We start from the raw sequence: 61,888 nt of genomic DNA, 5'->3' as shown, positions 1-61,888 counted from the left end.
GATGGTATCATTCATTTATTCCTTTTGTTGATGCAATACTGGAACATATTTTCAAATGCAGAATCACAGAAAAAAATGTCATCAGTATCTAGATCCAAAGGTGTTTTGATACAGTTTAGAGAAAGGCGCAGTTCCTCTGAGAACACAGAGAAGAGGCAGTATAACTGGATAAAGGTTCAACAACTTTGTAAGTTTTGTTTTAGGGGTGCCTGGGTGGCTCCATCAGTTAAACGTCCCACTCCTGATTTCAGCTCAGGTCATGATCTCACAGTCATGATCTCAACAATCATGAGATTGAGCCCCGCATAGGGTTCTGCGCTTAGAGCAGTCTGCTTGAGATTCTCTCTCTCCCTTTCCCTCTGCCCCTCCCCCAACTCTCTCTCTTTCTCTAAAATAAATAAATAAATCTTTAAAAAAGAACAGTTTTGTTTTAAAACTTGGCAATGCCAAGTAAAACCGAACATTTGTGCACTTAGCAACCATCAGACTTTTAAGTAGAAAAGTGACACAATTTGATGTGCTTTTTGAAAAAGATCATTCTTGTAGGGTATAGGACAGATGGTAAGAAGGCAGAGATGGAAGTGAGGAGACCAATAGGAAGTTAGTGCAGTATTTTAAGCAAGAAATTAGGTGGCTTGTATTGAAGACATAACAGTGGAAATGGCGAGTTTGTGTCCTGAATAATAATAGATGTGTCCTCTGGGCTTTTTGTTTCAGTGGTTTCTTAGGCCAATATATAATAAGTTGGTATCAACTACAGGAAGTCTACCATCCATCCCTGGTCTTTTTTGTTTAGAATTCTCTTGATGTTTCTTGGACAATTACTTTTCCACAGAGATTTTAGTATCAGTTCACCAGAGTTCTTGGAAACTATCGATTAGAAGCACATCAAATTTAAATATTCACTTGGGGGACTTCAGACGCGCTCGAGCTCAAGCTTCCCTTTTGTGTGACTATGGCTGGGAGTGAACTCATTCCTTGTTACCCCCTTAGGTCAAGGACCTTTTGGCACTTCGGTGCAGCCACCATTCAACTTAAGTTCCCCTGTGCGATTGTCCTAACTGCCACTGCAGCTTCTAAAGATCAGACTGGTTTGGCGACGCTTGGGTGGCTCAGCTGGCGAAGCTTCAGCCTTTGGCTCAGGTCCTGATCGCAGGGTCTCTGGGATCGAGTCCCGAATCAGGCTCCCTGCTCAGTGGGGAGTCTGCTTCTCCCTCTGCCTGCCACTCTCCCTTTTTGTGCACTCTCTCTCTCTCTGACAAATAAATAAAATATTTAAATTTAAAAAAAAAGGAGTCTCTAAAAAACAAAATGATCGGGCTGGCTTGAAAACTAAGCAGCTGCCTCATGGGCCTCCTCATTTGATCGGTTCTAACCTCTGACAAGCTCATTCAACATACGCTTGCAGTTTCTTGATCTGTGCCACTTAAAATACATGTACACCCATATCTCTCCCTATACTTATATCTGTACCATTACCAATACCTGTACCTACATCAAACATGTGTCTATATCCAGCTATCTTAGGATTTCTAGATGTAATGGACAGTGTGCCTAAATGACACGTAACACCCCTACGGTATCCACATAGCCCCTAGAGATGCCAAACAACCCAGTGAGAAGTGTCGGTGTAGATAGTCAGGCTTTTACCCCTGGGTAACACAAATACTGTTGTTCTAGTGCTCTTTGATTTAATGTAATCCTCATGTCAACTCCTGTGGGATAAATGCTAGTTTACTTCCTACCTTATAGCTTAGAAAACTGAGGTAAAGGTCCCAGAGTTATATTGCCAGGAGGTGGTAGAGACAGTCTGGTGCCAGAATCAGGATCCTAAACCTCTGAGCCACATCACCTATTGCGAAGTGCTTACCTTCAGAAAATGGGCTTTTGGTACCATAGCTTGATTTGTTTCAAGTCATTCTTTTCAGGTAACCTTCCCCAACATCTCTCAATCCCCAAAGTCTTGCTGGTTTCACCTAAATTCACCCTTGGAATTATGCTTTCAGTTTATTCCGAGAATCACCTCAAAAATCAGTTCGTTGCAGCCATTACGGTAACAGTATGGACGTTCCTCAAAAAACTAAAACCAAAACTACTGTATGATTTAGCAGCCCCACTTCTGGGTATTTATTTTTAAAAATTTACATCAGGACCTCAAGGAGATGTTAGCATTCCTTTGTTCATTGCAGCATTATTCGTAATACCCAAGATATGAAAATAACCATCGATGGATGGATGGGTAAGGAAAATGTGTGTACGTACACAATTCTGCTGTCTGTGACAACAAGGTGAACCTTGAGGACGTCAAGCTAAGTGAAATAAGCCAGTAGCACAAGGACAAGTACTACACGATCCCATATATAAGACGTATCTAAAATAGACAAACTCATAAAAGCAGAGAGTAGAAGGGTGGTTGCTGGGGCTGAGGAGGGAGAAATGTGGAGTTGCTCCCCAATGGGTATAAAGCTTCAGCTATGCAAAATGAGTAAGTTCTAGAGATCTGCTGTACGTTATGCCCATCTTAACCAAAACAGTATTGTGCACTCAACAATTTGTTAAGAAGGTAGATCTCATGTTAAGTGTTCTTAGTACATGAAAGTAAAACAGTCATTTCCTCTGATCTCAAATTTTATGACTTCTGGCTTTTTACAAAATTCAACTTACTCTTAGCATACAGTCTAGCAAAGCATGCCCTTTGGTATTTTACCCAAAGTAGTTGAAAACTGATGTCCACACCAAAGCCTATACACGTGTGTTTACAGCAGCTTTATTCACAATTGCTAATACTTGGAAGTAACCAAGATGTCCTTCAGTAGATGCATGGGTAAATAAACTGTGATACATCTGGAAAATGGAATATTATTCAGTGCTAAACAGAAATGAGCTATCGAGCTATGAAAGGACATGGAGGAAGCTTAAATGCATATTACTAAGTGAATGCGGTCAATCTGAGAAGGCTACATACTGTATGATTCCAAGTGCGGGACACTCTGGAAAAGGGTACCAATAGACCATATATTATATATATAGTATACCAATACTGTATATAAGTAAGACCAGTGGGGCACCTAGGTGGCTCAGTCCGTTCAGCATCTGACTCTTGATTTCAGCTCAGGTCATGATCTCAGGGTTGTGAGATCGAGCCTACACAGGGTCCCATGCTCAGTGAGGAGTCTGCTCAAGATTCTTTCCCTCTCCCTCTGCCTCTCCCTCTGCTCTCTCTCTGAAATAAATAAATCTTTTTAAAAATCTAAAATAGGGGCGCCTGAGTGGCTCAGTCGTTAAGTGTCTGCCTTCGGCTCAGGGCGTGATCCCGGCGTTATGGGATAGAGCCCCGCATGAGGTTCCTCCCCTGGGAGACTGCTTCTTCCTCTCCCATTCCCCCTGCTTGTGGTCCCTCTCTCTCTGGCTATCTCTCTCTGTCCAATAAATAAATTTAAAAATCTTAAAAAAAAATCTAAAATAAAAAAAATAAAGTAAAAACCAGGAACCAATATAAAATAAATTTAAATTAATTTCTATGTGGTATACAGTTGACCCTTGAATAGCATGGGTTTGAACTCGTGGGTCCACTTATAAATGGATTTTTTTCTTTTTTTGAATTGAAGTATAGTTGACACTTTAGTTTCAGGTGTACAGCATAGTGATTCAGCAAGTCTGTATGTTATCTATGCTCACGTACATGAATTTTTTTTTCAATAAATACAGTAAGGCACTCTAAATGTATTTTCTCTTCCTTATGATTTTCTTAACATTTTCCCTAGCTTAACTTTAAGAGTATGGTATATAAGACATATAGCCTACAGAATCTGCATTCATCTACTGTTTATGTTATCAATAAGGCTTCTGGTCAACAGTAGTCTATCAGTTGTTAAGGTTTAGGGGAGGTAAAAGTTATATGTGGATTTTCAACTGCTCAGGGATCAGTGTCCCTATCCATATGTTTTTCAAGAGTCAACTGTATACAGATAAAAAGTACATATCAGTAAATTAAGCAGACACACACGAAGCAGTATTTAATATTTTACAAGAATACATCCACACTTAAAGAAAAATGAAACACATCAAGTGGGTGCTCAGTGGGGGTATGGAGAACAGGAGGGAGGATAGAGAAAGAGGAGAGAAATTTAAAAACAAAACAAGAGGGGCACCTGGGTGGCTCAGTCAGTTAAACATCTGCCTTCGGCTCTGGTCATGATCCCCAAGACCCGGGATCAAGCCCCATATCACATCGGTCTCCCTGCCTGGTGGGGAGTCTGCTCCTCCCTCTGCCCCTCACCCTGTTCTCTCTCTCTCTCAAATAAATAAAAAACAAAAAAACAAAAACCACCCAAAGAGAGTGGCCTTGTGTGAAATGATAATGAGTCTGAACTAAAGAGTAAGATTAAATAAGCTGCCTCCAGGTTCCCAATCAAGTTACCGTTGTAGGTGCATTATGTGTAATTCTTTCATTTTAAACACTGCCGTGGTATATCATGTGCCATAATTTAAACAGTCTGTTGGGTTTTTTGGGTTTTTTAAAGATTTTCTTTTTAAGTCTCTACACCCAACCTGGGACTCAAAGTCATAACCCTGAGATCAAGAGTCACACGCTCCACTGATGGAGCCAGCCAGGCACCTCTAAATAGTCTGTTATTAATAGCAACTTATGCAACCTTCTCCGTAGTATTTCTGTAAATCTTAGAAATAGAATTACTGAGTCAAACGTCCTGAGAGTTTCTACTGAGAAATATTGACAATTGCTGTATTAAGTCTGTCATGTTGCATGTACCCACAGTAAACTTCTAACTGCATGTACATTTTACCTCCATTTTTAAAAAGTTTAATAGAAGAAAATCTGAACCCATAGCATTTCTACTGATAGTGTATGACTTTTTTTTTTTTTTTTTTGGTACCAGGAGTGGGGTACGAGATAGTGTATGACTTTTGTCACAATTCCCGACAATTGGATTTTTAGGATCTTTTTAATTTTTGTTAATTGCATGGAAGAAATGTGCATTTGAATTAGCTGTTTTCCCTGATTGCCACTGTCAGTATCTGTCCACTCATTAATTTGTATTTCTTAAGAAATTGTCTGGAGAACCCTCCTTTTGTCTTTAACTTCTCTCTCTAGTTATCATCCCTTCTCAGCACCATTTAAGACACCTTTGTGCTGATGGCTCAAAATTTTTCTGCAGCTTGTCCCGTTTCTGGACCATTGGTCTTCTGTATGCAACATCTAATGGAAGTATCCACTTGGATTTCTAATGCATCTCCAAATGCACAAGTCCAAAACAGAAATCCCATCACGTGCTACGACATGGATGAAGCTTGAGGATGTCATGCTAAAGCAAAGGAAGTCAGTTACAGAAGAACAAATGTTTTATGATTCCACTCATATGAAATATACAGGCAAAATTATAGATTCAGGGGCGCCTGGGTGGCACAGCGGTTAAGCGTCTGCCTTCGGCTCAGGGCGTGATCCCGGCATTATGGGATCGAGCCCCACATCAGGCTCCTCCGCTGGGAGCCTGCTTCTTCCTCTCCCACTCCCCCTGCTTGTGTTCCCTCTCTCGCTGGCTGTCTCTCTCTCTGTCAAATAAATAAATAAATTCTTTAAAAAAAAAATTATAGATTCATAGAAACAGAAAGTAGAAAGGTGGTTACCAAGGACTAATGGGAGAACGGATGGGGAATTAGTGTTTAATGGATGTAGAGTTTCAATGTTGCAAAATGAAAAAATACTAGAGATCTGTTGCACAACCATGTGAATATATTTAATCCTACTGAACCGTACATTTTAAAATGTTTACAATGGTAAATTTAATGTTATATGTTTTTTACCATAATAAAAATAAATTTAAAAAATTTAAAAATTTAAATATAGCCTGAAGTACTTCCTTAAATACAAAAGTTACGTATTGTTTGAAAAAATCTAACAGAATTACAATATTAGGTAAATCTTTGTCACTGATATACGAGCCTATCATTTATATATATATATACACGTATATACACGTATATACATATATACGTGTATATATGTATATATATATGTATATATATGTATATACGTGTATATACGTGTATATATATATACACATTTTTCCGCCTTGCTATTTTATGTTGAAGAAATCAGGTCCATTGTCCTGTTGAGTATCCCACAATCTGAAATTCTGTCCGTGGTCATTAATTTCCATCACATCTTGAAGCTCTTTCTCTCTCTGGACAAAGAGGATTAAGAGTCAAGATGAATTTGAGTAAAGGTGATCCAGAGCTAGGGGATCAGTGGTTGTCTTCTCCTGGCAGCTTCTTCTAGAACTGAAGGAAGGGAAGCAGAAACAGGCTTGTGGGGTTCTGGTTTCCTGGGACCCTAGAAGACTTCAGCTTTCTTCAGGAAAGTGAACACTGAGGAGACATCAGTTTCTCATCTTTCCTACTTCATTGGATCACACTTACCCCGAGGGGAGTTTCCTCAGACAGAAACCCTCCCTGCACAATGCCCTTCGCAGCCTCCCTGGCCGAGCTCCAGGTAGAGGCCAGCTGCCCCACCTGCCTGGATTATCTGAGAGACCCAGTGACCACTGACTGTGAGCACAACTTCTGTGGCTCCTGCAACCACCAGTGCTGGGAGGACCTACAGGACACCCTCCCCCGTCCTGTCTGCCTCCACCACTGTCCCGACAGGAACTTGAAGAGGAACATCCGGTTAGGTCACGTGGCTGGTATCCTCAAGCAGCTTCCCGCCAGGAGGAGCCAGAGAAGACTGCAGGAAGAGAAAGCCCTGTGTGAGCAGCACAGTCAGGCTCTGGCCCTGTTCTGTGAGAAGGACCTGGAGCTGCTCTGTCCCCAGTGCAAGGTCTCCTCGGGCCTCCTCCTCCTCCAGGGGCCACCCCCTGACGCCCATCAAGCAAGCTGCGCCGGCCACGGGAAGAAGCTCCAAAGATACATCGAGCCCCCGCAGAAGCAGGTTAAAGATGCTGAAATGAGGTGTGAAATCCAAGTTTCAAAATTTCTTGAAGTGAGGAGGAAGATGAAAAATTGGAGGGAAGAGTAGCTCTCAGAATTTGAAGACCTTAAGGGTTTTCTGAGAAAGGAGCAAGCCGCAATTCATGCCAGGCTGCTTATGGAAGAGAAGGAGGTTGAAGAAAAACTAACTGAAAACAGCAGCCAAATTTCAAACTATATGTCCATACTGAACAATTTGTTAAGTAAAATAACAGAGAAGTGTTTGCAGACAGACCTAGATTTACTGACAGGGACTGAAAGTATCCACAACACATATGAACACCTACAACCACCAGCAGCCTCCCCATATGAATTAAAGAAGGAGGTATGCAGTCTCCCCCCACGGTATTTTGGCCTGCAGAAAATGATCAGCACGTTTCAGGTAGATTTGACGCTAGATCCCAAAATTGTCCATCCATACCTTATTATCTCAAAAAATAGAAAAAGTGTAATACGTAGAACAATGAAACCAAACTGTCTTGATAATCCCCAGGTCTTTACTTTTACCCAGCTGTCCTGAGTTGTGAGGAATTTGAGGCTGGCAGGCATTTTTGGCAGGTAGAAGTAACAGGCACAGGGGAATGGTCCTTAGGTGTGTGTAAGGAATCTTTCCCCAGAAATGCTCTTCTATCCCTGTCCCCAAACAATGGCTGCTGGCAAATTCAGCAGTCAACTAATACACGTGATCATGGGCTTACAGTACAGCCATGCGGATTGGCATCTTTCTGGACTGTGAGTTGGAAGAGGTTTCATTTTATAATTTGAATAGCAGGTCATATTTGTGTATGTTCACTAATATCCTTACAGGGAAACTTATGCTGTATTTCTCTATTGGAACTTATTCATTTAAAAAAAAAAATTATTTATTTGACAGAGAGTACAAGTAGGGGAAGCGGCAGAGGGAGAGGGAGAAGGATACGCAGGCTCCCCACTGAGCGGGGAGCCCGATGCGGGGCTCAGGGCTCAATGTGGGGCTTGATGCGGGGCTTGATGTGGGGGCCCAATCCCAGAACCCTGGGATCAGGACCTGAGCCGGAGGCAGATGCTTAACCAACCCAGGCACCCCATTTTGGACCTTCTTCAAAACCTCTTAGAATCAGTATCCTCATGGCTGAACGATGAACTGCTTGGAGGACCTTCGTGTATGTGGCTATATTCCTGTGTTCTTGGGGGGTACTGGCAATAAAGATTTTGATTCCATTTTTGATGTTTGATTGCTGAAAATTTTAGGACTCACCCTTCTCTCTCCCCTTTTCCTTACACCTGGGAAAACTAATGCAAAGCATGAGTGTGCCATCCTCTGGTGCATGTAGTTCAAACCAAGAAAGCCCCGAGCAATGCCGGAGCCCTCACACTAGTACTGCCCATAACCACCATAAACACCACTCACTGGTCTCTTCCTGTTTTCTGGAGTCATTTGGGGAAATACTGTGGTGGCCTGCCTCCTCCTCTCATACAACTTCATTATGTGAGTAATAAACATTTTTATACTCATCTGGTGTGTGTGGAGGGGGGGCATTATCAGCCTTGACATTTGAACCAAAAAAATTTTAGGTAAGCTCTGACCTACCAGGGGTTCAAACTCACGACCCTGAGATCAAGAGATCAAGAGTCAGGGCGCCTGGGTGGCACAGTGGTTAAGCGTCTGCCTTCGGCTCAGGGCGTGATCCTGGCGTTACGGGATCGAGCCCCACATCAGGCTCCTCTGCTAGGAGTCTGCTTCTTCCTCTCCCACTCCCCCTGCTTGTGTTCCCTCTCTCGCTGGCTGTCTCTATCCTGTCGAATAAATAAATAAAATCTTTAAAAAAAGAGAGAGAGAGATCAAGAGTCACGTGCTCTACCAACTGAGCCAGCCAGGTGCCCCCCTGAACCAAGTTTTGGATGGGGATCCACCATAGCTATGCAAGCTGGTGTTGTGAGCAGGATCGTGGAGATGTTGAGTGCCATGACCAGGAATTTCTCCCCTGCCTTTGGCTTGTAACCACCGGCTCTGCTGCCAGAGGAAGGCCCGCACTTTCTTCCGTGCTGCATTTTCTGGGTTTTATTGAGGCTTACTTCTAGATTTAACTATCCTGTGTCAGATGTTTTCATAATTATTGGCATTTAGGGATTGAAGAATGGATTGAGCTCTTCTGTAATGTGGCTCTGGGTCATGTGTCTCCATCTAGACCTATTTGCAAGTCTTAGAATGAATTAGCGTGTCTAGATTCTGGCATCAGCTGTGACCCGTGTGGTTTCAGGGGAAAGTCTCTAGCCCCTGACTGATTGGTTGAACGTCTCACTAGACATTGGCTCCTGCTCTGTAGAGCACTCAGGGTAAAGATTCCATGTCTGTGACATCCCGGATGCTGAGTAGTCACATGTGTGGGGCAAGGGCAGTCATATGTCAATGACCATCATTATATGAAGATTTGAATTACTCAGCCCCATGCTCCTCAAACAGATGGCTCACTAAGACTCTATAAAACGGCTTTGCTTCTTCTGCCACTGCTGCCTGTGTCTTTGTCAAAACAAAGACCCAAATCTTCAAGGTTACAAGGCAAAACACCCAAGGCTCTCCTGTGGCACACTGAGGGCACACTAGACTTAAGCCCGGGGTCCTTTTTTAAAAAAAAAAAAAATTGTTTATTTGAGACAGAGAGAGTGAGAGAGAGCACGAGAGAGTGAGCACGAGAGAGTGAGCACAAGCTGGGGTGGGGGCGGCAGAAGGAGAGGGAGAAGCAGACTCCCTGCTGAGCAGAGAACCCGATGCGGGACTCGATCCCAGGACCCCGGAATCATGACCTGAGCTGAAGGCAGACACTTAATTGACTGAGCCACCCAGGTGCCTCTAAGCCCAGGGACCTTAAACTCTATAAGCCAACCATAGCCATGGGGGACTTACATTTTGATCATACAAATTTGAGGTTTTCTGAGTGAGAAATTTACAAATATGAGCAGGAACAGAGGACCAACTCATGAAGTATACCCAGTGTCCTCAAATGTCCAGTGTCCGTCCTCAAATGAAAAAAAAAAAAAAGAATAAAGGAGCGGGGGGATGGAGGGATATAGGGAGGAAAGAAGGAAAAAAGGAAGGACAAGAGGAAGGAAGGGAGGGAGGGAAAGAGGGAAAGAGAGACAGATGGAACGAGGGAAAGAAGAAGGAAGGAAGGAAGGAAGGAAGGAAGGAAGGAAGGAAGGAAGGAAGGAAGGAAAAAGTGAGCTGAATTCATTGGAAGGGAAGAAACACTGGAACAGAGGTCTGTAATTTGACCCAATTAGAAATTCAAAATTTATTAAAAGAATTCATACAACAAAAAAGATTGAAGGGCGCTGATTAGGTTTTGGCCTCTACCACCTGGATGCAGTTTTAAATTCAGCATCTGCTAAAATGCACCTTTTATAAAATTTCCATGAAGTTAATCAGTGCTGAGCTTCAGATGAGTTACACCCAAGGATCCCAATAATTTAAGGATCCCAATAATTTAATCAAGATGCCCCTTAAATCTTAGTGATGTTACTGCACATAAAATAGAGGTCAAAAGAGCTGTGCCTCATCTTAACCATCAGAACTGCGGTCCTGACTAAATTCCCGTGAGTGGACATACATTGCCCTAAAGTATCCTGAGAAGGCATGGTTCCTCTGAATTGATGTGTAATAAATTAAAATTAAATTAAGTCCTTGGCACTTACAGATCAGCCCACCTCTAATGGGACCCCTCTAGGAAAAGGCTCTAATATTTCTCTAAATTGGAATAGACATTCCTATTAGTACTGCCAGAGACATCTTTACTAGAGAGCCTTCAGCAACTTCCTCTCATGCTTTTTGGAGTTCTGGACCATGAAGGTGACCATAGATTGGCCCTGGGCTCCTGAGGCAAGACACTGACCTGCTTAGCTTTATGCCATTGCCATTACTAGCCATGTGCAGGCATCTCCCTGGAAACAGAGGCTCCTATAGTCCCTGAGTCTATAACCCTCCATACCCAACTGTTCAATATTCCCATGTGCAGTGGTCACAACAATACTTAGAATATTGTATAATCACAATTCTTGGGATGTTCTGATCCCAGGAAGCACAGTGGATTTGTGCTTTCCAACTACCGAGAAATAGTTTTTGGACCCTTTTTTCCCCTATAATTACCTATAATATTGTATTTATTATTTCTATTTCTCATGGCAAAGGTACAATAATCTCGTATAATTTCTTTGCAATTCTAAAATAAAAATCTTTACAAACCAAGAAAGGAATATACTACTGGTTCGCCACAAAAACGGATATAAATAAAATACATCTCAGGTTTTACACTGAAGAGGCAATGACTGCTAGAAGCAATAGATGAGGGACGCCTGTGTGGCTCAGTTGGTTAAGCGGTGGACTCTGGATTTCGGCTTAGGTCATGACCTCGGGGTCATGGGATTGAGCCTCACATCTGGCTCCGTGCTCAGTGGGGAGTCTGCTTGAGAATTCTCTGGGTCCTTCTCTCTCTGCCCTTTCTCCCTGCTCTCTTTTTCTCTCTCTCTAAAATAAATACATCTTTTTTAAAAAAAATAATAGATGAAATGGATCTATAATGTGGATATGAAAAAACCCTCTAGATACACCTAAGTGTAAAAAGCAAAGTGCAGAAGACTGCACATAGCATGCCCATACTGTGTAATTAAAGCACCATAAAAAGGTATCTAGGCTTATATACTGTATACAAATAGGATTTTTCTGGAAGGTACAGTAAACACTTAGAAAGGTCCTGCTGGGGAGGAATGAGGAGGCCTGGTGACCTGAGGAGTGAGAGCAATTTGCTTTTCAGTCTGTCCTGAATTGACAAATTGTTTCCTGGAAAATTGCTACAATTCAGGTGTTAGTTTTGCTTATTAAGGAAAACCTTCGTTTATTTATTTTTAGATTTGAACAAAGAGCATTTTCCTTTTTTTTTTTTTTTTAAGATTTTATGTATTTGAGAGAGAGTGAGAACATGAGGGAGAGTGAGCATGAGTGGGAGAGGGGGTGTGGTGGGAGGGGCAGAGGGAAAGGGAGAAGCAGGCTCCCCACTGAGAGGGAGCCTGACTCAGGGCAAGATGCCAGGACTGGAGCCTCCAGGAGAGGTCTCCTTCTATGATGGGTACCTGCTCTCCAGGCTTCCTTTTACTCACATCACAGATCTGTCTTACCTTTGTGGAAGCAGGACCTGGGCCTATTAGAATAACATTCAAATAGGATGAAAGGGTAAAAAGCCCAGCAATATGGTCTTTACAAGAGACCTGCAGGAAATGCCCAAATGCACATCCAGCATGCAGTTCCTGGGAGGCTGGGTAAAGGTGACCCTCAGAAAGGCCCAGGCCAGGCACTAGTAACGCCAAACCATCCCTCTGCCAGGAAAAACTTTATTTTATTCCTTGATTGGACATAGCCATCACATGGAGGAAATCCTCAGTCCACACTGTCTGTCTTTGTTCTCTAGACTGTGAGTTCTTTGACGGTGGGGACGCCAGATGGGATCTTTGCATCTAGGCTTCTAACTCAGCGTCTCCCATCTAGTGAGAGCTCATAAAAAGTCTACTTGATGCATAATGAACTAAGATGCCTACCTGGGATTTATGAGATCAGGAAGACCGGGTTAGAAATGCAGATCTGTTTTCAGCCTCTATGCGAATGAATTTAACAGGAGCAACAGGCAGAACATACCAGAGATCTCAGTCCAACCCAAAAAACTCAAGGTATTACAGTGAAGCCTGTAGGGAAGCCCGGATCTGCTCCCACCTTTATGCTGTTCTCTTCTATATCAGTGCAGTACCACAGAGGGTGGAACTGTTTGGTGGACTTTCTTCTGCCTGGAAACCCTGGGGGATGAAGAACCAAAGATGTCAGTGGAGAAGAGAGCCATCGGAAGAAACCCGGGCATCAAGCACATTTGGGGGCAAAGGAAGCCTAGATGAGAAGGTACAGCGGAGACCAGTCAGCAAGATTTAGATCCTGAGCAATCAAGAAACCTAAAAGCTATTTCAATATAGGGGACAGGTCACTGATAGAACTTGGAAATAGCTTCAAATCAGTGGTGGAGGTAAATGACAGATGGCTTCTTGTTGAGAGGAGGACACAATGAGTATTTCTGGTCCAGAATATATATTTAACATGGGAACACTTTTTTTTTTTTTTAACAGTGTGTGTGTCATGGGTTAAATAATCAGGTTTGTCTTTCATGATATAGTCATTGCATCTAGTTTTCATACTACAGAATAGATGAAAGAAATGATCAACACCCAAAGTAATAATACCTAATAAGTGATTTGTTCTTACCAGATGCTGGACAGTTTTAAAATACTTGTTGTGGGAGCGCCTGGGTGGCTCAGTCGGCTAAGCGTCTGCCTTTGGCTCAGGTCATGATCTCAGGGTCCTGGGATGGAGCCCGCATCAGGCTGTCTGCTCAGTGGGGAGCCTGCTTCTCCATCTCTTTACTGCTTGTGCTCTCTCATTCTCTCTCTCAAATAAATAGAATCTTTTAAAAATAAAACAAAATAAAAAATAAAGTTAAATACTTGTTGCGTATTAACTTAACAATCTTCACGTCATTAATATTATAGTCATCCTATAGCAACCCTCAGTTTGCTCCCTACTGTTAGGAGTCTCTTATGGTTTGCCTCCCTCTCTGTTTTATCTTATTTTATTTTTCCTTCCCTTTCCCTGTGTTTATCTGTTTTGTTTCATAAATTCCACATATGAGTGAAATCATATAATTGTCTTTCTCTGACTGACTTATTTCTCTTAGCGTAATACCGTCCAGTTCCATCCATGTCATTGCAAATGGCAAGATTTCATTCTTTTTGATGGCTGAGTAATATTCCATTGTGTATATATACCACAACTTCTTTATCCATTCATCTGTCGATGAACATCCAGGCTCTTCCTATATTTTGGCTATTATGAACATTGCTGCTATAAACATTGGAGTGCATGTGCTCCTTTGAACCATTATGTTTGTATCCTTTGGCTAAATACCTAGTAGTACAATTGCTGGGTCTTAGGGTAGTTCCTATTTTTAACTTTTTGAGGAACCTCCATACTGTTTTCCAGAGTGGCTGCAACAGTTTGCATTCCCACCAACAGAGTAAGAGGGTTCTCATTTCTCTGCATCCTTGACAATATCTGTTGTTTCCAGAGTTGATAATTTTAGCCGTTTTTGACGGGTGTGAGGTGGTATCTCATTATGGTTTTGATTTGTATTTCCCTGATGCCGAGTGATGTGGAGCATTTTTACATGTGTCTGCTGGCCATTCATATGTCGTCTTTGGAGAAATGTCTATTCATGTCTTCTGCTGGCCATATAGTTCATTTTTAATGTAAAATTATACTCATGTGTTTGTGAGAATCACAGAATTTTAAGGGTCAGAAGAGACTTGAGGGCGCTTAGTTCACCTTCTGTCTTTTGATATGCACAGTGTTTTGTATAATCAGCCAACGAGAAATCAAACAGACCTAAGGCTAAAGAATTCAAATCAATGACTGGAATGTGTTAGTGTGTTTTTGTCCCAAGAAATTTCTGTTATTTAAGAACAAAATATCCCACAAGCTTTCTACATTCTTCCTTTGATTTCCTGACAAGGTAGGAAAGAGATGAGAGATTTACCCAACGTCCCTGAATCCTTATCAGGAAGGTTGAACTATTCACCCCAACCAGCTTACACAGCCTCAAGTGAGGAGTCAGAATGGGCTCCAATCCGTGTAACATCTATTTGAATCCAAACAGTTGCTTTTTCTACAACCCCAGTCAGCCCAAGTCCAGTGATTTCAGGTGCCCAGGGTGTGGGGAGGAAAGAGAGAATGGAAACCGGAGGGATATGTGGCCATAGTGTGGGAAGGATAAAACTGCAGCTAATGGGATAAAGAGTGAGGCAGGAGCCTGGACAGAATGTCTTCTCACTCACAGAAATAAAACAGGGTGAGCTGGGCAGCCTGTCAGGGGAAGTTCACACTTGAGTTTAGCTTTGTTGTTTTTTCTTGTTAAGATTTTATGTATTTATTTGACAGAGAGAGAGAGTGCGTGTGTGCACAGGTGGGGACGGGGTGGGGGGGAGGCAGAGGGATAAGTAGGCTCCTGGCTGAGCAGGGAGCCTGATTCGGGGCTCGATCCCAGGACCCTGGGATCGTGACCTGAGCCGAAGGCAGACACTTAACCGACCGAGCCACCCAGGCGCCCCGAGTTCACACATTAGTTGCCTGAGGACATCTTCAGACTCCCTCTACCTGTGGAGTCCACAGCTTTATCCCCCAGGGGTCAAAGATCTTCCCTCTAAAAGGTCGCTGTTTTCTTGAGTGCCCTGGATTCATTCTTGTGGCATCATTTCACGGGTTCCTTCTCCCAACAATGACTGCACAAGACACTATGCTAAGGCTCTGGTCAAACAGAGGTGGATCCACCCAGTCTCTGCTTTCCCTGAGTTGCTAGTCCACGAGGGAGTTTGCAGTCGAGTCCGAGGATGGGCACGACCTGAGCCATTTCACTAGACATGCTGAGTGTCAGATGCCAGAACAGGAGACTGGGCAGCGGGTGACAGGCTCACCCCACCACCCAGCATGCAGGGGCCACCGAGGGCCCCCCTGGGGGTGACTAAGGTCAAGTGAAGTCCAGTCTCCGCAGCGGTGATCCGGGCAAAGGAGACAGGACAGTCCAGTCCAGGCAAAGTGAACAATTAAGGGAGTTCTGGTGCAGAAAGGGACATGAGGTGGCTGGAAGGGCAAGAATGCTAGGAGGTGTGCAGCACTGGTAAGAGGGCGGGCAGGGGAGACTTGGCTTAGGTGAGGCAGGGGGCCAGGTGAAGGTCAGATCCTTGGGGTCCGTTAGGCCAGGGAGGTCAGACCAGAGCCAGGCAAGCCAGAGAAGGAAGGGGTCCCCAGGTGTCCCTGGGAGGGGGGATCAGAATCCAAGGACAGAGTGCAGCAGACAGACAACAGCACGCGCTGACAGGAGACAAAGCAGAGATGCCACTAGGTTTTTGCTCTAGCTGGGGAGAGACAGGAGCTGCCATTGGCAGAGAGGGAGAAGACCGGGGGCAGAGGGCGGCCCTGAGAAAGGCCGATCTGGGAAGGACGGGGAGACCAGTTATTCTGCAGATGCCTGTTCCTAGTGCACGCAGTTCACAGCTGAGGAAAGGACCTTCCAAACTGCCCGTCCCCACCTCCATCCGGGTGTTTCCAGAGGAGCAGGCTGAGGCTCGGGACGGTGGAGGAGCTTTCCCAAGGCACCAGATGAAAAAGGGGAGCCAGGATTTACTGAGGGTCTATGGTGAGCCAGTAACTAAGCCAAGGGCCTGCAAATATAATGATTAAATTTCTCTTCCAAGCTTTTTTTTTTTTAAATGTAAACCATAGACAAATGCTGAAAGAATAGTATAACAAACACCTTTTAACAATTTAAGCATAATTTGTCACATTTGCAAATACATTTCACCCCAAATGCTTAAGCATAAACTTCCTAAGAATGAGGATATTCTTCTCCTAAATGGGGTAATATTATCATAAATATGAAAATGAATAGAAATTCCACTATTATTATATGTGCTCTGTTTTTAAGTTTCTCCAGTAGTCTCCCAAATGCCATTTACCTTTTCCACCCGCCCTTGATCCGATTAAGGTTAGTGCATTGCTCTGTAGTCTCTTGGAATCTGGGAAAATTGTCCTGCCCTTTTTATCTTTTCAAGAGACATTCACTTTTTGAAAAGTCCAGCCTAATTGCCTTTTAGGGTTGTGAAAGAATTTCAATCTAAAATGGAACTGGAGGATACAAAATGGAAAATCGCATGCAGGTGTCCTCAGGAAAATAAAACTTAAGGACTGAGAGATTGCTTTCCCATAAATGCCTAATTTATAGAAACCTGATAATTTTGGAATTTTCTTAAATGATAGGGAGTTGGCCAGGGATTGCCTCATATTAACCTTGGGAAGTTTTGCTTAGGGTTTCCAGAGGCATGAACAAGAAATGACCCCGGCTGGGTTGGTCTCACAAAATCAGCTGAATTGAACTTGGTTTTATGACTGGACTGGTTTTCTCTGCTTGGGGAATCTTCAAAGCTGGCCTCTCTTTTTGATTTTCAGACTCGAACTAAACTCCCTCCTCTTCACATTCCCTGCCCATAAATACAGCCCACCCCCGATCCTCAACAGACTTGCCTTAGCTTGCTATAGTTTGCATGTCCCAAATTGCAATTCCTTGCTATTCCCAAATAAATTCATCTTTTTGACAATTTTGAATTTGCTTCAGTTTACCTCTTTCTTTAGGTCTGCAAGGTGGGCCACGTTCTCAACTGACTGATGATTCCCTCGTGGTGTTCTTTAGTCCCTCTTTCCCCTGTATTTCCCGTAAACTGAAAACCAGGTCTAGAGACTTGATTCAAGTAAAGCATATTTGCAAAGAATCTAGCACGAATGACACTGAGAACTTGTTAAAGTTCTGTATACCTTTTGTACATACGTGTGAACGGTGCTATCTTTGCACATGTTTCTACTGGGGTTTTGATCATTTGCTTCTCAGGTAGTCTGAGGCCAGTCTCTATTCCAATACTAACCTGGATAAGGGGGTTTACATTCATCTACTCATCTTTGAGCTCACTGCCAAAAAATACAAGGGCAAGAGATGAGTAATAAAAAAGCAACTCCCACCAATCATGGAGAGTATTTTATTCTCTATATTATTCAAAATTACCTATTTCATAAGGCAGAATACAAATTATGTTTTATATTAATATTTTAAATCAAAATTATTTAAGCTGAAAGTTGCACTTTTTGAAAATTGAGTTAATCGTACTAGACATGCAAAGCGGAGTTCTCTCATAGTTGGTTGTGGTACAACTCACGAGTCCCCACGACACCCAGATAGAGCAACCACTTTTGTTGAGTGGACAGATGGCAAGACATTTTGAAAAGCATTTTTCTGGGGCCTGACTGGTGTTAGCAACAAGTGGACGCTTAGTATTACAGGTGCTTAGCACCACATTCTGAGTGACAGAGGCAATCATGAGTTTCTTAATAAATTTGCATGTGTTGTAATATGCTGGATCCTCTGAAGCATGAGGACTCTGGTAGGAATCCTTTTTAACTTGACCTAAAGATAGAACAATATCTGTAGCCCTTTGTCAGTTATATGCGTTGTAAATATCTTCCTTCAACTCCCTTTTCATTCTCTTTATATTTTCATTTTATTAAAAGGAAGTCTAAAATTTAATACAGTCAAATTTATAAATCTTTTCTTTTATGGCAGGTACATTTCCAATTTTAAGAAATTAATTTTAATACAGAAATCATGAAGATACTCCTCTACTTTAGCTTCTTTTTTTTTTTTTTTTAAGATTTTATTTATTTATTCGACAGAGACAGAGACAGCCAGCGAGAGAGGGAACACAAGCAGGGGGAGTGGGAGAGGAAGAAGCAGACTCCCAGTGGAGGAGCCCGATGTGGGACTCGATCCCAGGACCCCGGGATCATGCCCTGGGTGGAAGGCAGATGCTTAACAACTGAGCCACCTGGCGCCCCTACTTTAAATTTTTTGAATTGAGATGAGAATGACGCTATGGCAGTTGACATTTTCATAACTCACGTGGAAACATGTTCTTGGGCTCTCCTGTCCGGTGGAAGGACATAAAATCTAATCAGTGGTATCCTGGCACTTTAATTACCTGGGGAAAAGGCTGTGCTTGTGTCATGCTGGACGATGCTATCAAGCCAGTCTGGGGCCAATCTGGGTCCCTTCTCGTTTATTAAAGGTTCGACATGAGCAAGCGGAGGAGATTCGCGTTCGATCCAATGCCTCTGATAATCGATCTCAAGGGCCTTACCCTACAGACCACCAAGATCATGCTGCCAGGAACTGAGATGGCGAAGATGCCCACATGGGGTCAGATCAAGAAGCTGACCCAGAAAGCAGAAGTAGTGCTGCGTAATGAACAGCACCCCATTACCCCTAGCAATATGGCTGTTACTATGATGGCCTTATTGATGGCAGCCGTAAGTATCCCACTGTCACACGGCATCAGCCACCAATTTTACTTACTGGGCCTATGTACCCAATCCCCCTCTTACCAGGCCAATTGAATGGGATGATAATGTCCCTGTATACATTAATGGATCTAAATGGATCCCAGCGATAGCAGACCCTAGACTCCCGATTTTCCCTAGAGGAGGAGGACAAGAAATTAATATCACATTGGGCTTTAATACGAGACCTGTATGCATTGGCTGTTAATGAAAATTTGCTTAAGATCGTTAAACCAAGGATGGCTGGTGACCTCTCCTGGAGACGTTAATTCCTCCAGAATGCAACTTTATTTGGTATCTACTGTGGGCTTTGCCTACGATTTTACTGAAGACAATTTAACTCTTGATATTAAACAACTACAAGATACCATTCAAGGCATCACTCATGCTGACTTAACAATGTACCAGGCTTAAGCTTGGGGGAAATATTGATGGGACACTCTCCCCCTCAAATCTTTTCCAGTGGTTCAGCAATAATGGTACTAGCCTTCTAGGAGCTCTACTATTACTTTTTATGTCTTTGTTTGCAATATGCTTAGTCCTCAGATGCCAAAGAAGAGCCTTCAACGATGAGTGATGGAACGCGAAGTGGCCAAGTCTGCCTTCCTGCTTCTGCAAAAAGAAAAGGGAAATGCAGCAGCCCCTGGCCGAGAACTTATGCTAAGGATGCAATAGGAAAACATGTTTGTGACCCTGAGGGCTTCAGTGTAAATATCAGAGCCAAGCGGCCGGGAATGCCTGGCCCACCCAGCGGCCGGGAACGCCTGGCTCATCCAACAGTTGGGAACGCCCAACTCCTTCAGGGCAGAACACTGCTGATTGCTCTTGACAATAGCCCATAGGGTCCAAAGAAACATGTTTAAGAATAGGGCCCCCTTGCTGAACATCACATCATCTGATCCCGACCTTCCCCATGATGATCTATGCCGTGAGCTTCCCCTTGCAGTATTCACTAGGATGTAATGCGGATCACTCCCTTGTTTTTGATTGTTGCCAATAAATAGCAAGGTTGCAGCTGTTCAGGGCAATTGCACTCATGGCAGTGGCGCACCACGCGGTTGTCCCCTGCACCCACGCTCTTTCGCAAGCCAACGTGTCTGCCTTGTTCACCCGAATCAACGGGCCGCAGCGCTGCGGGTGGTGCCGCGGCAAGAGCACATGTCTTAAAATAACCTGAACCCAAGTCTGCTTTCCCTTAAGGCCTAATCTTAGGTGCTATACAGAGCAGGCATCAGGAAGACACCAGTCTTACCATGCTCCAGCCTCCTGCACCCACCTCGTACCATCTTTGGGCTTCACCTGGAGCAGGTGGCAATGGGCAGGTCTGAGGCCAGTCCCTAGGAATGGTCTCAGAAGCCAGTTTCGCAGACGATTGCTGGGTCAATGATGTGACCATTGCATGCATATATACATCCCAGTAGCAAGGTGGAGCTATTAGGATCCCGCCCACCAAAAGATGGTGGCTCCTCCCTGGCGGAGGGAGGGCAAGATCTGGTTGAGGTCACATCTTGGATAGAGGTGTGGAAACTTACCTCCCATGATTAAATCAAGTCAGCATGGACACCGTTAATGTGCATAGTTAATTTGCATCTTTGTAATCTTCCCTTGACCTCAACTTTTTTTTTGAGGGGGAGGGAGGCAGGGAGGGGCAGAGGCAGAGGGAGAAAACCTAGCTAGGAGCCTGATGCAGTGCTCAATCTCAAAACCCTGAGATAACCTGAGCTAAAATTGAGTCAGATGCTTAACTGAGCCACCTAGGTGACCCTCAACATCTTTCAATCCCATCTTTACGAGGAAGATGAAATGTAAAACGCTATGTGAAGCCTATTTCTCACTCAGGGATGTTTAACTCTGGGCCTCCAGTTTCACCCTCCCTCTACGTTATGTAACTTGTAGCACCGTACAGTCCTGCCCTCTCCTCCACACTTAGGACATGGCATCCTCTGGCCACAGGACCTTTGCATGAGTGGCTGTCATCCATGGCAGGTCCCTTGCCCTATATACATTACTGCCTTGTTTACTGGCACTCTATACATTACTGCCTTGTTTACTGGCACTCAAAGATTTTAGAGAAAGTGGGGGAAGGGGCAGAGCATCTTCAAGTAGACTCCCCACTGACCTCAGAGCCCGACTTTGGGCTCAGTCCCACACCCATGGGATCACAACCTGAGCCAAAACAGCTGCCTGAGCCTCTCAGATGGCCCACTGGCACCTCTTCTAAAGATCCCAGCCTAATTGTCACTTTCTTTGACACATTCTCCGAGCTCAGAAATTCTGCATTACAGTTTATTTTTTGGCTCATTACTTTTTAGGTAAATTGGAATTCATATTCATTGTCAAAAAAATTCACCCACATTGTTCTCATGATCATATGCTATGAATACATAAAACAATCCTAGGAAGCAGAAAACTAGTACAGAATCACAGCTGATTCTTAACCAATCTCACTGCCAAAACAGTCATTAAGCAAAGAGACGTGAAGACCGAATAGTCAAGTAACTGCTGCCAGATGAGTAATGAAATTACTGAAGACAATTTCAGTGGCTGATTAGCTCAGGTGCCAGATCGCCTCTCGTGAAAACTGAAGAGACAAGGATATGTTTTCAAACTAGGATATTCAATTCCATGAGGATTGTTTTCCCCTCCAGTTTATTTCCATAATCTAATCCCTATTACAATGGGATTTAGCAGCCCAACAGGGAGCCCATGAACAATAAGATAAATTAGCCTTAGAGAATCAACCCTCTGAAGACACAGGACAGCTGGTAAAAGAAGTTGTTGAGATTGTAAGGGAAGTTTGTTTTCATCTCTCCTAATGGCATACTTTTTTTATTTTCTGAGATAAGATGGGTCAATTTCTGTATCTAGTGTCAAATGGACCTTAAATAGGTTGATCATTTTCTGTAGGTTAAAATACTACTCAGAAAAATACATTTTTTTAATTCATATGTGAAGAGACTGATGGAATGTCCGTTTTCATAACTGTTACAGTTACTTTCAGTATCTGTGAGTAACGCCTGTCCTGACGGCTCACAACCTTCTGCTGCTTCAATCGGTAGATTCTTTGGCGGTGGAAACATGCTCTGAGAATTGTTCTCATTCTTTTTTCTTGAATAGCCTTCTCTTCAGTCTGTATTTTGAAAAGAACTAATTCCTCCCTTATACTCTGATCAGAGTATAATTTAGAAAACAGTGCCCCTTTTGATTTACCATCTTTATCTGCAATTCAAATGATTTTGAAACTTTTAATTTCTAACCCCCTTTCAGTGTCTTCAACCTGCTTCTGCGGGGGCTCGATGTAGCTTTGGAGCTTTTTCCTGTGGCCGGCGCAGCTTGCTCGATGGGCGTCACGTGGTGGCCCCTGGAGGAGGAGGAGGCCCGAGGAGACCTTGCACTGGGGACATAGCAGCTCCAGGTCCTTCTCACAGAACAGGGCCAGAGCCTGACTGTGCTGCTCACACAGGGCTTTCTCTTCCTGCAGCCTTCTCTTGCTCCTCCTGGCGGGAAGCTGCTTGAGGATACCAGTCACGTGACCTAACTGGATGTTCCTCTTCAAGTTCCTGTCAGGACAGTGGTGGAGGCAGACGGGACAGGGGAGGGTGTCCTGTAGGTCCTCCCAGCACTGGTGGATGCAGGAGCCACAGAAGTTGTGCCCACAGTCAGCGGTCACTGGGTCTCTCAGGTAATCCAGGCACATGGGGCAGCTGGCCTCTGCCTGGAACTCCACCAGGGAGGCTTTGAAGGGCATTATTTAGTCAGATTTTTATCAAAGGAATCCCCATTAGAAAGTCTGGTTCTCCTGACGTGGGAAAAATGAGAAGCTAACGACTCCTCAGCCTCACTCTCCTTCCTAGCAGGTAGCACACAGCAAGCCACCGCCCCTACTTATTATACTTCTGCCTTGTTCCCATTAGTCTCAGAGGACGTTTCCATGAGGAACCACAGTATACACCGAGCAGAGATATTCCTGGCATTTCTCTTCTCATCTCAGGCCAGCCCAACTGAAGGACAGTTATGGAGTCCTATCAATCAGGCAAGAGCCATAACCCATGTCACACGTTGTTCCTATGGTCCAGAAGATAGTGTCACCTAAAACTGAAGCTCAGCAGAGCATGAACGCTGCCCTTTCAGTACAAATCCTGCGTTATTATAACCAAAATGTTGATGAGGGGAAATTTTTTTACAGATGTATTCCACCTAAGAAATATAGTAGGAAATACAGACGTACATACTGATTTTGTTTCAAAAGAAGATATTGTAAAATCGAACAAATATAACAAAAGTAACAGCCACAACTACAACTCAAATGGCCAACAAATGGTAATTGGATCAAGAAACAGTATATCCTCACAGTAGAATAATGTTTAGGAATTCTACTATAAAATACTATCACAAAAAGGAATAAACTATTGACTCAGAAAACATGAAGGAACTCAAAATCATTATGCTGAGTGAAAGAAACCAGATCCTCCTCCTCCCTCCAAAAAATTGTACATATACTATATATTCTTTCGTTTAAATAAAATCCTAGGAAATGTAATCTAATGGCGTAACAGAAAGCAAGAGAGTGGTTGCCTAAGGGTGGGACAGGAGGGGGGTGGAAGGACTATTAGGGGCCCCTAACATTGGGAGTTGCTGCATACAGTCATTATCTTAAGTGTGGTGATGGTTTCATGGATAGCTACACGTGTCAAAACTTACCAATGTTATACTATAAAAACCTAGAGTTAGTTGTATGTCCATTATTCCTTAAAATAGTTTTAAGTTCACAAAATTCCTTTCCTATTATGCACGTTTAGCCTTCAGTTAATTTTGTCCATTTTCCAGTTCTGTTCCTCTAGCAACCTCACAAGGTGGCTTGTCACTTATGCTGCTAGACAACACTGCTTACGGCAAAAACGATCCCTAATTGGTAAATTGCATTTGGTCTTGAAAAAACAAAAAATGCACTAAAAATACCTCATGGGAACACTCTAGCTTTGTCTCTTTTTGAGTATGGTGACTTTTGTGATTAGATATGTCCCTTGAAAGGACCATGGAAACTATGTCTTGATCCATGAGGCTTTTTATCCAGTGATTCCCCCACCTGTCCAGCATGGATCTGGTCTCCTTGATCCTGATGGGTCACCTGGTAAGTGGGGGTGGGGGTAAAGATTCCCACAGAAGAGAAGTACCTTGTGCTCTACTTCTGGGAAGCTGTTCTATTTCATATCTTTCTAATCTGATAGTAAGTGCAGCCTGCAATCGGCTTGTAAATCAGAACGTGTATAAAAAAATTTGTTGGGGCGCTTGGGTAGTTCAGTCTGTTAAGCATCCCACTGGTGATTTCGGTTCAGGTCATGATCTCAGGAGTCGTGAGCTCAAGCAACGCATCGGGCTCTGCACTCAGCCGGGAGTCTGATGCAGATTTGCTCTCTCTCCTCCTCTCCCTCTGCCCCTCTGCCTCTCCCCCTGCTCTCCCACACTCTCTCTCTCTAAAATCAATAAATAAAATCTTTAAAATAAAGTCTGTCTGGTGCAACAAGAAAATCATGCACATGTGAGCTCTGGCTGAGTATATGATGAAGAAAAGAATTGCTTTAATTGTGAGGATGAATATTTTTAAAAAGACAATCCTTACTTGGCTCAAATGTACTTTTTTTTTTTAAGATTTTATTTATTTATTTATTTGACAGATAGCCAGCCAGCGAGAGAGGGAACACAAGCAGGGGGAGTGGGAGAGGAAGAAGCAGGCTCCCCGTGGAGGAGCCTAATGAGGGGCTCGATCCCAGAACGCCGGGATCACGCCCTGAGCCGGGGGCAGATGCTTAACAACTGAGCCACCCAGGCGCCCCATCAAATGTACTTAAATGTAATTAGTGCAGGAGAGAAAAGAGTGTGGTATAGATAATACAAGATCACCTGAGAGTTGATAAGTATTAATCCTAGATAATGGGTAGACAGGGGTTCATTTTGCTAATCTATTTTTTAATGTGTGTAAAATTTTCTGGTATAAAAGGAAAGAGTTCTGCTTCTGGCCTAACTCTTCCACTAAGAACAACTATGAAAGCAGATAAAATACACAAAGCAACTGATTGAAGGTACTGGAGAGCAAACAAGCTGTCAGGATCCACGTACCAAAAATCCTGGACGTAGCAGTACACTACACTGTTCTCCCTTTGTATCTGTCATGGGAGGGGAGCACTCTCCACATGGGCAGTACATTCCTAGTTTCATATATAGTGTGTATGTATAGTATATGAAACATGGGCGTCTGTGCATCCTCTCTATATTCCCTGACGTGCCTGGAGTCATTGCCCCTCCCTCCTGCATCAAGTTATGCCTCTCGCTAGATTATCGTATCAGCGTATGAATGAGGTGTCATTGCTCCCCTCTCAGAAAAGAAAATCTGCTACAGATCTAACTCCTCTTGCCCAGGTACCAGCTCATTCCTCTGGTCTTTTCGTAGCAAAACTCCTTGGAAGAGCTTTCTGTACTTCTCCATTTCTCTTCTCATTTCTTTTCAACTCAAGAAAAAGCAGGTGTTCACAGTCACCATTCCAAGAACACCTCTCCTCTTAAATTTATAAATGAGACCTACTTGTCTAAATTCAGTGGTCATTTTCTGTCCTCAACATGCTTGATCTAACGGCAGCATCTGACATACTTTGTAACTCTCGTGCTGACACACTCTTACTTTGGCTTTCAGTCTACCACACTCAAGGTTACTCTTTCCTTTCTGGCCATTTCTTTACATCTCTCTCCATAGGTTCTCCTGATCTCCATTACTTCTCAAGTAAATCAGAACTAGGGTGACCAGATACAGCAAATAAAAATGCAAGACAACCAGTTACATTTGAAATATTTCATAGGACTACTTACCCTAAATTTATCTGAAATTAATTTTTTTAACGATTTTATTTATTTGACAGAGAGAGTGAGTACAAACGGGAGGAATAACAGAGGGAAAGGGAGAAGGAGAGGGGAGCCTGATGTGGGACTCAATCCCAGGACCCTGAGATCATGACCTGAGCCGAAGGCAGACACTTAACCAACTGAGCCACTCAGGCGCCCCTGAAATTCAAATCTAGGTGGGCATCTGTAGTTTATCTGGCAGCCCATACCGGAACTCCTGGACTTGTTATCTATTTTATCTACTTTGCTCAGAGCCTGCTCTGAGTCATCATCACTTCTTGTCTCGATTATTATACTTACTAATGGTTTCTTGCTTTCCATCTATTTTTAACACAGTAGCCAAAGTCCCTGGTAAAATATAAACTGATCGTGTCATTTCTGTTCTAAACTTTCCGGTGTCTTTCCACTTTACTCAGCAAAAACCTATGTCCCGGGGCGCCTGGGTGGCACAGCGGTTAAGTGTCTGCCTTCGGCTCAGGGCGTGATCCCAGCGTTGTGGGATCGAGCCCCACATCAGGCTCCTCTGCTATGAGCCTGCTTCTTCCTCTCCCACTCCCCCTGCTTGTGTTCCCTCTCTCGCTGGCTGTCTCTATCTCTGTCAAATAAATAAATAAATAATCTTTAAAAAAAAAAACAAAAAAAACCTATGTCCCTACCATGACCTATAATGACCCAACATATACTTCCCCTCTTCCATTCTCTGACAGTCTCCTAAATTCTCTATTTCTGGTTCACTCTGTTCCAGCTCCCTCTCCCTGTGACTCCCAACTCCTAGGGTGGGACTAAGTCTGGTTTGGCCTGACTCCCACCAGCACACGTAGTGTATGTGGCCTGCCCAAGGAGAAATCCCAGGTACTTACGGTACAGCTGCCAGAAGCAGCTTCTTTGCACCTCCACCTGTGCCAAGGTGGTGGGGGCTCTGGGATTTCTATTCCCTGTTTCTCAGGGGACACTGAGCAACCCTCTCCAGCATCCTGAAACATTGATAAAGCAGCCTCACCAGGATACCCCACTCCCAGCCTCAGCTAGGGTACAGGTAAGTCTCCAGCCCCTTCCAGAGCCCCAGCTCACCTGCAGCCACTGGGTGCTCACCCAGCCTTGCTCTGTTTGGGTTTTGGCTGTTTGGGGTGTAGAGAGGCCCATGTTTACATGCCTGCGGCCTGGGGGCTGCCCCCAAGAGATAAAAAGTAATTGTGGCCTCAAGAGAGAAATCATATGGAAAGTGTACACGGGGCGCCTGGGTGACTCAGCTAAGTGTGCGATTCTTGGCTTTGGCTCAGGTCATTATCTCAGAGGCATGAGATCCAGCCCCGTGTTGGGGCTTTGGATTCTCTCCCTCCCTCTGACCCTCCAAACTCCCTTTCCCCCACTCTCCCTCTCAATTAAAAAAAAAAAAGAGTTTTTAGATCAATTCTAAAATTACAGCACGCATCAGAATCAGGTAGTGTTTATTAATACAAATTGCTAAGCCCAACCACCCTCTGATTCAGAGGGTCTGAAGGTGGGAAGGGACAAGAAGCTACAACTCTAACAAGCTCCCAGGTGATGCTGATGTTGGTTTGGGAACAACACTTTCAGAACCACTGGTATGAAGTAACAGGAGGCCACATATAACCTTTTGAATTCTCTGAGTGCCTCATTTGCCATTTCTTCAAGTTTCTAGTCCTTCACCAAAGCAACAAATCACTAATACATGTTGAACATAGTCATTCTCATTCTCTACCAGTATTTATAGAATCAGAAATACATTTCTGGTTCATTCTTCAAAATAACATCTGTTTAGGGGCACCTGGGTGGCACAGTCCCTTAAGCCTCTGGCTTTTGGTTTCAGCTCAGATCGTGATCTCAGGGTTGTGAGATCGAGCCCCACGTGGGGCTCCACACTCAGCAGAGTCTGCTTAAGACTCTCTCTCCCTCTCCCTGTTCCCTCCCCAGCTCTAAAATAAATCTTTAAAAAAAATGCTTTCATTTGACTCTAAACCCTAACAGTTCATTTCCTTGGATATTTTGAGGGAACAATTCCAATTTCCATGGTGCTGGTGGTGGGAGCACAGGCAGACTTTAGTTGGAGCTATCCAGCCCGAGAGAACTGACATAATCAACTCTTCAACTCTGATTCAGGAATAAATGCTCTGAGTTACAGTATCTACTCTCTATTATCAAGCTTTTGCTTCCATCAATTTCACAGATTAGCAACATCAGACAGGGCCACTCTGTGATCTCAGATCAAGACAAAAACAAGACTACTCTTACTGGATCTGACTATCAAAAAAGAACAGGCACATCACGAACACACATGACCAAAAATGACCAAACACCCGCGCGTTTCCTGGAGAATGGGACTGACTGATAACTCTGCCCATTACGCTTCAGCCCATGATTTAAGACTCCAGTCAAAGAATCCTCTTCCTCCCAGCATCCTATCAGAGCACTGCCCTGTTTCCTTAGATCCTCCAAATCACCTAACACAGCTCAAATCCTAAAATAAGTCCTTTCCACCACCACCTCACTGAAGCTCTCAGGAGGTTCTTCATGCTGTGTGTTCCTCACCAAGGGTGATAAACCAACCCACTCAAATGCAAGTGTGTTCCTGCACCCTTTGGATCGAGTGTGTTGACAGGGTAGATGAGAGGTAGACCTTGTGGGAAGAGAGGGCGGAAGCAGGCTTCCCTCGTGGTAGTGGGAGGGACTGCGGGAGGTGGGCACATGGTTAAAAAAGATTCTGATGTGCCCAGAATCACTGCTCTCAAGCCAAGTTCCAGCTCTGATCTCTGTGCTGAGTGCCAGGGCTGGGACCAGGGGGAGGAAACCGAAGGACTCACTTTAGGCAAAAAATTTAAGGGGGTAACCAACAAACTCAGTATTGAAGACAAACACTATTTTAAGGCAATATATTTTTAATTTTTTTAAGATTTTATTTATTTGAGTTAGAGAGTGAGACAGAGAGCGAGAGACAGAGCAGGAGCAGGGGAGGCACAGAGGGAGAGGGAGCAGCAGGAGCCTGATTCGGGGCTCGATCCCAGGACCCTGAGATCATGACCTGAGCCGAACACAGACATTTAACCGACTGAGGCACCCAGGTGCCCCAAGGCAGTATTTTTTAGAATCAAAATTAATGCAAAAAATACATGAACAAAATGTCAAAATATCGAAGAGTATTGATTTTTCCTTCATAAATGCTTTCTTCCAAACTCATGTGTAACTAATTCATGTAGAATACCTGTTAAAATTGTATTTGATTTAATACTTTAATATTAAAAAAATTAAGTATTACAGATGTTTAAGTACCCCAAAACCATTCTTCTCATTCCTTTATGCAGCAGAATGTGGTACCTCTCAATCTACTATTAAAATAATATGAAACATTTGAAAGATATACAGAAGCAAAAAGAAAAATTTTAAAACAGTGTATTTTCATTAATCCACATTTATTGAATGTTAATTCCTGTTTGATTTTCCCCTTTTGGTTGCTGTCATTTCATTCACATATATATATACCAAAGCACCTACTACTAAAAATATGGACACTGGGGGACCTGGGTGGCTCAGTCAGTTATCGTCTGATTATAGCTTGCATCATTATCTCAGGGTCCTGGGATTGAGCCCCGTGACAGGCTTCCTGCTCAGTGGGAAGTCTGCTTCACCCTCTCCCTCTGCACCTCCCCCCAAGTTCTTTCTCAAATTAAATCTCAAAAAAAAAAAAAAATGGACATTATCTTACAACACCTTTATAATACATAAGAAAATAATCAATGCTTTTAATACTTAATCCAGGGGTGGGTGGCTCAGTTGGTTAAGCATCTGCCTTCGGCTCAGGTCATGATCCCAGGACCCTAGGATGGAGTCCCACATTGGGCTCCCTGCTAAGTGGGGAACCCGCTTCTCCCTCTGCCGCTGCTCTGCTCGTGTGCATGCTTGCTCTCTCAAACAGATAAAATCTTAAAAAAAAAAAAAAAACTTAATCCATATTCAAACTTCCCCTAGTGGCTCGTTAAGCGTCTTTTAAAATTCGGTTTGTTCAAATCACGAACCAAAGATCCAGGTTTCACATTTAGAAATGTTCAGTTCCATTACTTCTTGGCCTTTTGGCTAAAATCAAGTATAGAAATTTTCAGTTCCAACTGGCTTTTTTGGGGGGGGTGGGGTATTATTTACTGAACTGCCTTGGTCATTCGCCTGGATAATTTCCACATAATTGTGTTGTTCCCTCATAGTGCATTTAGCTTATTCCCCTCTACTCCACGTATTTGCTATCAACTAAAAGGTAGCTGCAAGGGTTTGTTGAATTCAGATTCAAACTTTGCAGCAAGAACAATTCATAGGTGATGCAATGTTGTTCAAAAAATTTCAAATGAGTGTACACATACTGTCTAGCTGTTCTACTTTAGTGATGCTATGATTGGTCAATGGGTTAGGGTGGTGACAGCCCGACAGATCAATTAGAAAGGCTGGAACGAGCTCAGTTAAAGTGCTGCTGAAAACCTCAAGCACTGAAAGGAAACAAAGGTGTTATCTGCAAAAACATAATTGTCTTTTAGAAAACTCACAAGAATGGGTGCCCAGGGGGCTCAGGTCATGATCCCAGGGTCCTGGGATCTAGTTCCACATCGGGCTCCCTCTGCCTGCTGCTCCCCCTGCTTGTGCTTGCTATCAAATAAATAAAATCTTAAAACCAAAAAAACAAGAATCCAGATAAAATCTTGAGGGTATTTTTAGCAAGATTACTGTAAAATGTGTGTATGTGTAATGTGTATCAATATGTAAGCAACAAACAGAAAATACAATGTTTAAATAGTGAAACTTTACCCCCATGTTTATTGCAGCGTAAGGGTAGGTAAGCCAGGATAGGGAAGCACCCCAATTGTCCACCAACAGATAAAGATGTGCTATATAGAGCACACACATACAAATGGAAGATGACACTGCTGTTAAAGAGAGTACGCGATCTTGCGGTTTGCAACCACACGGATGGATCTAGATGTTATGCCAAGTGAAGTCAGAGAAAGAAAAAGACCATATGATTTCACTTCTACGTGGAAGCTAAATAACAAATGGAAAAATGAACCAAAAAAAGTAGAAACAGACTCATAACTACAGAGAACTGATGGCTGCCAGAGGGGAGGAGGTTAGGGGAAGGGCAAGATGGGTGAAGAGGAAAGGGACATACAGGCTTCCAGTTACAGAATGAGTCAGTCACAGGAGTAAAAGGTACAGGAGAGAATATAGTCGATGGTATTGGAACAGTGTTGTATGGTGACAGATGGTAGCTACTTGTGATGAGCACAGCGTAACATAGACTTACCCAATCACGGAAACTAATTTAACTAATGTAACATTGTGTATCAGCATTGTATATTCATCATTGTGTATTCATCAGCAACACTGTGTATTCAAAAAAAGTGGAAGTTTTACAATTGCATCAAAAATATTAAATAGTTAGGAATTAATCTAAAATGAGTATGTATTGTGAAGAAAATCATAAATATTTAGGGGAAGGTATTAAGGAATACCTTTATAAATGCAAAAGGACACCATAGGCATGTGTGGGGAACACTCAATACAGCAAAGGTGCCAATTAAAATTACGGCTTCAGTGTAATCCCAATAAAATCCCCAAAGACATTATAGCATTAAGGTAAGCTGAAGAACATAATGCCAAGAAGAATCCATATATCTTCATATATATATATATATATATATATATATATATACACACACACACGTATATATATGTGATATATATATATTTTTCATATATATATGAGATATATATATATATATATATATATATATATATATATATATATATATAAAATTTTATCTTCATCCCATGACCAGATGCTCATCCGTAGCTCCCTGGACACTTTCTCCAGCATCTGTCAGTGCTCCAGGTTGACAATGGTGAGGAATCGCAGGGCCAATAAATTCCTTTTTCAAGGATCAGAGAAGAAATCCTTGGGGAACTGGATGGGAACCTGGACATGCTTTCCCAGGAGCCTAACGTCATTTCTCAGGTACTGGGCTTTGCAGGGAGGCAGAGCTGGCCGCCTGTATCCACTATATTTCATGATCGATGCAATGACGTTTGGATGCAACTGCAGGTTAATGTGTCAGATGTGTCAGCACACGACCTCGAAGCCCAGCCAGGAGTAGGGGGACAGCACATCATAGAAGAGCTCCAAGGTGCATGGCAGGGCCTCATGTTGCAGCAGCACCCATACACATAACTTTTAAAAATGCAATGTACTACAATGAACTATACTCTATCAAGTGGGCAAAGATAATCTTCAGAGAGAGAGCGAGAAATCACAAGCAGGGGGGAGAAGCAGACTCCCCACTGAGCAGGGAGCCTGATTGAGGGACTCAATCCCAGGACTCTGGGATCATGACCCGAGCCAAAGGCAGATGCTCAACCAACTGAGTCACCCCAGGCGCCCCAGAATACCTTGGTAATTCTTCTGAGGGTTAGGGGGTGGGCAACTAGAAATATACATCAAAAGGTTCAATGTATACAGCTATAATACATCAAAAGGTTCAATGTATACAGCTATAAACCGAATAATTATTCTTTGAAGAATGTGTGCTATTCAAATTTATAAAAATGCAAATATATGCAGTTTTCAATGAGATTTCTAGTATTTACACTTAGTTATGAATAAACATTTATCAGTCTAACATGAAAAGTCTGACATGAAAACAGAGACCAAATAACCAGGAGGAAGGAGGTTAGAGGAGTAAATATAGGAAGCAAAATACAATTTCAAAAATACTAGAGATAAAATTCTTAAACAAGAAACTAACCACACCTACTATGTTCCAGGAGGAGCAAGTAGGCCAGGGTAGATAGAGGGGAGATTCTCTAACAGGAAAATCTGATAAAGTTACTCTCTCCCTCAAAAGCCTCGAAGGACCCATTTACTTAACAAACTAAAATACCTAAAATGGCCTATTTGACCCTACAAAGGCTGTTGGTTCCCCCGCTCCCAACTCACCTCTCTGACCTCACAACTCCTCCCGCACTCGCTCAACTCTCAGGCTTCCTTGCTGTCCCTGGTGTGCCAATCCCTTCCCTGTAACATTTGCTTCAGCCATTCCCTCTGCAGCGTTCCACCACTGCTATTCCCTCATCCAAAGTTCTGCTGAGTCCATGTTCTCTAAAATGCCTACCCTGACTACCCAAGTTCAGGCAGCTAACCCCCTCCACCATAGTACCTCATTCCCTGGACACTGATTTACTTTTCCCTGTACCCATTGTACTTTATTAGCTTCTAAGTTGCTGTATCAATTATTTATGATTATTTGATTATCTTTTTTCTCCCTTCTAGGAAGTATGTTGCTCAAGGACAGGAATCTTAGTTTTGCTCACCTAGTACAATTTCAGACTGAAGATATCCCTGATAGTTAATTTTACGTGCCACTTTGCTGGGCCTCGGTGCCAGGTACATCATCAAACATTATTCTGGATGTTCCTCTGAGGGAGTTGTTGGGCAAGACCAACATTTAAATTGGTGGACTTTAAGCAGATTGCCCTCTAATGTGGGAGAGCCTCAAATCTACTGAAAGAGTGAATAGAATGAAAGTCTGACCTACCCTGAGCCAAGAGGGAGTTCTACCAGGAAATGACCTTCAGACTTGAACCGAAGCACACCATCTTCCCTGGGTCTCTAGGTTGCTGGTTTTTTAACACTGGCCAGGCCAATCTTCACAGGTTGCCCAGTCTCCACTACCATTTGAGCTAATTCCTTAAGATGAATCTTTCTCTAAAAAATACATCTTACTGGTTGTTTCTCTGAAGAATCCTGACAGAGTATCTCACCACTCAGCAAAATAAATGGACAAAGCTCAGAACACTAGGAATAAAAAAGATCTTTAAAACATCCTAAGAAAATGGTACCCAAGTATCAAGAATCAGACCAGTATCAAACTTCTCAGAACAACAGTATGTTTTGAAAATTAGGTAATACGACTTCCAAAGTTGCCATGTGTATCTGGCTTAACTGGCACCTCAGTATAGGCAGAACAAAATCATTTTGAAACATGCAAAATCCCCCAAATCTTAAAATATCAGGGGTAGGATGACACTCCAAATGAAAAGATAAACAAGTAGAAAGACACGGGATTAAACCAACAAGGAATTCAAGAACAGAGGCAACTCCCAGGATAGTGGGGACAGAGAAAGCTATACACATAGGGAGCTTGTTCAGACTGGAACGTGAAATCCAGAACCATGTCCACCAGGAAAAGAAGTATTAGACTATCTTTGATCTGTATAAATGTGTGTAGGGAAAGGGCCTCTAAAGGCCAAATCCTCAGTATCTATAGTAATCAGTCAAACTGTGTCAACTGATAATAGACACATTCAATAAAGAAAGAAGAAATATGGTACTAAGCGTTATGGAAGTAGGGGCGCCTGGGTGGCACAGCGGTTAAGCGTCTGCCTTCGGCTCAGGGCGTGATCCCGGCGTTCTGGGATCGAGCCCCATATCAGGCTCCTCTGATGGGAGCCTGCTTCTTCCTGTCCCACTCCCCCTGCTTGTGTTCCCTCTCTCGCTGGCTGTCTCTGTCGAATAAATAAATGAAATCTTAAAAAAAAAAAAAAAGAGTTATGGAAGTAAACAGAAGAATCCACTAAAGGTAGATACATGGTAAGGATGACTGTGAAGACAACAACTTACTCAACTGTAAAAGAATGACTATAATTAAAAGACAACTTTTGGCAATTTCAACAGGAAATACTTTGTTGTATCTACTAAGTAGTATAATTCTCATACACTTTATCTAAGAAATTCAAAGCACTTGGCTATTGATACCTAAAACATCTATAAAATTGGCATTACTACCATGTTTTAATAGTCGGTAAAAATGAAGGAGAAAAATCTGTTCTGGTTTTTCAGCAGTAAACCTTAAGAGTCCAGGACTACTGAGACTAAATTTACTGGCTAAGCTACCCCGACACTGAAACGGTATTGTCCCCAGGTCCTTCATCGCTCATCATCTGTTACTGAAGAGAGTTTAAGAGGTTCAGGATCTACTCCAACATAGAAATAGGGACAAACGGCTTCTATGAAACAATCATTAAAATTATAGAGAAGAGATCCATCATTCATGTTGTAAAAGGAAACCTCACCCAACTCACAGTCCAGAAAAATGCCAATCTTACTGGGTCTTACTACAGGCAGAAGCTGGGTTCTTTTATGACCCAGAATAACATAAATGCTTTCAAAACATCTCCCAATTGCCCACAATCCACCCTCAGCTACCGCCCTACTCCCCCAATTCCTAGGAAAACAGTCTCGACACACCCCCAAGGTCCATTTAGGCTTGTTTCCCACTTCTACCTCCCAGTAATGCCGGCCAGAACTAAATCTCCTAGAACCCAGGACAGCAGGGCGGAGATAAAACCTCCTTGGGTTGTAACAAAGGTGAGTTTTTTTGTTTCCATATCGCACACTTTTTCTATCCTCAGAGACAATTAGCTGAGGGTGTGCTGTTTCAAGATCTAGAATCACATCTGCTCGAAATGGCTTGATCATTCTGTCCAAGCCAGAATACTGTGGAGGAAGGCTAAAGCCGTATTTCTTTAACTGGAACACAAAGAGCTCAGGGTATTTTAGGTTTTGGTACCTGTAGTAGATACCCTTAACGCGGGTCAGTAATTCCAGCTCTGACTGCACACACTTGCACTCTACCTCCTTCAGCAGATGTTTTAATGCGGAAACGTGATTTAAAAATGTTCTTCGGTTCTCATTTAGTTTCATTAAAATGTCCCTCTCTTCATCTTCCATCTGCCCAAGAAGAGCCTCCTGCTGATTCTGTAGAAACAGTCTAATTTGCTCAAATTCGGAAATGATTTCTTCTCTCCTATACTCTACCTTCTTTTTCAGGTCCACTATTTTGCTGGCTTGAAGACTTATCACTTTTTCTACTCGTTCCATGTTGTCCTTCAAGGGCTCAAGGCTATATTCTAGAATTTTCCTGTGAAAAGAGGCAGCTTTCTTAATGGGGCAAATGTGGTGTTTCTGATGTTGAACAGAGAAATTGCACTGTGTACATAAAACCTCTAGGTCCTTCCCACAAAAAAGGGTCAGAAACTGATTGTGCTTCTCACACACAGAATACTCTTCCTGCCTTTTCCTCTTGCTCCTTCTGACCTGCAGTTGTTTAGCAATTTCAGTCAAATTACTGAGCTGGCGGTTGCTCCTGAAGGTTTTGTTATGAAAGCAAAAACGGCAGATAGGACAGGGGAAGGTATCATCTAGATCCTTCCACATCATGTTGATGCAGGAGCGACAGAAGTTGTGCCCACAGTTTATAGTCACTGGGTCTTTCAAGTAATCCAGACAGACAGGGCAGCTAGATTCCTCTTGGAGTTGCACCAGGCCTGTCACAAATTCCATTGAGCCGACAACAGAAGTGGTGGGCAAGAATGCTCCCCTTGGCAAGGCCTGTCTTAAGCTCAAGACCCAGTGAGTAGATATCCTCCCCCAGACCTCACAGGTTTAGCTCTCACTGGCCCAGCACGCTGATGGCAGCCACTGAAGTCTTGTTTCGGGTCCTGCCCCTTAGCTTGAGGGCGAGAAGGATTCACTGTTTGCAGCTCTCTCACACACAGAGGAGCTCGCCTAAATCTTTCTTCTTCAAGAAAGTAGCCACAGGTCCAAGTAGGCAATCACTCCTGTGGATGAGAAAAGTTTTTAATTTTCAAAATCTACTAGACTTGCTATCACAATATAATAATTAATTTAGGCAACAATCATCAATAACTGTAAAAAGTATTCAGTGAGGTTTCTTGGATAATAATATATTCATAAAATCTCAAAATATCACTCTAACAATTATATTTTATTTATAGAGAGGAAAAATAAGTGCCTTTACAATGTAGAGATCTAAAGAATTCCTCCTGACCAATGAAAGGACGAACTGATGGCTGCAATGAGGAAAACATAACTTACAGAGTAGTTCTGCCCAAAAAAAGAAAAGAAAGAAATTCACCTCAATTTATTTATTTATTTATTTTTAGGATTTTATTTATTTATTTGATAGACAGCCAGCGAGAGAGGTAACACAAGCAGGAGGAGTGGGAGAGGAAGAAGCAGGCTACCAGTGGAGGAGCCTGATGTGGGGCTCGATCCCAGAACGCGGGGATCACGCCCTGAGCTGAAGGCAGATGCTTAATGACTGAGCCACCCAGGCGCCCCTTCCTCAATTCAATCACAAGGAAACAATCACTAAAATCTAAACCATGGGAACATTGAACAAGTCAATGGTCTTCAACTCTATGCAATGGCACTGAAAAAAAAAAAAAGGGAGAACTTCTACATTAAGAGACTAAAGAAACAACGAGAAATTTGTGATCTTAACTTTCTAGAGTCTAGATAGGCAGATAAACTGCTCTAAAGTGGATAGCCTAGGGGTGCCTGGGTGGCTGTTGGTGAAGCATCTGGCTTCAGCTCAGATCATGATCTCAGGGTCCTGGGATCAAGTCCCACATCGGGCTCCCTGCTCAGCAGGGAGCTGCCTTCTCCCTCTCCCTCTGCCCCTCCCCCTGCTTGTGCAAGAGAGCACACTGTCAAATAAATAAGTTCTTTTTTAAAAAATTAAAAAACAGGGGCGCCTGGGTGGCGCAGTCAATAAGCGTCTGCCTTTGGCTCAGGGCGTGATCCCGGCGTTCTGGGATCGAGCCCCACATCAGGCTCCTCCGCTAGGAGCCTGCTTCTTCCTCTCACACTCCCCCTGCTGTGTTCCCTCTCTCGCTGGCTGTCTCTCTGTCAAATAAATAAAATCTTAAAAAAAAAAATAAACAAAGTGGATAGTATAGAATAGCAAAAATTTGAATATGCACTGTTTATTAGATAACAATAACATCAAAATTAAATTTCCCCGGATTCAGTAATTGCATCATAGCTACAGAAAATATCCTACTCCTAAGAAATATATTCTGAAGTATTTACAGAGGAAGGGGTCATGATCTTTGAATGTTACTCTGAATGAAGTATTACTTAAAAAAAAAACTCTACAAGAAAAAAAACTATGCATACTTATTTGACCAATATCCAATTCCTGGTTTTGATATAGTATTAAGAAACATGGGAATCTGGATGACAGATACATGAGACCTCTCTGTACCGTCTTTCCAAATTCCTGTGACTCTATTACTATTCTAAAGTATGAAAGTTTAAAAAAAAAATCACCTTCGGGCTCATCTAAATGTTTAAATCAAAGAGAAGTGGTGTAGTTCATTTTTCAGAGCATTGGGATACACAATTACTTATGTCCCTTTTCTTTCTCCTCATTGACTTTACTGTGTATTATTTGGGCAGGCTGCCACTTTTTAAGATATAGGGACCTAGCATAGCAGCTTAACCTCCCCCAAGCTGCATTCAGCTGCCAGAGGATTAGGGTGCCACCCTTCTACCTGGTCAGCCTGCTTCCGTTCTTGCTCCCTTGTATCCATTCAAGTAATAAAAACTTTCTTGGAATATATAACTCGTAACATTCTAGAGCTTAAAATCCTCCAGTTTCTTTTTTTTTTTTTTTAAGATTTTATTTATTTATTTGAAAAAGCGAGCAAGCACGCATGGGGGAGGGGCAGGAGAGGGACAAGCAGACTCCCCACTGAACAGGGGGCCCAATGGGGGGCTTCCTCTAGTTGCTAAAGGTACTTGAAATCCTCAACTCCTCAACATGGTGTACAAACCCCCGTACCACTTCCCTTTGAGTTAAACATTTGGATGAGCCTGAAGGTGATTTTTCTAAAACTTTAATACTTTGAAATAATAATAGATTCACAGGAACTTTGAAAGATAGTACAGAGAGGTACCTTGTATCTGTCATCCAGATTCCCATGTTTCTTAACAGGCTGAATACTGACCATACTTGTCACTCTGACCTTGACTTCTATCCTCCTTGTTTCACTGCAGTGGTAATTGTCTTGGTTGAACATGCTGAGGTAACTGCATGTACCATCTATCCAGAAATCTCTGTACACCTTGGCCTTTCCCTCTGATCTTCTTTCTCCAATTTTATCTCCTCAGGGAAGTGGTTTCTACTCACCTCGTCTAACACGTATCTAACACATACCTTGAATCCAAGTAACTCGCCAGATCTTTTGGCCACTGTCATCCACACGTGTGTGTGGATAGCAGGGTTCGTGTCCTGTGTGTGGATGGCAGGAATGGGTTGGTAGAAGGTGGGTTTTCCAACATAGACTGACCCACAGCTCGTATCTCCACTTCCTCTGATCTGGCAGGGCTCAAGATTTTTTAGACTCTTCTGTGTTAATCTCCCACCTCGGTATTCCCTCTAACTAGCGACCCTTTCCTCACATTTTCAAGAGGTGGAATTCTAAGGCTTTTGGAGAGAGCTCAAAAGTCTCTGGTGTGTCAAACACTGTGCTGAGTGCCTTCCACACAGTCACTGACTCTCCCCAATTAAACCCTCCCAACTTTGTCAATTAGTGCTGGGAGAGGTGCTCTCACACAGGCCCTGACTGTCCCTGCATGGTCTCTTGGTGTGCCAAGAATGCAGGGCCCTCACTGCTCTTCACTCGGGCCATTTCTCTTCCCTGAAAAAGGAGGCAAAGTCTCCTCGGGGGACCAAGAACAGGCTTGCTGTAATAGTGGAGAGCCAAACTCAAAGAGTTCTTTGGCTGTGACAAACCTATGGTGTACACAGCATCCAGCTCAGGAGACTTGGGAGATACGTGGCACTGACACCAACCTGATGCTCAAGCTGTGGGCTGTGCCAGTAGTAACTGAGTCCCGTGTCTGAGCCAGGAGTGTGTGTCATCTGGCAGCAACCATGAACATCAACAGGCTAACCTATTTGCTTCGAGTAGGGTGAAATCTTAAGCCTTGACAGTTGGGAGTTGAAATCTTTAATTATAGCTGTGAAACTTAAATTGATGAGAATTGAACAGACTTATCCAAAGTCATAATACTAACTGCTATTAACTACTAGCATATTAAACCATTAAGCACACTACGCTCTTCTTGGTACTCCTGTGACATAAGTAGAAATATCTATTTGGTCTTTGGCCCAGGTTCCTGACATAGGGCTCTTAACATCCTTAGACTCACCGTGGTAGTGGTAAGGGTTCATTTTACATGCTAATGAGATGAGTGATGGCTGAGGACCCCTAGATAACTTCAGAATGAAGGTGGGTCACCAGAAAGGCCTAGGCAAGATTAGAGGGTTGGGACTATCAGCCCTAACCTGCATCCTCTTGGGCAGAGGCTCTGGAGTTGCAATCACCAAGGGCCAGTGATTTAATCAACCGTGCAAATGCAATGAGACCTGGATAAAAACCGCTAAATGTTGAGGTTTAAGGTTTAGAGAACTTCTGGGTTGGTGAATACATCCAAGTGCACTGGGGATGGCATGCAGCGCCTGCCCAGAAGAGTAAGTGGTATTGTGCAGAGAAGAGGGACCACAACAGGCCTAAGGCTGCCGTCCTTAGAAAGGCCTGCTTGCAAGGGTGCCCCTTGGCTCCTGTCTCAGAAGTTGGATTTTGGAACAGTTCCCACCATTCCCTGGTAACAGTGGCTCACTGAGCCTAAAATGTTGGTACAACTAATGCGGTTTATGCTAGCTACCAGCATTCGTTCTGATAACCTAGAAATTTGATATATTCTAAGCAGAGGCTGACCTCATGACCTGTTCCCAAAGAAAAAAGCCTTGGACAATGAGCTTCTAAGAGCTTTCCTGGTGGACATTTCACATGTGTTATCGTAACTTGTTGCTAAAGGAATTAAATGGGTCCTATGTGACTTAACTGGGAAAGAACTGTTGAATGTTTGTTATGGTTTCCTCCAGACTTCAACTCATGAGACTTTTCCTTCTGCCAATTTTGCTTTGCGTCCATTCACTATACTCAGTCTTAACTGTGAGTACACTTTACACTGAGCCCCCGAGTCCTTGTAGCAATGTCTGAATGTAAGGTAGTCTTGGGAACCCATAGACACAAGTATTATTAGAAAAATCTTATAAAGCTTCTAGAAATCTAGCCCAACTACCTACATACTTATAATATCATGTAATGTATTAAAGTATATATTATAGCACTATTTTAGTCTAAAAACACTATACATCTTATTGTTTCTTACCGTTTCATGAGTAAAAAAGGTGTTAATTACTCATGGTAGTTTGGCAAAGAAAGTTTGCATAGATTCTAATTTTGAAGAAGCAATAAGGTATTACATTAAACATTTTTAAATGATTTTTTTAAAAATTTGTTTGACAGAAAGAGAGCACAAGCAGGGTGAGTGGAAGAGACAGAAGCAGGCTCCCCGCTGAGCAGGGAGCCAGATGCTGGGCTCCGTCTCAGGACCCAGACATCATGACCTGAGCCAAAGGCAGACACTTAACAGACTGAGCCACGCAGGCATCCCTACATTAAACATTTTTATTATATTGCAATTGGAGGATAGCAAGATATGCTATCCCAAAACATGCCTCTTTGGCATAAAGATGATTTTGAGCTGATTATTTGAAAAACAGACACAGAAGCTCTGAAAACAGACTAGAAGCTACCCTTTTGTAATCGCAATTTACAACACAAACATGGCCTGTGCGAGGAAGAGAACTCGGTATAGGTAACTTCTTCACCTGGGAGACTAAATCCTTGTCAGGGCCAACTTTACCATGCATTTTCTCTTTTCACTGTCCTGTGAATCACCTTCCTCCCCATGCATTTTCTCTTTTCACTGTCCTGTGAATCACCTTCCTCCCCTATTTCCAGATCTCTTTCCTTAGTTCATTCAGGATGAACTGCCTGGTTGCCTTTTTGAGTCTCACCTTTGTGAGTCTCCCTTATATACAGATGTGAGTACATAATTAATTTTTTTTCTCCTGTTACTCTGTCTTTTATTACAGATGGGGGTCTCAGCCAAAAACCTAGAGGGGTAGAGGGATAACTATTTTTCCTCTCCCACACTAAAGTAATGTGTCTTGTAATTCTTTTTGTTTTCCAATCTAACTTTTCATGAGTAACACTGTCACAACAAGGTCCCTAATCTTTGTTTAAAATTCCATATTTGGGGGCACCTGGCTGGCTCAGTTGGAAAAGTGAGGGATGCCTGATCTCAGGATTGTGAATTCAAGTCCCATGTTGGGTGCAGAGATTACATACATATAAATTTAAAAAAATAAAATTCCGTATTTTATGGATACTTTGGGGCTGGGTAAATATGAAAGGAAGTTTTAAGAATATTGCCCAAGGTTTATAGCTAGTATATTTTAAAAAATAGGAATGGAATTTTTGAAATCAGAACAGCTATATGGCTTTAAAGAGTATTTCATTTACTTATTATATTTCTTAAAAGATTCACTTATTTGAGAGAATGCATGGGGGGGAAGCAGAGAGAGAGAGAGAGAGAGAATCCTCAAGCGGACTCCCTGCTGAGCTCAGAGCCCAATGCTCAGGACCCCAGTGTCACGACCTGAGCTTAAACCAAGAGTCAGCCACTCAACTGACTTAGCAACTCAGATGCCCCTAAAAAGAGTATTTCATTTAAAATAAAAAAGAGGTGGGTGGTGTTCCTGCACAGATCCAGGTTCCTAGTGGGTCCTCCCCTTCCCACATACTTAAGTCCTCTAACCCACCCTTCTAGACCCAGACCACAAAATTTAACGAACAACTTTGGGGCCATTTTCCCACTCCAAGCTACAAACAGCCTACTATTGTCTATTGTCTTCTCTATTCCTTCAATTAGTTCCGTAACTCCACAGCAACACTTTTTCATTACTGTAAGAGTAAGACTTTGAGGACACTAACATCTGGTCCCTACTCTTATTTCCCGACTCCACATATTCATAGCACAGATCATACTTGCGGTTTTACATTTATTTTTGTCAGCTTTTGGTTAGTGACATGGGAATGGATGATTCATGATCTGAATTCTTCTTCATTTTTCCTCAAAGCTGTATTACCTACTTTTATTCTTGTGGCTGCTGAAAAATATTGGCTAATATGAACTCAATAAATATTAAGCTAATAAACCAAACTTGTAGTAGATTCCAAGCTCTCAAGATTCAACCCACGCGAAGTGAAATCATGCTTAACATACCAGAGCCTCGCCTTATCGTTAAAAAAAAAAAAAAAAAAAAAAAGGATAGTTCCCTACCTACAAGGCCTACAAATAAGGGCTACAGGGTGACTGACTACACCATGGAGGTGCCAGCACTGTAGGTTGGAGGACCCTCCCTTAACACCCTAACAATCCTCCTTCGGAGAGCATGTGGCCACTTTGCAAACTATCATTCCAATAAAAACCTCCTCACTTCACGCAGTCTCACAACCTCCATTATGACTACATGCGTCTGAGCTGCGGCCAGGGATCCTATACTTTTTTAAAAACATATTTATTTGAGAGAGAGAGAGTGCGCATGTGCACGCGCCTGAGAGAGAGAAAAACGGAGAGCCGGCGGGAGGGCAAGCACAAGAAGGGGGAGGGGGAGAAGCAGGCTCCCCGCTGAGCAGGAAGCCCGATTGGGGGGGGGGACTCGATTCCAGAACCCCAAGATCACGACCTAAGCCAAAAGCAGACAGACGCTTAACCGACTGAGCCACCCAGGCATCCCAGCCAAAACTTATTTTAAAAAGAAGTACAGGGGGTGCCTGACTGGCTCAGTCGGTTAAGCGTCTGCCTTTGGCTCAGGTCGTGATCCCAGGGTCCTGGAATCGAGTTCCCCCCATCGGGCTTCCTGCTCAGCGGGGAGCCTGCTTCTCCCCCTCTGCCTGCCGTTGCCCCCGTTTCCACTCTCTAACAAATAAATAAAATCTTAAAAAAAAGAATTTTCGGTGGAGGGCGGTTGGAGGCAGAATCCTGTGTTCCTCAAAGAGATTTACAGAGTCTGAGGAGAACCAGGGTCGCGCACAAGCCTCGACCCCGAAATCAGGAGCCCAGAAGATGTTCAGGCAGCCCCGGCTCAGCTAAGCCTCATGACGAAAGACCCTGCTTACCTGAAATACACCGCTCAGTGGCTCAAGCGGGAGACTGCGCACTTGATCTCAAAGACAGGGTGCTGCAGGTCAGTAATCCCGACATGCTCCTCGGTGTGTGTGAGTTTCTGTGTCAGAGGCGCGTATTTGTTCCGTGCTGTGATTGGCCGTTCCCCGGGAAGTGGGCTGGTGTGGGATCTGCGCATGCTCAATGGCCAAGCTTGGACGGGGAGAGTGGGAAGAGGTCCTGAGGAGAGCTGGGACTCGGTAAGGCTCAGTGACCAAGATCATTAGTCCTAGTGTAATTTGGGTTATTAATATGTCTAGTCCTGTGAGAAACTTGGGAGCCAAAGTAAGGCCAAACCGTACTTGCAGGCTGGTTTTAAAATCTGCAATATCCCATCCTCCTTGCAGACAGTGAAGGAATGATTCTGCACTGTAATCATTTCAGCTCGTGTGGGATTACAGGTTGTTGAAGGTGAGGCGGTAGTTAGCCTTGAAAGAACAAGCCTCTTTGGATCAATTTGCATCTCAGTGAGTGCTTGGGTGGGTCTGTCCCACCCTGTAGATTATGCCCACCAACTGAGGCTGCCCAGGTCTCTCCTTGAAGTGTCTTTTAAGGTGAGTCAGTTGGACAACTTGAGGATAAAACCTTCAAGGCTGAAGGTTCAAGAATTGAGATGCCACTTAACTCTTAGAACTTGTACTGTGGGACTGAAAGAGGCTAATATTTGCAGAACAAATAATAAAATTAATGTATCACCTTATAATTGAAATCATAGGGCTAGATTCTCAGGAGAATAACCTACTGTTATGTGGTCATCATTCAGATGATCCAAATATATTTCTCATACATATTTGGCCTTTGTCTATGGTTTCTGTTTCACAGCCCCCCAAACCCTTGTAACTTCGGGGGTGATAAGAGTAACGGAAGCATCTTTTGTTGCAATATTTAGTTTCCTGTCCTCAGTTCCTTCAGTGTGTAAAGGTGAAATGGGTGTTTGGTTATTCATAACCAGCCCCTTTCAACCACAACTGTCAATGAGGTGACTTTTAGAAATTCCCTAAAGATCTTGGGGATACTGTTTGCCAGGAGAAATTACTGAGAATGGAAGGTTGGAACTTTTGGTCCCACCCTGATTTCTAGAGAGGGGAGGGAGACTGGAGGGTCAATCAGTCACCGATGACCAATGATTTAATCAGCCATGCTTAAGTAATAAAACCTCCACAAAAAACAAAGAAGGGGGCTCCTGGGTGGCTCAGTCAGTTAAGCGTCTGCCTTTGTCTCAGGTCATAATCCCAGAATTCTGGGATGGAGCCCCAAGTCAGGCTCCCTGCTCAGCGAGGAGCCTGCTTCTCCCCCTCCCCCCACCAGGCTTGTGTTGTCTCTCGTGCGTGTGCTCTCTCTGTCTTTCTCTCTCAAATAAATAAAAATCTTTAAAAACAAAACAAAAAAGGAGGGGGGTTTGGAAAGCTTCCAGATTGGTGAGCCAGAGAGTTCCCTTGTGCCACCATGCTGGGCCCCAGACTCCGCAAGGACAGAGTCTCCTTTGGAATCTTGCTCTACGTGTTGCTCCATTTGGGTGTTGATTCTTATCTTTCAGTATCCTTTAGATATAATCCATTGAGTAAATGGAAGGTATTTTAAGCTAACAAATGGAAGAAAACATAATGGGGAAATAATAACAGAGGAGAGGACAGCCTACAGGCTTTCCAGAAAACATTCATTACATTTATAATATTTCCCGTTTAGGCATTTACCCAAGTTTGCAACACATTTTAAAATAAAATGAACTTTATGTGAGGACATGGACAAACTCCTAGATAAAATTTTCAGAGAAAAATTTACAGAATACACAGGACGCCCCCATTTCTTGAATCCATACACACACTCGTACCATACACACGCTCATATGCATAGGTTATTTGGGAGGTATGCAGACGAAGCTGCTCCAGGTAATGTCTAGATTCTAGGGAACTGACTGGAGCACACAAAGTCGCCATGTAAACCTTTTCACTCATGAATTGTTTTCATGACCTTCAGAAGACCATTTTAATTTTTTGTTAAGATTTATTTGTATAAGAGAGAGAGAAAGAGCATGGGGGGGGCAGAGGAAGAGAGAGAATCTGAAGCAGACTCCCCGCTGAGTGCAGAGCTGCCTCAGGGTCAATGTCACTGCCAAAACCAACAGTGGGATGATGAACCAACTGTGCCACCCACGCGCCTCCCACCCCACCATTTTAATTTTAAAGTTTCAAACTGATATTTTCGGGTGCAGGCATTTGTGTTCGTAATTAAAGGAAAATCTTTTCGCTCTGTTACGTGCTGTCTTCAGGAGATCTATAATACTTGTTTGCTTTCCTCACTCTCTGTGACGCTAGTAGGCATGCTGATCATTGCCTAAACCAATCAATAAATTTGGGGTTGCAAAATGGTAATGGTCTTCTACCTTATTTTATTTTTATTTTAAGATTTATTAATTTGGGGTACGTGGGTGGCTCAGTCAGTTAAGCATCCAACTCTTGATTTTGGCTCAGGTCATGATCTCGGGGTCCTGGGAATGAGCCCCACATTGGGCTCTCTGTTCAGCAGGAAGTCTTCTTCTCCCTCTGCCTGCCGCTCCCCCTGCTCATGCTCTCTGTCTCATGCTCTCTCTGTCTCAAACAAATAAATAAAATATTTTTTAAATGATTTATTTATTTTAGAGAGAGAGAGACAGAGCACGACAGAGGAAGGGCAGAGGGGGAGAGGGAGAAAGAGAATCTAAGCAGACTCTGCACTGAGTAGAGCCTGACTCGGGGTTGGATCCCATGACCCTGAGATCACAACCCAAGCCGAAACCACGAGTCGATCGATGCTCAACCGACTGGACCACCCAGGCACCCCCATTCTATCCTATTTTAAATACTAGTGGAATATACGTTTGGTAGTAACTTTTCTTGTTATTTGACCAACGTGAAGTGCCGTTTGTGTCAAAAGGGAAGAATAAATACTTCACTGGGCATCCTTTTAAAAGGGGAATATTGGGGGGCGCCTGGGTAGCGCAGTCGTTGAGCGTCTGCCTTCGGCTCAGGGCATGATACCAGCCTTCAGGGATCGAGTCCCACATCGGGCTCCTCCGCTGGGAGCCTGCTTCTTCCTCTCCCACTCCCCCTGCTTGTGTTCCCTCTCTTGCTGGCTGTCTCTCTCTCTGTCAAATAAATAAATAAATAAAATCTTTAAAAAAAAAAGTTGGGGGGGAATATTGGGACGCCTGCGTGGCTCAGTCGGTTAAGCATCAGCCTTCGGCTCAGGTCATGATCTGAGGGTCCTGGAATCGAGCCCTGCATGGGGCTCCCTGCTCAGCGGGGAGCCTGCTTCTCCCTCTCCCTCTGCCTGCCTCTCCCCTTGCTTGTGCTCTTGCTCTCTCTGTGTCAAATAAGTAAATAAAATCTTTAAAAAACAAAAGGAAAATATCTTTGGGTTGGGGCACCTGGGTGGTGCAGTCAGTTAGGTGATCGACTCTTGGTTTCAGCTCAGGTCTACATCTCAGGGTTGTGAGATCAAGCCCTGAGTGGAGCTCTGCACTCAGCCCAGAGTCTATTTCAATTTCTCTCTTCCTCTCTGTCTGCCCCTCCCCACCCCACATTCTCTCACTCTCTCTCTCTCTCAAATAAATAAATCAATCTTTTTTAAAAAGTGGGAGGGGGGATATCCTGTCCCTGGGAACAATATAGTGCTGGTAATTGGGTTTTTTCCTCACCAAGAAGACTCCACAGTGACCTTCAGTTCATTTGAGCCAGTGAATATAGGAAGATCAGTAATTCTGTGGAGATCTGTGGCTCTTCTTGGAAGATTCCTCTGGAAATAAAGGAAGAGAGACAGAAGCAAACTTCAGGGACTGTATCTTCCTAGGTACTGATTTCTAAAAGGAGAAGACTGAGGATTCACCAGCTTCTCATTTGTCCTTAGCTCCTGGAGAACCAGCCCCCCGCCCCCCACCTTTTGGAAATCTTTTCCTTTGTTATTGAGAAATAATTGGCATACTGACTGTGTAAGTTTAAGGCGTGCGGCATGATGGATGGTTTGATTCACATATATTGTGAAGTCAGTCCTTTCTTAAGACAGAAACCTCAGAAAGAAACCCTTCCTGCACAATGGCTTATAAAACCAATCTAGCCAAGCTCCAAGCGGAGAGGCCAGCTGCCCCATCTGCCTGGATTACCTGAGAGACCCAATGACCCGTGACTGCAGGTGCGGTTTCTGTGGCTCCTGCTTTCCCCTGTGCTGGGAAGATCTAGAAGACATTTTCCCCTGTTCCAGCTGCCCTGACAGGGACTTAAAGAAGAGCACCCAGTTTTGTCTCATGAATGATATTGTAAGCAGCTTCCCACCATGAGGAACAGAGGGAATGACAGGAAGAGAAACTGTAAGCAGCAAGTTAGGGGTCCCTGGACAAAGAAAGAGGAGACAGAAGATTTTGAGACATAAGAAAAGTCATTTTAGGCCCCCAGCGATTTTATGATCTATGCCTGACCGACTCTAGTACCCTTCTTGCAGAACTTCCTAGGAGGTGTCGGAATTACAAAGAAATGCAAAAACCTCAGTAGTTAAGGATTTGAAGGGAAAAAAGAAAATGCAAAAACGAACAGTCTCTACCAGGCAAGGAAATAGCCTAACCTATCAGACACAATAAAGCAATGGTGAAATTTCCAGGGCAGTTTCAAAAGTAAAGATTTACCTAACACGCATTCGTGAGTTGTTTTTGCAGTATTTAAACCCCTTTGAACACTCAAATACCAGACTAACTGGAGCAGAGACTTGATGACGCTGACCCTTGCTGGCCCTTGTCACATCTATCCACAAGGACCTGGCCTCTGTCAATTTAGGATAACTTTTGCCCCAATTCTATAGGAACTCTCCTTTGCCAAGCCCCATCATGAATATGCATGAACCCCTAGCTTAAAACTTCCCTGGTCTTGTTGTTGGGGAAGACACCGTTTTGGGAAACGTCCCTGATGTTCTCTTTTGCTTGTTGCAAGGAAAACCTCTTGTTTTTTTTTTTTTTTTTCCTATTCTTTGGCTTGTTTGTGTCTTTGGGCTCAACAGCCACCAAGAGGCAAACCCAGTTTCCAGTAACAAAACCCTTGTGTGAGAAGCACAGATTCTGGCCCTGCTCAGTGAGAAGGACCCGGAGCTATTATGTCCTTGGGGCGGGGTCTCCCCTGACCTCTAGGATCACCCCCTCCCCCTGAGGCCCATTGGAGCAAGCTGCAGCTGGTCATGGGAGGTGGGTCAGAGGCTACATTAAGCCTCCAAAGAAGCAGGTGGAAAATGCTGAGAGGGGGTTAGAAATCCAAGCCTCAATTACTTGAATTAGGTGGATGATGGAAAAGCAGAAGGGGGGGGGAACTCCACTGTGAATATGGAGAACTTCAGCATTTACTGGAAGAGGAACAGAATGCCCTTTTATAAAATTAATTTTTGATGGAAAAGAAAGATGTTGAACAAAAACTAATTGAAAACAAAAGCCATATTTCAGATCATATTTCTATTTCCCCAAAAATGCTAAGTGAAATAGCAAAGAAGTTTGTACAGTCAGACTTAGATTTACTGATAAGTATTGAATATACGCATAACAGATATAAAAACCTAAAAAGTTCCAGGAGTCTTTTTTTAATCAATTAAAGAAAGAGAGATTTTTTTTAAAGATTTTATTTATTTATTTGACAGAGATAGAGACAGCCAGCGAGAGAGGGAACACAAGCAGGGGGAGTGGGAGAGGAAGAAGCAGGCTCATAGCGGAGGAGCCTGATGTGGGGCTCTATCCCACAACGCCGGGATCACGCCCTGAGCCTAAGGCAGACGCTTAACCGCTGTGCCACCCAGGTGCCCCAGAAAGAGAGATTTTTGTCCTGCAAAAAATTATCAGCACATTAAGGTGGATTTCAATCTAGATCCGAAAACTGCCCACCCCAAACTTATTCCATGCAAAGACAAAACAATTGTAAAATATGGAAAGATACAAACTTTCCATACAATCCCAAGACATTTACTTTTTACCCCGGTGTCCTGAGTTTTGGCGGGCTTGATGCTGGTGAGCAGACAGAAGGAGGCCCTGGTGGATTTTCCATAGGTTTGTGCAGACTCCTCCCCCAGAAATGCTTTTACTCCACCAACCAAAAGGTTGCTGCTGGCAAACTCAGCATTCAAATGGGTCATGGAGTACAGTCCAAAGCATATGAACTGGCATTTTCTGAATTATGAGTTGGGAGAGATTTCATTTTATAGTATGAGTAACAGATCTTTTATTTATATCTTCACTGGTACTTTCACAGAAACGCTTTGGCCTTACTTCTCTATTGGACCTACCTTAAACTGTCTCACTACCTGTAAAATCACAGATGAGTAGTGAAGTCCTTGGAAACCTGGGTATCGTTATGTTTTCTTTCTATAATAAGAAATGTCCTTAAAATAATGTATAATCTCTGTTAAGTTTCGGATAACACGATTTCAAGAGTTACAGTGTTTATGTTTTCAGTGGCAAGAGCCGCGTTTTGGCTTTCTGTAGCAGTAACTAACGAGAATACAAAATTTGTGTTGTTTCATGCAAGTGACATGGGAATCAATTAGTAATTGCAATTTTGCAGTTCTTTTTTTTTTATTTAAGATTTTATTTATTTATTTGCCAGAGAGAGAGCAAGCACAAGTGGGGGGAGCCACAGGCAGAGGGAGAAGCAGGCTCCCCAACTGAGCAGGGAGCCCAGTGTGGGACTCAATCCCAGGACCCTGGGATCATGACCTGAGCTGGAGGCAGACGCTTAACCCACGGAGGCACACAGACGTCCCGCAGTTTTGCAGTTCTAAAAGTAAAGACTTCCAATTGAGCATGATTTATTTACCATTCCTGTTTTATCAACACCAATAAATGTGTTTTATGACTTTAGCTAATGCTATATATCAACATGTCCTGTAAATTCACCAGTTTCAAAAGTGTCTTGAAAGTCCATGTTTGACAATGGAAGAGATCTATTTAGACAGAAGTCTTCAGACTTCTGTGTTGTTGCAGAAATGGGAATCAGGAGGAGTTGAATACTTGGAAGTGTTTGGACCATTATTTAAAAACTCGCCATTTACAGAAGACTTCCAAAAAGAGATGAGGAGGGCGTAGTTCATGGAGTGGAAGTCGAATCAGTGGTATGGTAGTGCTGGCTGGGGTCCTCCAAAAAGAGCTGACAAAATTCTTTTTTCATACAATTAACTAAGACAGAACTGGGTAGCTAAGTTTAATAACTAGGACATTTACAGAGTTGGGTAACTAATCTTCCCAACCAATTCATAGGTGTCAGGCTTACATCCCAGCAAAATTTGTAAAATTCAAGTAAAAGAAAAATTATAATGCTGTTTTTCTCCTGAAGTGTACTCTTTTTAAAAATGGCATACATTTTGGGGTGCCTGGATGGCTCAGTCAGTTAAGCAGCTGCCTTCGGCTTAGGTCACAGTCTCAGGGTCCTGGAATCGGCCCCACTTCGGGCTCCCTGCTCAGCAGAGTCTGCTTCTCCCTCTCCCGCTCCTCCCTCCCCCTGTTGCTGCTCTCTCTCTTTCTCTCTCTAAAATAAATAAATATTTTTAAAACTAAATTCTTTAAAAAATATAAAAATAAATGGCATACATTTTAGTATTCAGTCTACTTGTCTCATATTTTATGCATAAATATCCAGTGATTAACTCACAAAATGGCCAAACTATATTGCACACATTGTATTACACCTGCGTCGTTTCAATCACATCCTAAATTACAGGATAAATGTGTGCATTATTTTGCTATTCATAACTATTATTTTAAGAAAGCGTAGGGTAAAAAGGGTGTGAGAGTTCCTTTGATTTTTTTAAGAACTCATCTTATTACAATGTAGTTAATTTCTCTAGTAGTCACTGTATTAATCATGTTTTTCCCCAGTTGCGGAGATTTAATTGACTTACAGTCTGTTTCAGTTTGAAGTGTACAGCATAATGACTTGACTTACATATATTGTGAACTGATCAGCACAGTAAGTTTAGTTAAGATCTATCATCTCATATAAACTGATGTGGTTTTGGAATATAGGTAAGATTTGGTGGGGTGAGGTCCGGAGCTGACAACCAAGAAGGAATTCTTGAGATGTCTTTGGTGCAAATATGTGGTGTATTAGAGCTTGAGCCTTGGGCGGAAAGAGCTGCCGCACTGGGGTCGTGAGGGGTGGCTGATTATATACTATGGGGTTGGGGGAGGTAAGGAAAAGGGAGGTTTCAAAAGAGTTTTCATACATTAAAGAAGACTCACAGGATACGAGCCCTTGCCTTTGTCAAGTTAAGGTTGTTTTTCCCTCTAGCAAGGCATTAACATTAAGATAGTTGGGAACTTCCGGGAGGAACATTACACTCCCGGCACTTCAAGTATCAGTCAATGGGCTGCAGGTTATAAGGACAATTAATTGTATCTACATTTCCTTCTGAAAGCTAGGTTATTGATAGAAATGCTTTGTTCTTGTAGATCGCTAAGACATTTGTAAACCGAGGGAGACTCTTGTCATGCAGGACTGTGAGCTCTATAAGTTAGCTATTTGTTTTTCCTCTCCTTAGCTTTAGGGCAGTCAGGAGTGCATAAGGAAGGTCACATATATCCCATAGGAGGGGGGAGTTGTGGGGTGTCAGCTTTTGCTATGTCCTCAGCTTGCCTTCTGTTCCCTCATCATAAATGAGTAAGGAAAGGGTTAAGGTATAGGCAGGGAGAGGTGGGGGGCCCCTGGCGAGGCTCTGAAACTCTGGCAGGCAAAAGCACTAAGCCAGAGTGCACAAGAGATAAGGGAATAGACCAGATCACCTGGCCCCACATGTTAGGGAGTATTTTTCTTTGACAGCTACAGCGCAATCTCGGAAAATGACCAAACCTCAAAGAAGTCAGTCATTCAGGGTGTTACCAATAGTCCTAGATCAAACCGAGATGGCCCAAGAATCTCAAGGCCACAAGTTCCCTGGTCAAGTGTTCAATAAAAGACTGGCCTAAAAACCTTCAGTGGCAACCCACTGGGAACCCCGCTCACTCTAGAGCTTTTTCTTTCCTTTCTGTTCTCACCTTCGCTTTATAAACTTTTACTTCACTTCACCCTGTGTCCCTGAGATTCATTCTTCGACTCTTTGAGACAAGAACCCCGAAATCCTGCAACATAAACACACCAAAAACAGAATTTAAAAAATGTTTTTCTTGTGATGAGAACTCTCAGAATCAACTCTCTTAACTACCCAATATATCATATAGCAGTTAACTACAGTCATCATTATGTACATTTCATCTCCACTACTTATGTATCTTATAATTGAAAGTTTGTACCCTTTGATCACCTTCTTCCACCTTCCTTCCTCACCCCCCCCCTTTTTCTGGTAACTACAAATCTGATCTCTTTTTCTAGAGTTTGGATTTTTTTTTTTAAGATTTCACATACAAATGAGATCATACAGAATTTGTCTTTCTCTGTCTGATTTATTTCAGACATAGCATAATGCCCTCAAGTTTCATCCTTGTCCCAAATCACAAGATTTCATTCTTTTTTTAGTGACTGAATAATATTCCAGTGTGTGTGTGTGTGTGTGTGTGTGTGTGTGTGTGTGTGTGTGTAAATCCTGGAAGAGACTGTCTCTCCTTTGGTTAGCTAATCCCTAGAAAGAGCAAACAATTTGCCTATGGCTATGGCTTTGATATGTAAAACAACCACTTCTAAGACCATTCCAGCATCAGCCTGCTACTACTAGGGCTTTTGAAGTTCAGAACACTACCCCCTAAATCACCCCAGTTACCAGATAATAGAAACCACCTATCAGAACCCACCAATCCTAAATTTGTTCAGCTGCCGCAACCATTCATTCCCTTGAAAACCCCAATAAAGGTTTATGCCCATGCTTTTCTCTTGCCTCTTGACTAGCTCTGGTAATTCCTGCATAACTCTGCAGGACGTGGCACACCCTCTATTCTTGAGAATGGTAAATAATAAGCTGTCTTTTCAATGGTAATTGTTTCCTGATGTGTTTGGCGTCACCATACCTAAATAAAGCCAAAATGTTGCATTTTTCTCAATGTAACAGCCCTGGGCCCAAGTCAGAGTACCCAGCACAGACTGAGGGAGGGTGGGGGCAGTCATCTCACTGATGGAGAATACCTCTTTAAGTCTGACTGGGAATGATATAGTCAATAACAGAGAGAAATGTAATCTCTAAGGGAAAGAATTGACACATTCTACCAAGTTAAATTTTTTTTTCATAAAAAGATATATAAAAAGAGTAAAAAGGGAAGCTATAAAAATCAGATGATATCAGCAGTGTATATAATTAAAGATTCATTTCTAGAATATATAAAAATGTCCTATTTGTCAATAAGGAAAAGAAACCCTATTGTAGATTGAACATTTGTTTCTCCCCAAAATTCATATGTTGAGCCCTGACTTGGAATATGATGGTACTTGGAGGTGGGGCCTTTGGAAGTTAATTAGGTTTAGATGAGGTCATGATGGTGAAGCCCTCACAATGTGATTAGTCTTCCTATAAGAGAGGAATCTCTCCTTCTTCAGGATCTTGTGCCTGGAAAGGCCATCTGAGCAGAGTGAGAAAGCGGCCATCCCCAAGCCAAGAAGAGAGCCCTCACTAAAGCCAGAACATGTTGGCGCCCTGATCTCAGATTTCTAGCCTCCAGAACTGTGAGAAATAAATGTTTAAGCCACCTGGTATATGGTATTTTGTTACAGCAGGCAGACTAAGCAAAACCCAATATGAAAATGGATATATTGTAGAAGGTACGTCACAGTAGAGAAATCATGAATGGCCCATAAATATATAAAAAGATGGTGAAGTTTATCAGTAATCAAGACATTGTAGTTTCAAACTGTACACACTACACTTGTGACACCGCACACCATTCAGTTAAGTGGTAGTCAAGAGTGACAATCCCCTGTACTGATCACCAAGGGCAGCCACACAAAATGCCCTAACTGAGCTACTTAAACAACAGGCATTTATTTTCTTGCAGTCCTAGAGGCTAGAGATCCAAACCAAGGTGTTGCAGGTTTGGTTTTTTTCTGAGGCTTCTCTCTCTGGCTTGCAAAGGGCCTGCTTTTCCCTTGATCCCCACATGGCTTTTTCTCCGTATGCGTGCATCCACAGCGCCTCTTCCTGTTCTCGTAAGAACACAACCAGATTGGACTTCGCATGCGTTACCCATTGCCAGCTCATTTCCCAATTCTGTATATTGAAGATAATAGCAATCACTGCTTTGTGGGTTAGCTACAGATTCAATAAGGTATTTAGATAAAACACTTGTAACAGTGCATATGACATGGTTACGAATTCGTAAAATGTAACTATGTCACCGAGTCCCAAGCTCCCTCTGCTCACACTGCAAGACAGACCAGTAAATCCAGAGGCAAGATGCTGGGGCCAGGAAAGTGACTTTATTTGAGAAGGCAGCAAATCTAGGAGACAGTGGACTATTGTCCCAAAGAACCATCTCCCCCCAGCATGAAATTTGAGGTTCTTTCCTGTTAGGAAGAGTTGGAAGGGGAGGAAACTGGAGTCAAAAGATGATTGACATCCGTAAATTTCTGAGTAAAGTATGTAACTTCTTTGTCACGGTCAGTTGATCTTATGATGCAGGAGTCTGGTCATATCATTTCGGTAAATCTTCAACATAGCATAGTCATTTCTATATGTACTTATCTCCTTGGGTGAGGTAGATTTCCGGTGAAAAGCAGAGTTTGCAAATCTTAGCTATAATGAGCCTATATCCAGGGTCAAGCAGAAGTTTCTACAGGTCACAGCCGCAGGGAATAGAAGCGATGTGGAGTCAGACATGCTAAGTTTCTCCCTGTTACAACGTCAGTGTTCCATTCCATTATCTTGTGGGATCTGGGACAAGGGGACATCATCTCTCATCTGACTACTTCCTGTTGGAGAGTTTCAAAGGGGGCAATTGTGGAATAGAACAATTTGACTAGACTTATGAAACATTCATTAGTGTCTCCTTTTGCCATTGAGGTCTTAGAAGTAACTATAGGGGGGCACCTGGGTGGCTTCGTTGTTAAGTGTCTGCCTTCAGCCCAGGGCGTGATCCCAGTGTTCTGGGATCGAGCCCCACATCAGGCTTCTCTGATGGGAGCCTGCTTCTTCCTCTCCCACTCCCCCTGCTTGTGTTCCCTCTCTCGTTGGCTGTCTCTCTCTGTCAAATTAATAAATAAAATCTTAAAAAAAAAAAAAAAAGAAGTAACCATAGGCATTTCTCCCCCTAAAATCGAATGAATTCTGTTAGGAATCCAGGAAAAGAGCCCCTACAAGCACTTACCCATTCTGATTCATGTTCCAAGTTCCGTTGGAGCCAAGTGGCTAATTTGTCTAATTTGGTCAATACAGGTTCTTACTTCCGAGGAAGAATTAATGTAAGTGTAGCAGGTGGTGTTAGCATTCATAGAGACTCTGCCTTCTTCAGCAATAGCATGGGTAATTAATAAGAGGCATTTCTAAGGTAACAAAAGAAAAACACAGGTTGGAGCAAATTATAAATCTAGGGTCTGAGTCCTGAGTGTTGACAATAAGTGGATTTTTAAAAAAGATTTTATTTATTTATTTGAGAGAGCGTGCGCGCGTGAGTGCGTGAGCAGTAGGGAGGGGTGGAGGGAGAGGGAGAGGGAAAAGCAGACTCCCTGCTAAGCAGGGAGCCCGATGTGGGACTCGATCCCAGGGATCCACAGGGATCATGACCTGAGCCGAAGGCAGACGCTTAACTGATTGAGCCACCCAGGTGCTCCCAATAAGAGGATTTTTAGATGTTGGGCTCAAAGCATCCTCAGATGGAGTGGGTGCAGGCAGCCATAATCTGATAGATTTTTCTGGTTTGTAGTTCAGTGTCTTTGGTGATCCCTTTGAGTGGCCCGTAGAGCAATGGGAGCTATTGTGACAATTTCTCTGACATTGCTCTCAAGTTGTCCAGCTTCAGTTCACAGGGCTTTAGGAAAGACAGCAGTTTTAGTTCTCAATAATTTCAAGTCAAGAGAATGAGAGAAAATTGGAAACCTTAGTTTGGAGAATCATAGCCAGATATTGGAGGAAACCAGAAGAATTCAGGATCCAGCCCAGTTTTATAGGCAAACTACCAACACTCGAAGATAATTAATTAGAACTAGAATCTAACATCCACAAAGGTGTGTTTTTTGAAACATAATTTTTCTCTCTGAAATCACCCTCATATTTACCAAAGACAGCTAAATTAAGACTAATTTGTTTCTTAAATAAATCTAGTTTTAACACACTTGACCTAATTATTTACATAAGTGCAGCAAGAATAGCATTTTACCATATAGGTCTTTGCTGGAACTTTTTATAAGGAATTTCAGATTGAACTTTTAATAGCCTCTCAAGGCCAGAAGCCAAGCCAAAATAGTTGCCGTATTTGCCTGCAATACCTGTAGATCTGGGTGAATTCGTCCCTTCTAGAGGTTCCCAAAATATCCTGATGTTCCTGCACTTGCCAGGAAGTGACTTTCTTCACTCACCTGGTAAGGCTACTGGGAAATCTGTAAACAATGTATCAAGTCACAGTTTCCAAGGGGCTCTATCGACTCCTTAACCTCAAACTTAGTTCCTTAAAGCTGTCTGGTCATATCTGAGTCTATGCATGTCTCTCTCAAATATGACACTCCAGTCAAAGCCCTGGTTATATAACCAGTATTTTCAATGGTGTCCTATTACAAGGAGAATAGACTCTCCCTGAACTTATGCAAATAACCATATTGTCATGAAAGAATGAATACTCACTGAATGCTTCTGAATTCTGAATGGTTCAGGTAGGGAGAAAAGATAAATGTTTCAATTTGTTTATATATATATATACACACACACACACACACATATATAAATATACATATGTATACACACACACATATTTTTTTTACAAAGGAATATTTTATCAAATTTTTGCTAGTCATAGATATCTTGAGAAAACATTTCCTTAAACTACAAAAGCAAACATTAGAGAATCAGCAAGTTTTCAAATAAGAGTCATAAAAACTATAATCATCTTTCTCAATTCATTTAGTCTCGTGTTACTAATTCTTATTCTCTTTGTCTTTTCTCGTTCTGTTTGAATGTAGTTTTTCATTAGTTCTGGAAATTCTTAGTTTAGTTTCATGATCTTAAAGATATCAGAATCCGATATTTGTCAAAAGTCCTTTTTACGAATCTCCTTGAAGCTGAAACACATTTGTAAGAGTATCAGCATGAAATAATAACTATAAATGGCAAAAGCCTAAAAAATGGCCATGGTTAAAAATCTAATGGGATATACACCAACAACAAGACAGAAGAAAGAGAAATTAAGGAGTCGATCCCTTTTACAATTGCACCCAAAACCATAAGATACCTAGAAATAAATCTAACCAAAGAGGCAAAGAATCTGTACTCAGAGAACTATAGCATACTCATGAAAGAAACTGAGAAGACACAAAAAAATGGAAAAACGTTCCATGCTCACGGATTGGAAGAACAAATGTTGTGAAAATGTCCATGCTCCTAGAACAATCTACACATTTAATGCAATCCCTATCAAAATACCATCAACTTTTTTCACAGAAATGGAAAAAATAATCCTAAAATGTGTATGGAACCAGAAAAGACCCTGAATAGCCAGAGGAATGTTGAAAAAGCAAAGCAAAGCTGGGGCATCACAATTCCAGACTTCAAGCTCTATTACAAATCTCTATTACACCATTACGGTACTGACCAAAAACAGACACATAGATCAATGAACAGAATAGAGAGCCCAGAAACAAACACAGTGAAGCCCAGAGTACTTCTGTGAGTATTCATTCCTCACCAAAAGTTGCACTTTCACGAACTGAACTCAATGGCTTCCTAGACAAGCTAAGAGAGCCAAACCCAAACCCCCTATCTGGAGGCAACCAAATGGAAGGAAGAAAGCCAAGAGTCACTAACAGTTGTGGACATCACAAAGGCCTAATTCCCAAATATCTCCCTTTTACAAAACAAATCTAACATGGCAGGTCTTGTCCAACACACCAAAAGCTGCAGCAACAAACCAACCAAATGCAAATGAACTGGTTCACCAACAAATCAGGTAAAATCCTAACAAGGATTCCCCTTTCCAACAGAGTACCCTGGACAAAGGCAAGCAAAGTGGCTTCTCCCGAGGAAAAGCCCAGACACCGGGGAAGGGAGTTCCTGGTTGTGTATGCAGGAACAACTTACCCTACTTTTGGGTCTGTGAACTCACAGAAGTTTGTTGAATTCTTGCCCTAACAGCTGGTCGAAGTGCAAGGGCAGCCGGTCAAAGAAGTCAAATCAAAGAGGAAGCCACTGGAACCAACTGTCCTGGTAGTTGCTAGGCACTTACCTGAAGCATCTCTGAGGCAGGCCGGCTGGCCGTTAGCTGGCTTGCTAAATTCGTCATGTTGTCCAAGCTTGTGGAGAAGCAAGGAAAGCAAAGCAAAGCAAGTTGATGGCAGACTACTGTTCCAAAGAACCATCTCCCCCAGTCCCCCAGCATGAAATTCAAGCTTCTTTTATGTTAGGAAGAGGGGGAGGGAGGGGAGTTCTTCAGAAAACATTCATCATGTATTGAGGCTTTTCCTTAAAGATGCCAACACATTTTAAAATGTAATATATGTGTGGGGCATCTGGGTGGCTCAGTCGGAAAAGCATGCAGCTCTTGATGTCAGGGTCATGAGTTCGAGCCCCATATTGGGTGAAGAGATTGCTTAAATATTTTAAAAAATAAAATAAAAATGAAGTATATGTGCTCATACAGGATAAAAACAAAAGAAAAACAGCTTTGAATATTACATTGCTCCCATTTGGAGATATACAAAGAGGAGTGGTCTGTACAAAAACACATTAAAAGCATTTCAACATTTGCTTTTATTATGTATTGACTATTTGGGAAGATTCATCAACCCCCCTAAAAGGCTCCCACCTCCTGAATGAGCACAAAGAAAGAAGATGCTGCTGAGAGTTTTCTTCGGCTTGTCAGCTTGTGGAAGTTGAGAATTACAGAATGAGCCTGTGCACCAGAAAACAGACACAAGGACAGTTTCTGGAAACACCTCCTTTAAAGGGCTGAAGATGGGGCGCCTGGGTGGCTCAGTGGGGTCCAGAGCTTCACATCGGGCTCCCTGCTCAGCGGGAGCCTGCTTCTCCCTCTGTCGCTCCCCCTGCTTGCGCTCTCTCTCTGTGTCAAATAAAAAATAAAATCTTTTAAAAATAAATAAAGAAAGGGCTGAAGATACTAAAATAGGCTAAGAAAGAACAGGCCAAGACTGCTCAGCAAGTCCTGCATCTCACGAATTGAGAAAAGCAAGATGAGGACTTTCCAAAGCATTCGGTGGAGCAAGAAACCAGATCACTGATGGAATTAGAGAGGAATTAGAGAGGAGGGTAAGTGCAGAGTGGAAAGAGGTGGGAACAAAGGATAACCAAATCTAGCCTGTGCCCAGAACCCGCAATCAGAGAGGAAGACGGGAAGTGTCAGGAGCCTGTCATTTCCCCCGAGGATGATTGCATCTGGAGTCTGTCCAATGGGACAAAGGAAAGAAAACTCCCTACAAGAGTATAAAATCAAACCGGGTCAGATTCTGAACGTAACAGTGAACAGAGAACGTAGCGGGGTTGTGTCTTCCCACCTGGATCAGAGAAGACTAAGGGCTCTGTGAGGAAGGAAGGAGCCTGCAGTCCCCGGTGGGTGGAGCCGACAGCGCCCCTGAGGCCTTAAGAACTCAGCGCAACTCTCCCCACCCAGCACAGAGCCGGGACTTGAGCCGACCGTGAGTAGCTGAGTGCGCCTGCGGCCACAGGTGAGCGGGAACTCAGGGAAGGGACCAGAATGAGGGGCGCAGCAAAGCAGGAGCAAGGGCGAGAGTGAGCAAGCGGTGGACTAGCAACTGGGGTGACGGGGTGACCAGGTGACCGGCGCGGGCGCCTCTCCGCCGTGGGTGAGGGCGGCAATGCCAGAACCGACAAGAGTTGGACTGGTCTGGGAGGCTTCAGATAGGTCGGGCAGTGCCTGTTGGGTTCATTTGCAAAAGATTTTCTAGGCAGCAGAGGGGATAATTTAGTGGGCTCAGAGAAGGAGGAAGTACGGGGAGGGGACGGCTCCAGCTGTGGGTGTATATGTGACCCAACATCTGTTGCTCACCTGGACCACACCTGAGGGAGGTCTGCGAAAGTCCCAGGGGCTTCTGCGTGAGGACCTGCTGGGTGCCAGACCCCATGCTCATTGTTGTTCCATTTGCTTTCTCAATGAACTTTGGTGCTGGTTTTATATGTGTGTGATTTCTTAACTGAAGACCAGTTAGATATTTGCTGATATTTTCATATGCGCACACACACACACACACACACACACACACAATTTCTTTTTATGTTGTGATCAGCCTGTATGCTGGGAGATTTCTGTGGAGTTAGAGGAGTGGGGACAGGGAAGGGGAGGATTTGGAGTGGAAAGAGAATGGGCAGATTTGGATCACAGAGAAGAGGACTGCAGGGACCAGAGGACTTTGAGATGGAGGAAAAGCTCAAAGGAGTTAGTAGAAGTTGCCCTGGCTAGAATGGGGAAGATGAGCCTTTAGGAAAAAAGCTTTAATTATAGAATGGTCACTTACCTATAATAGTAGGAAGAAATTATAATGAATCCCCATGTACCAGGACACCACCTTGTACAATTATACATTTATCTCCAATCTACCTATAGCCCCACCAACTCCCCGGAACTATTAATTTGAAGCAAATCCCTAGGCATCTTAAGATTTCATCTGCAGACAATTCCTTATATATCACCTAGAAGATTTTTTTTTTTTTGCTGTTTTTTAAAATATTTTTATTTAAATTCAATTAATATGTAATGGATTATTGTTTTTAGAGGTAGAGGTCAGTGATTCGTCAGTCTTATGTAACACCCAGTGCTCATTGCATCACATGCCCTCCTTGATGCCCATCACCCAATTACCCCATCCCTCCACCCACCTCCCCTCCAGCAACCCTCAGTTTGTTTCCTATGC

The 61,888-nt window shown here is 43.0% G+C and overlaps 2 protein-coding genes and 1 pseudogene across 2 annotated transcripts; 1 reads left to right on the top strand and 2 right to left on the bottom strand.

The window, feature by feature from the left end:
• The first annotated feature begins 6,189 nt into the window (after positions 1–6,189).
• On the top strand, positions 6,190–7,874 carry LOC148109090 (tripartite motif-containing protein 75-like; annotated as a pseudogene).
• A 14,340-nt stretch (positions 7,875–22,214) lies between these two features.
• LOC148109089 (putative tripartite motif-containing protein 61) lies at positions 22,215–22,736 on the bottom strand. Its single transcript, XM_087866412.1, has one exon. The coding sequence runs from the start codon at positions 22,734–22,736 to the stop codon at positions 22,215–22,217; it is 522 nt and encodes a 173-aa protein (XP_087722538.1).
• Positions 22,737–34,862: 12,126 nt separating this feature from the next.
• On the bottom strand, positions 34,863–36,278 carry TRIM60 (tripartite motif containing 60). The gene has a single exon (XM_045798619.2). The coding sequence runs from the start codon at positions 36,276–36,278 to the stop codon at positions 34,863–34,865; it is 1,416 nt and encodes a 471-aa protein (XP_045654575.2).
• Positions 36,279–61,888: the final 25,610 nt, after the last annotated feature.

The sequence above is a fragment of the Ursus americanus genome, chromosome 13, assembly GCF_024610735.1.
Source record: "Ursus americanus isolate L20-20 chromosome 13, mUrsAme1.1.p, whole genome shotgun sequence".
Classification (NCBI taxonomy): domain Eukaryota; kingdom Metazoa; phylum Chordata; class Mammalia; order Carnivora; family Ursidae; genus Ursus; species Ursus americanus.
Note: the sequence above shows the minus strand (reverse complement) of the source record. Positions and strands in the feature narration are given on the sequence as shown.

What these genes read in the sequence shown, in the direction of transcription:
- LOC148109089 (XM_087866412.1), bottom strand. Translation starts at nt 22,736, where the DNA reads ATGCCCTTCAAAGCCTCCCTGGTGGAGTTCCAGGCAGAGGCCAGCTGC.
- TRIM60 (XM_045798619.2), bottom strand. Translation starts at nt 36,278, where the DNA reads ATGGAATTTGTGACAGGCCTGGTGCAACTCCAAGAGGAATCTAGCTGC.